The sequence below is a fragment of the Leuresthes tenuis genome, unplaced genomic scaffold (genome assembly GCF_036924035.1).
Source record: "Leuresthes tenuis unplaced genomic scaffold, fLeuTen1.0.hap1 SCAF_17, whole genome shotgun sequence".
Lineage (NCBI taxonomy): Eukaryota > Metazoa > Chordata > Actinopteri > Atheriniformes > Atherinopsidae > Leuresthes > Leuresthes tenuis.
This window is the reverse complement of record NW_027325371.1, coordinates 31944639-32016727: the sequence shown is the minus strand read 5'-3', so window position 1 is coordinate 32016727 and position 72089 is coordinate 31944639. Positions and strand designations below refer to the sequence as shown.

The following is a 72089-nucleotide window of genomic DNA, read 5'->3' as shown; positions in this document are numbered from 1 at the left end:
TCTGGGATATCGTCAGGCTGTCTTGGTTGATAGACCAGCGCAACATTATATGAGGGTATTACATGAAAATATGGAACACTCCCTCTAGACTGATAGATTGCAGTGGTCATCTATCTCTTTTGAAGGGAGATCACATTTTCAGCTTCGGTGTCTCCGGGTACTATCCTGAAGGGGGTGCCTGCCAGAGATTCCATTGTTCTTCTGAGAGATTAAAAGCCCATCGGCAATGATGGAGTGACCTAGAAAGGCGTGATCGGGAGGAACAGCCTCCCTAGTCTGAACCCAAGTTGTGTTATGTTTTTGGACTTTTGTGCTAGTCATGGATTGCCCATTACAAATACAATATTCAAGCATATTGAATAATTGTACCTGGTACCAGGCCGCCTTAGACCAAAAGTCGATGATCAGTTTGTAGTCGACCTGACATGCGAGAGGGGCAGAGATGTCAACCAATCACCAATGAGTTGGAAACGTTGACGGGAAGATTGCCAGACAGGCCTGGTAAGCCCAAACGGGTAGTGAGGGTGAACTGGGAGCGTCCAGCACGTCGTCGCTAAGGAAAGGAGTCTGAGGAATTGTCCATCACCTTGGCGGACATTGCTAGGGTAGTTAAATGGTAAATGGACTTGTACTTGTATAGCGCTTTTCTAGTCTAGCTTCACTACATGCCGCATTCACCCCACTCACACACATTCATACAGCACGTCTTAAGATTCATAACTACGTGCTTTTCTAATCATTCATACACACATTCATACCCCCAATGATACACTGGGGGGCAACATGGGGTTCAGTGTCTTTCCCAAAAGGACGCTTCGACACGTATTCTGGGGAAGCCAGAGTCGAACCACCGACCTTCCGATTGATGGGTGACTGCTCTTCCTCCTGAGCTACAGCCGCCCGTTGAAAAGTGTCCTTGAGCTGGGGGTGGATATTCGCTCTGAAATGCTAAAGGCTCTGGACATGGTGGCACTTTCTAGGCTGACACATCTCCTAAATGTTGCGTGGAGGTCTGGGAAAATATTTGGAGTGGCAGACTGGGATGGTAGTTCCCATTTTTAAGAAAGAGGACCGGAGAGTGTGTTTCAACTACAGGAGGGAATCACACTACTAAGCCTCCCTGGGAAAGTTTACTCTAGGGTATTGCAGAGGAGGATCCGATTGATTGTCGAACTTCGAATTGGAGGAGTGGAACAGATCTTTACACTCGCAGTTACTGGGCGAGTAAGAATTTGGCCATCCAGTCTACATATGTTTTGTGGACTTGGAAAAGGCGTACAATCATGTTCCAAGGGATTCTGTGGTGGTTGCTGCAGGAGTATGAAGTGCCAGAATCACTCTTGTGAGCCATCTGTACAAACAAAGCAAGAGTCGTGTGTGTCCATATTCTTGGCACCAAGTCAAACTCATTTACAGTGCATGTTGGAGAGAAGGGCATCTGATTCAGGAACCTCTGGGTCACATCTCTGCTATCTGTGGACATTGTAGTTCTGTTGGCTGCTTCAAATCAAGACCTTCAGCAAGCACTGGATTAGTTCATAGCAGAGTGTGAAAGTGCCAGGATGAGTTAGCTTTTCCAAATCCAAAACCATTGTTCTCACTTGGAAAAAGGTGGAATGCTCCCCAGGACAGGGATAAGTCCTTGCCTCAGACAGAGAAGTTTAAGTATGTCTTTCTCACAAGTTATGGCAAGTTGGAGTGAGAGATGGACAAACGCTGCTCCAGTACATTGTGGTAAATCAGGAGCTGGTCCATCTTTGTTCCAACCCTCATCTATGGTCATGAGAACTGGGTAGTGCCCGAAGAAATTTGGTTACAGATACAAGCGGCTAAAATGATGTAATGTAAAATTTTATTTAGTCTTATGCTCGTGTCTCATCATGCTTGTGTCTCATCATGCTTAAATCACTTAATATTCTTTCCCAGGCATTAGATGCACAAGATGTTCCAGTAATAATTTTTGTTACTTGTGAAACTCGGTTTCTTTTTTCCCCAGGCATCACTTTTAAGACAATCTTCTTTCCCAGACACTAGAGGCATGTTTCCAATCAAACATTTCTCTATTTCATTGTTCATTCTGTTTCGTACACTCCTCAAGGCTGTCCAGCTCATCAACAGATGAGTTAGCTTGCAATGTCTGATACAGACATTTTTTTCCTTCACCTGTGTTCAGGTATAATATGACATGCTCTTCGTTGAACAAGCTTCTTCGCCGTATACAGCCATTAAGACCGGAAAAGGCAACTGCCGGATATTACGTTCTGAGCGGACCAATCACAGCCCTTACGGCCCGCGTCCACGCAACGTGTAGTTAGAATTTTTTGGAGGTGCAGGTCAGGCTACGGCGGAGGGGTCAACATTGACGACGTTGCGACATGACGTTAAAGCATAAACTACAACTTAGAGATAGGATGAGGAGCTTGGCCAATCGGAGGGAACTCTGAGTAGAGTCGCTGCTCTTCTGCATCGAAAGGAGATAGTTGAGGTGGTTCTGGCATCTGGTTAGGATGTGTTTTTAGGCATGTCCTACTGGGCGAGGCCCTGGGACAGACCCAGAACTCCCTTTTGAGATCATATATCCCTTCTGGCCTGGTAACGACTTGGGATCCCCCAGGAGGCGATGGAGAGCGTCGCTGGGAAGAGGGATGTCTTGGTTTCTCTCCTGAACCTACAGCCTTCGCAACCCGACCTTGGATAAGTGGACAATGACAAAGAAGGATGGACAAATATTATAAGCTGTAATTGTGTATGGTTGCCGCTGGCAGGAATGACCTTTTGTTTGAGCGTAGCTAAAGAAGCCTTACTGAACACACATACTTGTCTCAACACTATGTTATGGAGAGGCTTTGTAGTATTTTCTACTATGTACATCAGCTTGTACAGCATTCTTCTTGGCACAATGAGGTCAAAAGACTCCAGAGCAGTCACCAGCACAGAATCAACCTCTTTAAGTCAGTGGCACTGATGCTGGTGCCCAAACAGATGGCTTTAAAGCAGATCGCACACTCTCCATCACAGACTTATAGAATATTTGCAATATTTTCGTTGGGACAAGTGCTTCCTCAAGAGGTATTGCAAGCTGTGGGTTCACAGTAACAGCATGTATATGCAAATGGTATATTTTTTAGATCAACTCCAGATTTTACAGTACCTGTTAAATTCATCGGACACTATATGGCATTGTTGTGTTGTAGGCTTAAGAAGAGGGCCCAAATGCAAATTCACCAGCCAGGATAAATTCAATTACGTCTTTCAGAAACAGTTAACATGACAAATTATAGGCAGGATATTAACAAGCAGTCCAAAATATAACTCAAACATCAACTAAGGTCAGAAAATGCAAGGTATGAAACACTATGGAAAATTTGAGAATTTGATGAATTGAATCTAGTTCTATATACACACCGAGTAATGACTAAACCATCATTGGTGTGTCAGTTACCAACAGAAACCTGGCAGATAAGATAATTGGCATGCAGTGAGATATCTGTATTGAGCGTATCTCAAGCTACCCTCCTGACTAAATAGAAAATAAATATTGTGGCCCAGATAAAGAGGTGATAGATGTTAAGGCCAGCTGACTTAATGAGAGCATGTTGTTTTCTTCTCCCACAGGCAGACTAAATTGATGTTTGTTGCCATCAGAGACCTGAATTACACAGGACAAGAGTCAAGTAAATAGCCCGTCAAAGTGCATCAAGTCACACCTGCCACCAATGTCACAGCCTATGGTCAAACACAACACACAAGTCAAACACAGGACAACAACTTAATGTGCAAGGATTTGTCTGTTTTAGTCAATATTTCATAAAGGCTATTAAGACATTTTGATGATAAATCTAGAGATTTATGAACAAAATGTCCTATTCATGTTTTTTTTCAATGACATCTGTATTTTTCACACATAAGTGTAGAAATACACATCCCTCAACAAAGCGAACTAAGAAAGAGATTGAACAGTTGAAAATGTTGAGGTTTAGAGTCCTATCCATCACACAACACCATCAGGACAAGTCTGAATGTCCCACATTAATTTTGCCCCAGGATACTGAGCCTAACCCACATTAAAATACCCCCCCCCCTCCCCCACACACACACACAAAAAATAAAAAAATAAAAATCTACATTTCCCAAAATGTTTTCAACAAGAGTAATTACCACTGTATTGAATCAGATGCTTTAACAAATATATTTCTATTTTACCTTGCTATATCTTCATCCTACTTTCAGATTTGTAAATATAAGAGAATCAAAAATAATATTGAAATTTAATCTTAAGCTGTCAATGCATGCTTGAAAATTATTAATATAACACTAAACTCATTTGAAACTTCCACAGAAATGCAAAGTTACAGCAGTAAAGAGTACATTTCTCTGGATTTGTATGTGAATATAGGCCTAAAATATAGTAATATAACATATAGTACTATAATAGTAATAATAGTAAGCAAGTAATAATAGTTAGATTCTCAAACAGAAACACTAAAAGAAAAAAAGGAAAAAAACTGTTTAAAGGTAAAGCAACAATTTTCATGTGTTTAAATTCATACACTTGTTTCTCTGTCGACCAGTAATTTAAGTTTATAATTACACTTAGTATATTTAGATGTTTATGAAATCAAAATAATGTTTACCAATAGATAAACTGCCCACATTTCCTTAATGCGGATTCCCCAACTGACAACACACCTCTGCTGAATGGACAGCTCATACTATTGACAGAACAGCAAACACTACTCAGCTGGGCAGCTGTTGCCTACCCACTGTACAGCTTGCACTATTGACTGGGCAGCACACTCAAACTGATGCAGCTTCACCGAGTATTGAAAGGTCTGCTAAATAAGAAGTTTTTTGTTTGGAAAGGCTTATGAAATGTATGGCCAGTCATACCCTGGATCCACACCTTCCATGTAAAATTTTTTAGAGTGTTACCCTGCATTCCAACACATGGAAACCTCTGCCTCACACTACAGCCCACCTGTCTCCTGAATTCAGGTAAAGAAGCAGCTGGAGAGACTGAACTGCAACAAGGCTGTAGATTCAGATGGCATCAGCCTGAGGGTCCCAAAGGCTAGTGCATAACAAATATTTGTGATTCTATAACACCTCTCCATCCTTCATCTGAATTAAAAAGAAAGTTTAAGTGCTGTGGAAGCATCCTGCCTTGTTCCATCTGTCATAATTTTCTAGATGTGAAATCAAGAATGTAATTTTATTTTATCCACATATATAATTGTTAATAACCAAGCTCCATCTAATCTTGAAAATTGCCATCTCATATTATCCTAACAGAGCCCTTTGCTTTCAGACTGAAGGTTTACTTATGGTTCCTAGTACTTCCAAAAGAATAGGAGGCTGAACCTTCAGTAGTCAGGCCCCTCTCTCATGGAACTCAGCTCCCATTATGGCAGGAAGCAGAGACCCCTTTCAGATGACTCTGCAATTGTTGGTTGTATAAGTGAGGGGAAGGAGGAGGAGTACAGGGTTGTTGTGGATTCCTTTTGTTGGGTGGTGTGAAACTAACCATCAAGGAGCTGGTGGTGGATTTCCACAGGAGGAAATCTGCCCCCACACCCAGGTCCAGGAATACAAAGACCTTGGAGTACACCTGGATAACAAACTGGACTGGGCCAAGAATACAGAGGCTGTTTACAAGAAGGACCAGAGCCAGCTCTATTTCCTGAGGAGGCTCCAGTCTTTAAAAGTATGTAACATAATGCTGAGGATGTTCTATCAGTCGGTGGTGGCCAGTGCCATCTTCTTTGGTTTGGTGTGCTGGGGCAGCAGACTGAAGGGAGCAGACGCCAATAAGATCATCAGGAAGGCAGGCACCGTCCTGGGGGCCCAGCTAAACTCTTTGTTGGTGGTGTCTGAGAGGAGGATGCTGTGTAAACTGCATAGTATCCTTGACAACATTCACCCTCTTCACCAGAGCGTCAGCTTCTGTGCTAACCTCGCACAGAAGCACCTTCAGTAACAGACTCATTCCAAGGTCCTTTCTGCCTGTGGCCATCAGACTGTTTAATTCATCTACATCAGGTTGCGAGAGGGTCAGTGGAAACACCAAAATGTCACTTTATCCAATACCACTTTATCCAATGTCACTTTATCCACCGTCACTTATCCAAATCACTTGTTTGTATACATTGTATTTTATTGAGCCTGCTAAAATTGCACATTGCACGGGGCTGCATATTATATATACTGTACCTTTAGTTAACACCTACCTACTAATGGTAATTTTGTAATTTGTTAATTGTGTTGTATTCAGTTATGTTATTTTATGTTAGCTTTATTTTATTCCTTTGACACTTTGTATTGTAGCCGTTGCACAGTAATTTCCCTCGGGATAAATAAAGCTTCTTGAATCTATTTTAGTAATTAAGCTTAAAACTTTCCTTTTTGGTAAAGCACTTAGTTAAGGTGGGCTCAGGTAACTTTGAGCAATCCCTTTAGTTATGCTGCCATGTGCAGTGGCTTCTAGAGGACCTGCCTGCTTCCATTTACTTTCAATCTATGTATATGCCATTACTGTTGTCCTTAACTTTTGTTGAACTTTTTTCATCCTCAAGGTCGCCAGCTGTCACCAACTGCTTCTTGCCCTGTGATTGATTTTATACAATCAGTTGGTTTCCTTAGCCCGGCTAATTTTTGTGGAATGGCATTGCATGAATACAATTATTGGAATAGGAATATAATTAGATTAGACTGTATCTAACAGGACTTGTATTGAACATGTTCACTTTATTTTTAAAGTACAACAACAGTGTGCAAACACTATATATATATATATATATATATATATATATATATATATATATATGTATATATGTGTGTGTGTGCGCACTCAATATACGGTATACAGCCCCTCTTCTGTACAATCACACACCAGTGAACATATTGGGGACAATGTCGGATTTAGTATCTTTCTCAAGAACAATTCAATACATGGATGCATTAGGGATTGCCTTAATTTAGAAAACAACTTTTCCACCAGCTAAACCATAGCCACCCCTTAATCTTTGACAGAAAGTTGCAGTGATGTTCTGACATTGCAGAACACAAAAACTTCAAAAGAGTGTGTTCAACGGCCAGAGGCTAATTCAGCTGTGCTGTGAGAAAGAACGGTATAGGAGGTAATTCCTGTTCACAGCAAAAGTTCTTCACAATTACAGTTAATGACAATTATCTATTTATTCATACTGCATGAATATAATGTCCTTGTAGGAATTAGTTATCTTTTTGCCCAGAAATGTAGCATCTATTTGAATATCTTAAAATCCTGTATTTTTCAGCTGGTGCAAATTTGCTCCACATACTGTATCTCCAAACTAGGACATAAAAACTGTCAAAGTATGAAAACAACTGTGATAAAACCATTACAAATGGTCTAGAACATGGCAGGGCATCAGGTTTTCCCATCTCCCGAAACAGGACACATCACCCCTCTGTTTATTGAGGTACACTGGCTACCCACAGCTGCTCACATCAAATTCAAATCACTATTGCTAGCCCACAAAGTGATTTCTGGGTCTGCACTCACCTACCTCAACACTCTCATACAGACCTGTGTTACCCCTCGGTTCCTTCGATTTACCAAGGAACAACGTCTGGAGCTGCCAGCCCCACGAACGCAGCACTCCAGACTATTCTCATCCATGGTCACCCATTGATGGAATGACCTACCAAGTGCTACCAAGGAGGGGCACCCCGCTCTCGTTTCAAGAAGCTCCTGCTTTCCCAAGAGTTCCTCCTCTCATAACAACTAACCACTAACTACACTTTATTCACTTCCTTCTCCTCTTCTTGTACACTCACATCTAATCTGTTGCAGTACTAAAATTCAGCCACTGATGCTCAGCCATTTTCCTCAAAGCAGATCAGAATTTCATAGTCATCCTGGTATCTTAAACCACTTGGTTCTTCAACTATCAGAATATTTAAACTGTTGTTCAGACAGTAACATTTGAACATGAATGGCATGGAAGAAATCACATTAGCCAGAACCAGATAATGGGACATTTAAGATTTTTACATAAATTCAAAGCAAAAGTACATAAACTGATCATGAACACCTTGACTTATGTAGCCAGATTGGATCATTTGTAGACTGGTAGAACTCTGCTGGAGGCAGCATGTGATGATGGGGATTTGTTATGACACAGCAGAGCAGAAACAGCAGTTCAGATGAAGGTGTTTTGTATATGTTTTGCAAAATTTGCTGAGTAATACAAGGGTAAGGTGAAACTTCTAGAATTTTGTTTTCTCAAGATATATGAAAATGAGTTGCATCTTTAACCAATGTTTGAATATGAAATGCAGGTTCAGTGCAGCATGAGCAGTGCAGGAATTTCATGACGCATGGATATTTCACTTCTGCTGCATGATAACATCAGCATATCAGGCGCTCACGCTGTATTTGAAGTAAGTGGGAGTGAACATTACCATAAAATTTAATGCAATTCTTCTTTTTTTTATTAATTTGATTAATATTTTTTCCTTTACTTGACAATGAACCATTGACTGGTTTTAGTGATATTTGTGCAAATGCATGAAAGCAAATGTATCGCTTTATGCAAGGATATACAAACTATGAAAACAACTGATAAAAACCGTTACAAATGATCCAGGACGCCTTAAACCATTACACTGTAAACCAAAAGAGGCATAAATAATTTCCACCCCACCTTGTCACTTTCTATACCATAAATATTTTGCCTCTTCCCTATGCAGCCTCACACAGTGTGCAACTTATTGTAAACTCTAAAAAACATCCGTACAAACATGATGCATACATCTCCCAACTTAAACCTTGTGATGCTTTATATTATGATCACATAAACCCTTAAAAAGTCAAGTTTTCTGTTATTTTGACTCCACAGACAAATTTCAATCAAGCCAGACCAACTGAATTCTCTTCATAGAGCAATTCAAATAGTTTTTTTTTTTTCCTGAGCATATCTAAGCATATGTGCAAATGCTCCCTGTGTAACACCTACCTTGTTTTAATGGTGGGATTCATCCTGAGAGGAAAAAGTCCCAGGTCTATGTCTTTGCTGTCAGGATTAAACTCAAGGGCTCCTGAGACATAAATCAGAAAGTAGTCCCAGAGCTCGGGTAACTTCTGGGAGGAGAGAATCATGAGGGTAGCTTTAGTGGTGGTTTGGTTTGTTGTTAGAGAGAATGCCAGAAAAAGATGAGTGTCATCCAGTGAAGGGGTCACCCAGCAATGCTGTCACCTCCCTTCAGCTTGCCTTTAAGCACTCCTGACTGACCCAGCCTCAACTGTCCACTCAGCACCTACATTTCGCTGACTGACTCCTCCCCTCGGGACAAAATACAAGCACCAAATAAACTCGCCAATCTGCCCTTCATCCACCATCACCCACATTTAATCTTATTTACCTCATTTCAATTGGGTAAACTCTGGTGCGGTTTTTCCTCAGTGATCAGATTAACCCTCATAATAGAGTGTGTACTTAAAATTGACAATGAACATTGTCAGTATGTTAACCCCATTTGGAATTTCATGTGACAAAAATTTTAATAAATCAGTCATTGTCCTGATAGAGTCACCCCCCCCCCCCCCCCCCATGACTGTTGAATCCCATTTTTACAAGCCTTCATCCTACTCTAAGTTACTGAACCTTACCCCACATATTTTCATATGCTATGGTTAGTGTTAGTTATATAAATCTATTTTAATTTATCTGTACAGTTTTACAGTTATTAAGATCTGTTTTGACTGTAATATCCTTTCATTTTGAAATGCGAAAACTGTATTGCCAAAATTTGATACTGTATTGTTTTTCAGTAAAAAAAAAATAGCAAAGAAATTCTAGCTTATCAATGCAGTTTAAAACTTCACCTCAAGCACCACCAAACCATTGGCCTACATAGTCCACATATAAATTATAACCAATCATTATTAAATGTAAGTTTAAATATAACACGCTTTAAACACAAAGTTAGGCTAAACACCTTGATTAAAACGCTTATGATGATGCGTAGCCTATCAAAAACGCAGAAAATTATATAAAATGTGGTGCCGACACGCTTGGCAAACAAGTACTATTTAATTTCGAAGAGAGCCAAGTGTTTCAGCATGTACCGCATAAGCGGATACACTCATGCTGTTTTGGTAATGAGATACATCGGTATTTCGTTTATTAGCTTGTCTCTCCCAGAACAATCCACACGCGCCGTAGTTTAACCCGAGTTGACCACTTTTTCACGTACCAGTAAATAAGCGACAGTCCGTCGAAGCGCTCAAGCTCTCTCCCCCGCTGTTTCAGCAGAGACATATTATCCAAATACGGTCCAAGTGATGTGCCCGCTCACGCTGCTACAGGTCAAGTAGGAAACAGAGCTGCCCGTTCCAAAGACGCATCACTTCACCCGCTCATCAGCTTTCCTCTCGCTTTGAGGCAGAGACCGAGTCGCGTGCCTGCTTTGTGAGCGTGGATGTGTCAGCAGACATTTCCCCCTTCAAATCAGACGAACGCTTCTGTTCTCTTACGGGGCGCTCTGTCTGGCCGATTCTAATCTGACCGACACGTGGGGATTTTTCCTGCTGACTGACCTGAACTTTATTTGACAACCGCACCGAAGGTCTGACAGCTACGAAAGTCATGTAGCAGGAAGACCCCAGCACTGTACTGCGGAGACACATGTGCACCATGAGGGTCGACTCATGTATATTAAAGATGTTGCATAATTTGCGAAAATCGACGGATAGCTGGACAAAGCAGATTAGATTTTACGTCTTGTGCAATTCACTCACCTCATTTGACCGTATGACGCCGTCGACTTAAGTTTTTTTCTTTTACAGTCTCAGCCGGTTTGTGAAAGATTCATCTTCAGAAAAACAAACAATTCAGTATAATGAAATCTCATTAAGATGAATTGCAACAAAAAATGGTTTAAGCTGAATATAGGTCTTTATTGTTATTATTATTATTTTCCTGATAAGGTTCAGTTACTTGTTGAATACCTAAAAATAAGTACAGAAACTGCTTTGGTGTGTCTGATATTGCCTATAAAGTCCACAGATCCTGGATATGCAGTCAAAATCCTCTATGTTCCAGAGCAGCCTGTATCATTATTTTAAGGCTGCCATCTGGAATGAGCTGGACAGGTTTAAAACTGGCACACTCTAGTCAGTAGGTAAACGTAAATTTAAATTTAAACAGACAGTAGTTCATTAAATGAAACATTAAACAACACAGGGCAGCCAGCTTTTCAGGTCAAGACTCAGCAGTTCAACCACATCTAATGGAGAAACAACTCTCTTTTGAGGACAGTAATGTACACAATCTGGACAGAGAAGACAGATGTTTTGAGGGAGGAGTCAACATAGCTATTTCTGTTAAACTTAAAAAAAATAATAATAATTAAAAATTTTTTTTAAAAACATTTGAACATAGAGGATGCTCTCAGGTATCACCTTCCCAGCACCCACAATACAGCCTTGATACGCCTTCCTGGGTAGTTTCACAACCATTCACACACTGGATATTGCGACCAAAACATGCACGTTCAGGCCAGTAAACAACTCACATGCGAGAATGACCTAAAGGACCCGTACTTTGGTGAGGTGGCTCAGTGACACAAATGTAACCTTAACGGCCCACAAGCCTTTCTGTGAATGGTCTCTCTACCATTTATAATTCTCCCCATTAGAACTGAAGAAGCATTTGGATGAGATTCGAAGTAAACACAAGAAACTTGTGCCAAAAAAATGGACCAGACTCAGAGAATAATTCTCTATATAGACCAGTGAGCAGTGCTGACCAACATATCATTGGGGTCATCAGGTAGGTTCATCAATGTTTTGTCTAGTTGGGCCCACGACACCTCTAGGAGGCTAGACAGTGATCACTGGCATCCCAGAGTCACTCCCCTAATGCCAGCCATCACTGCTCCTCACACCACAACAACCATATTTTCTTCCACAACAAGCTACCCCAGACTCTCACCAACTGCACACCAGTCATAACGGGGTGGGGACACAAACCCTGGTTCGGGTAGGGGGTAGAAATAGAAGAGGCAAAGATAAGTAGGAATGGGATTCAAACCTTGGTTCGGGTAGGGGGTAATGAAAGTAAAGAGGGTGCCAGAGGTGGAAGCAGGACACATTAGCAGATTCAGCAGACAAACACACCTTAACAGTCCTATAATCACTAAAAATGCCAGCAATAACAAGGCCATCCAGGCCAACTTACCTAAAATGGCCACCTGGTTTCAAAAGGCTCACATGGGCCACACCCTCCACTTAAATATATCCTGGATATCCTCCTTGCTTCTTCCAAGAGTCTGTTTACTCTAAAAGCTCCCCCTGCTGGCCCCCCAGCTACTATTGCTCCTTCTAATCCAAATCCACTGACTGGACTTTACTGTCTCATCTGGCACTTCCTACACTATTTTCCTCATACTCTGTCCACTTATACCCAACTCCCTCAACAATGAGACAACAGACTTTGCACCAAATCCTCTACATAGTCTAACTTTCCATCCTCGCTGCTCTGCTTCTGCCCCCAATTCCACATACCTAAGCTTTTTCCTTCCATATGCTTCTGCCATTAATTCCTCCCAAGGAACAGTCAGCTCTATGAAATAGACTCTCATTCTACTCCTAGACCACAAGACTATATCAGGCCTTAGATTTGTAGAGGCTCTTTCCTGGGAACAACAAGCTTTCCTCCTAAGTCTACCTGCATCCCAATCACAAGCATCCTCTAAGTTTCCTTGCCTCCTTATTGTCTTATTAACTTTCTCCCCCTCTTGAACAAACTGAATTGCCACTCTCTTCACCTTAGACCCTCCTAAATTTACCTGCCTTCGTTTATCTTCAATACTTGCAGCTAAGCTTCTTAATACTTGGTTATGTCACCACGTTTACCGGCGTTGTGACAGACTAATCTTACAACCTGACAGAATGTGCCTTAGAGTTGCAGTACCTGAACATAACGGGTCTCCATTTACCCAGAGTTTTAGGTTCTGGGGAGTTGGCAATACATAATATGTTGGCCCTATCAAAAATCTAATACTCCTTTCTGCCATACTCCTATCTCTTTTCAACTAAGCTTTTTCTTCTCTACACCTTCCCAATTCAACCTGCTAAGCCTGAGCCTGAGCCACTGCCTTTGTACCCCTTAACATTTCCTCCTGTTTATGAACCTGCTCAACAACTAGCTTTCTCTTCTCCTTAGGACCTGCTCTACTCCACACCCGTTGGCCTGGGCCAAGCCCCAAGCCTCCCCGGCCAATTTGAACATTACCCACAATGTCTGTATGTCTAAGAGTTGCCTCTGTGTCCTGAACTGCTATTCTTGGATTCCCTTTCCTCCCCTTGGTTGGGTTTGGAACCACCTTACTAAGTACCACATCTTTACTCCCAGCTAACAGAAGCTCTGTCCTAACTTTAGTACATTTAATCTCCTATACTAGACTAGATACTGGGAGTTGAAGTATGCCTCTCCCATAAAGTGCCACAGTACTCAAGCATCTAGGAACGCCTAGGAACTTCCTAATGTAAAAGCTAACGAATATTTCCATTTTTTCTGCAACAGATAGTGGAATCTCATACAGAGACAGTGGGCACATCAACCGAGGGAACAATCCAAACGGCAGACATCACAGCTTTAACTTTCCTGAAAGCCCTGATTTATCTACACTATCCAGTCCCTCAGCAGCATCTTTCCGAAGCTGCACTGCCTGCTCTCCATCATTCATGTCTGCCTGACACCACCTTTTCCCTAATTGTTGGAAATTTTTCTTAATCTGTTGCAAACTTTCTATAACTTTATTTCCCTATACTTATTGAGATGCTTCTAGACTTTGTAGGTTTGATTTTCATACCAACCCACTTTAGATTTTTATGAAGTCTCTCAAGTATTCTCTTCATACATGGTACTGTTGTAGTCACCAACATCATATCATCATATCATCGTTAATGGAGAAATCGCACACCATACCATAATGCCTATCTCTAGCCTCTGCCAGCGTATTGTGAAACCTGCTTTACTTAGGCACAGTCTAATATCCTGGAAATATTGTCTTTGTTAACCACTACTACAGGTACTCTAAAATAATCAAACACTTTCTAAATAAGGCTATATGCACTGAATGCACTGAACCAAATGCATTTGCTAGATCCAGAAATATAACATGCAAATCTTTTTTCTTAATCTAGGCTGTCTGAATCTGATGCCAAGTCATGCTAGTGTGCTCTAAACACCCTGCGAAACCTGGTATTCCTGCCCTCTGCACAATTGTATCTATTAAGCTATTCTTTTCTAAATAACTAGCTAATCTCTGTGCAACTACACTAAAGAAAATCTTGCCCTCTACTTTTAGTAGAGAGATCATCCAGAACTGACTCAGGTCCAAGAACTCTTTCTCCTTTGGCAATAGAACGCCTCCTGCCCTACGCCATGCTCTAAGACAGTGTTTTTCAACTCCGGTCCTTGGGACCCACTGCCCTGCATGTTTATGATGTTTCTCTCCTCCAACACACCTGATTCAAATGAATGGCTCCTTATCAGGCCACTGCAGAGCTTGATGACGAACTGATCATTTCAATCAGGTGTGGTGGAGGAGGGAAACATCGAAAACATGCAGGGCAGTGGGTCCCGAGGACCGGAGTTTGAAAAACACTGCTCTAGGAATAAACTGTTTCTCCCAAACTATTCTTAATTGTCTCCAAAAAACATTAGGATATCAGGTGCACTCTTATAAACCCAGTAGGGGAATCCATTTGGTCCTGGGGCCGACAAAGCCTTTGCACGCCTGACTACCTGCTCAACCTCTTTCTACCTAGGTGGTCTAACATCCGTCTTATGAGCTATCTCTCCTAACGGTGGCATGTCAGGTGGAAGGCCTACTACTCTACACTGATCAAGATCTGAATATATATTTCTTAGATACCCTTCCAGCTCTGACTTTGTTGCTTTAAGCTGCCCTCCCTTTCCTGGTTAAAGAGCCTATTAACAAACTTGAACAGAGCCCTGTGAAACGCAGTCCTTACATATTCTTTCGTCTTTCTCTTTTTCCTAAGATATTCAGTCCTCCTGAGTATTGCTAGCCTGCCTCTTCAATTCTTCCTGCAAAACATTAATTCCCTCCCTCTCTTCCTCTGTAGCTTTTTGCTGCTGCTTTCTTAAATTTCTTCTTTCCTTAAGCAATTTCTCTATCTCTCTTTGCCATCTAGACTTAACTAATTGTACTCTTTCAACCCTATCTTGCACCCCAAATCTTTCAACACCATAGGAGTGAATTATATATCCCATCTTCTCTTGCCTATCACTTGCATTTCCTCCCAACCTACCTAATATTGCTCCATATTTCTTTTTCTAACAGACCTATTCACCTCAGTATCAGCTGCATCCTTTCTTAGAACCTCCTCCTCCACCTCCATAGCTGTGTTATTGCTATCCTTAGGACTGTGGTTTTCTACCTGCCGCTGGACTTCATCCGACTTACTCAATTGACTTCTTAAAAAGTACTGATCGATGTGGCCCCACTGCCCTTCTTTACCACATCTCTTTCTTCCTTGATGCATTTTAAGGCCTCAAACTGACGTTACTTTCTGTCAGCCACAAGGACAAACCTGGAGCTCTGGTCTGACACTTTTATTTTCTCCAGCTACACTCTCTTTCCTCTGAGAACTATTCTACACAGCTCTATGCCCCTATCCTTCACTGAATATAAATGTCTTCAACAATCAAGAAAAAAGGCGGTAGTTTTTACATATATTCGTATGTATATACAGTATATATATATATATATATATATATATATAGATATGGCATAACACTTTTTTCTTTCAAATGATTGTAGCTCAGGATTCTCTTTAGCTACTCTTGTCCAACATGCCAATAGTAAGTGATCCAAAGACATGCCTTATGTGTAGAATACAATGGGTTGGGTATTGTGCTTCTTTTTGTAGTGCTTTTTGTGGTTAAAGTCCAATATGAATACGTCAATTACCATTTTAGTTAGTTAAGTCTCAAATGATTATCAAATTGATCTAATATTCCCTTTTTGATAAGGAGGACAAAACCCTTGGCAGAGATTCTAAAAGGTTGCTTTAGTCAACCAGTTCAAGTGAGGAGAGATCAAAGTTGAGCATCAAGAAACAACAATATATAGAAACATGCAGCTCTGAAGCCAGAGAGGCTTCAAAAAAGAGAAAAATATCAAGTGACTGAACAAAGAGAATTGAGCACTAAGAGTGGGACAAACTCACAGTTCATGTCAAGACTATAAAACTGGAAAAATTATACATTTCAGAATTATACAAAAAGGCCTTTTTAAGGGAACAAATGGGTTAACAACTTAAAGCTGTTGTGCAGCAATGGAGTTTGATCAAGCCTTGAAAGTTTGTGCTGCCAATTCTTGCAGGTATCCCAACTTTTCTTGAGCATTATTTGAACAGTATTATACTGTATCTATCTATATATTTGAATCTATCTATATTGTTGTTAAAGTATGTTCCTGGTATTGAGATGAGTATATCCAGTTATCGTAACATATCAGCTTGTTGTGGTCTCAGTGGTTCCATACCACTGTTGTACTCTGAGGTTAACCAAGAGAGAGAAGAGCAACATTACATGAATAGTATTTGGATATGCTGTATACTGCAGTTTATGATGACATTTTTTTTGGCACTGCATGTTTATGTTGGGGCATCATTGGATCTATAAGATTTTAGTGCTCTATGGACATTTAAGAAGCTTCATCTTCGCTAAGTGTCAACACAACTGAATTCGTCCAGTGAACTAAAAACAGTTCAGCTGTAATCGCCACAGGCAGGGAAGAAGATGGTGACATAGCTCCCTCTTCTGGACATTGTCAAAACTATGTAGCAAGTATCATTCCACCTAGTTGTATATTTATCAGCAGGCATCTGGTAAAATAAAATTTAAAAAATGATGATGAAAAAAATATTAGAAGGCTATATTTGATTGAAGGTAATACATAGACAGTGTTTCAAATGTCAACACTGACTGATTTATTGTATTATTAAAATATATACATATGTCAGTTTTGAATTTTATGGCAGAAACCTGTGACATGTTTACTGATACTATCTCAGAACCAATAAGTTAATAAAGGAACATGACTGGTTATAAAAAGACCAAATAGGCAAATTCTTTCAGGAGTAAAGATGTAGAGAGGCTCACCAATGAAAGACTCTAAACAAGGAACAGTGGAAAACTTTCCTGTGGTCTGACATATCAGAAATATTCCTTTTAGAAATCATGGGCAAAGCTTTCTGAGGGTAAAAGAGGAGTCTTCCGTAAATCAATTCTACCGTCAGCCTCTCTGACTTCTCTGACAAAAATAACCAAACTCAAACAACTGGGCATAGTAACAGTATGTATAACTTAGTATAGAGCTGCTTAACTTTTATAGTACAGGTTTTCATACCATTACATTTAGGTCAGTAGTTTCAGTAGTAGTAGAGCTAATGTTAGATACACTTCACGTAGTCACGAGTAATCATCTTCTGGGACTGGATAGTGTAGTGGTATGATTGCCACCTTCCATGTGGGAAAACTGAGTTCAAATCCCTTGTATGAAAGGTACTACCTCTAGTAGGGGTCCTTAGGCAAGACCCCCTTACCCTACATGCCTACCTGTAAGTTGCTTTGGCTAAAAGCGTCTACTAAATACATAAACATAAAACATCTTGAATTGGCCCTTAAACAGAACAAAACACAGAATATATTATAGTTATACTATCATGTTTTTTTCCTGTGATCTACCACACATTGACAAAACAAGTCTTGTGAAAAACGTATGTTTTTAAGTTCAATTCAGTGACCATTTCACTGAATTGACTGGCTTTCACACAAACACATGGGAGCAGCACAAATATTTACACGCTCCCCCATGCTTACATGTTCTCACTTTTCTTTAGCGTACCGGTTTGTTATTAAAATATTCTCTTTCTTTCATTGATCATTCAATAAATGATTTGCTACTACAGTATTTGGTGACCTCAAATGTTGTACAATAATAGATGTTTTTAGCTAGCCCTTGATTTCTGTTATGCCAGGGCTTGTTCTGCATCCAAGGACTAAAGGTTCCTATCTACAAATTTAGTGTCATTATATGTCATTCAGCGTCACAACAGAACTTGTTTAGAGAGGGTAACTTATATGAGATGATCAATGTCATTCTCTCTTTACTGTAAAGACATGAAAGCAAAGTGAGTGTGAACACATTCTTAGCAAGAAAGATTAGGTTTCTCAAAACTAATCAGTTTTTTTAAAAGTTATATTTATGATTTTGAGGGTAAAACAGTAAATGGACTTGTACTTTTGTACAATTGTGTGTGTGTGTGTGCGTGCGTTCGCGCACCCGTGGGTGTCAACACTCATGTTTTGTGAATGTGTGTGAAAAAGCACCGGGTAGCTTGTTACACTATATAGACTAAAAAGTGCTGTATGAGTGTGTGGGTGAATGCGGTTTGTATTGCTTTGAGTGGTCAACTAGACAAGTGGTCAACTAGACAAGAAAAGCACAATATAAATATTGTCCATTTACCACTTATTAACAAAAATGAACAAGATTTAGAATTTTTCTTCAAAAAAGATAGAAGAAAAGGAAAAATCATGTAGATTTTTATAAAACGTACAAGTAACCATTCTCAAAAATGTTACAATCAATAGATTAATTGGAGACATCTGTCATAATAAGTCCATCAGAGGATGCATATTTGCATATTTGTGAATGCAATGTTGCAAAGAACTTTCAACATCTACAGTGTATGATCATATGTAAAGATTCAGAGAGTCTGTCCATAACTGCATCTGGAAATGTAACCTGAAGCTGTATAACACAAAGAGAAAGCCATTACCTTCTTTTCCCGGAAACACAACTGGGTTCTCTGGAAACAAGCTCATCTTAGATGAATAGACAAATGCTTGACATGTGTTCTGCGATCATGACTCCATGTCAACTGCTTCTGAAAATGGACATCCAAACTGTCAATTAAATTCACAGCCAACCATCCAAATGTCCAAAAACCAGCACTTAATTGATTATGACTGTGTGAGGTACATTTGTACCTATGACAAAGGTGACTTGCATATGTGAATGGGAAAATATTTTTGACGCAGAGACGTCAATATACTGGAATTTTGAAGGGACATACTGTATATTACCATCAAGGTAAGGAGGTAAGAGAGGTCTCTTATTATCTGTTGTTTCAGCAGGTCAGTGCTAGACCTCATTCTACACAACTTTCAGCAGTTTGACTCATAAGATACATAGTGTGGCTGCCTGATTGAGGAGCCTGCAGTCAGATCAGTCTCTTGTTAAATCTGATAAAGACCACACACTGATGAGCATCTGACATCTTGCATTCAGCAAGAACAGATTCCACACAGCTTCCTATAAAACAGCAACAACTAGTAGTCTTAGTTTCCAAATGATTAAAAAGTTTAGTTAAAAGGAAGGGTGATGTAAAGCAATGTTGGCTCTATCCCCACGTTATTTTGGGTGTGTTGCAAGCGTGGATTCCATGCTTAAATGATGGTTGTTGTTTTTTTAAATACAATAAACATTTTCCATTGAAACTGAAAATTATACATGCGTCACATTTATTTTCTTTATTCTATCTTGAATTTTAGAAAATAACTGCTCTTCTGAAGCAGTTAAATATTTACCATGGGAACCGAGGCTGGAATGATGTCATGCACCAATACCAAAAATGAAATGAGAAAGTAATGCTGTCTCATAATTATTCCCTTTGATATTTTGTGTTATGTAGTGTTGTGGTGGTTATTGTGTGTCCCAAATGGGGCCTTTCTGTATGGAGTTTGTACATTCTCCCTATGCATTCACCATAGATTAATTGGCGATTCTAAATTAACCCAAGGAGTGAGTGCATTGTTATTTTTCTCTTAGTGGCCCTGTGATACACAGGTGATCTGTCCAGTGTGCACCCTGCCTCTTATCCAGTTTCAGTTGGGTTAGGCTCCAGCCGCACAGATGATTTAGCATTTCCTGTTGCTGGAGTCACTAAGCATATCACATATGTAAAAACAAGATGGAGTTCCCTAGTTGCTACCACCCTATTTTGAAAATACCAAGCAGCAAAGGGCAGGGCATAGTTTTAATGTGTCTGTTGATGCTGGTGAGTATATGGAAGAATGCCTGCATAGATCAGTGTGTCGATACAGAACGCATAACTCACAGTAGAAATGTGTTTGTTTAAAACCTGAAATGTGGGACACTCCTATCATTGATATGTTGTAGCTGGAAACACCCTTCAGCCTCTCACAACTATGTTGAAACTATTATTTAAAAGAAACTGTTTTTCTAAAAGCCCAGTTCACCCAATTTTCAGGCAAATGTTTCTTATCTCACCATGAGATGTGTAGAAAATGCATTAAATCATGAAAATCCCATACCTACATTTACAGAATAATTTCATTGTTATATTTGTTTGCAGATTCACAGTTGATGGAGTTATTTTGTTGCAGGTTTGGTTTTTCTCATTTATTGAAATGAGATTTGGTTAAATGCTTTAAAACCTACTTAAAACATAACGCTAACCGACCTGCTTATATATGAGGAGTAAGGCATTATAGTGCAGAAACGTTTTGTGCTTTGACGGGACTATATTTAATTGTCTATGTTGGGCACAGGGATTAAATTGGTCTGGAGAGCAATGTAGCCCAGCTTCTGATCCCTGTCTTGGCTCAGGTCATTTACTTCAGTGTCAGCAAATGAACTGAAATCTGCTTTTCGGCACTGTTTCATCTTGAACATATTCAGGTTGTCTCCTTTTAATCCTTCATTTCGTAAAACATCTGTTGTAGCACACATCAGGAAAAATATAGTCTTTAAGTATGTTTTTGTCTAATTTACTTATCTTTCACAGCAGAGGCAATAGCTTATTTATTTTAATTTGGTATTATTTCATGTGTCTTTCTGATTTCACGTCACCAAACTAAAATGAAATGTGTTGTCCAGACTGTGTTAAAATCCACACAGCTGTCTTTGTATATCTTAAATCTAAATGGCACCATTAAAGTAAGGCCCGTGTCTTTGATTTTAAAATATTTCTCTCTAACCTTTAAGTAAGTTAATGCTAGTATTAGAATGTGGGAATTGTGACGAAATAGTGTAACTTGAGCACCTTTACAGAAATACAAGCCCTCTAGACAAACCATGAAGCTTGATACCACAAGACACCTCAAAACACAAACACTGCATGGTACCACCCTTTGAAACTATGCGTTTATAGCTCAATGGGTGGCAAACTTGTCATTCAAGGAATGGATCAAACTCCACCAGGTCACTTTGTAAAACTCACTGACAACCAGACACACCTGTAAGTGTCACACCTCCTCATGGAATGTGGCTTATGGGTCTAACAAAGGCACAGATATTTTCTCCTTGTCATTCCTTCCCACACTCTTCAGCATTGTATCACCCCAACATAAACTGCACACATTTTTAGTCTGTCACTCACCTTGCTGCATTGCTATGGAGAGAAGTTCCTTCCACATAAAGCATTCTTTAAAGACAACTTTACCATCCATGTTTGTGGTGCCCTGACTAATCAGAAATGGTCTGTCCAGATCTCCAAAACATGTTTGTGTCACTACTGGTTAAAGATTATGAGGTAGCAACATATCCCAGGGTTGTTTAGGACTGAGATCAAGGAATAGTAAAATGTGCAACCCTGAATTGTATGTTTTTTTTCTTATTATAATCATGTCTGTTCAAGTCCGAACTGTATCCAATTGTGAGGGAGAACAAAGACGGTTCCGGTTACATAAAATGGACAAGACACTGCATAGATATAGACAGACTAATACCTCCCACAATCCACTCATTCCATCATGTAAACATTTGTGGCAAAATCAGCAGTGTGTCAAACATCAAGACATCAAACATTGAGGTCATGGCAGATATTGACAGGTGTCGATTGTTTTACACTTAGCATCATAATGATAAACTTTGTGATTTTGTTGCTTGAGTAAGCAGAGATGTTGTTTTAAAGCAACTACTGACTACCTGATTATAGCAGCTTTTATGACAAATATCCACAGTAAGTGAGACATCAGTTGCATCTTTGCAGGGAGCATATTAAAGAAGACATAGTGATTGTTTAAATCTATTAGCCTTTACTGTAAAACTTAAGTGTCAGTACATGTTCTGTCATAAGATTAGGCTTGTCAGATTAGGTATGTTAGATGCTAAACTAAATGAATCAATATGATACAAATGGAAAAGTGAAAAACTATTCCAGAGCGATGACACTAAGTCAGGAGAGTCACTGTGCTTTTTGTACAGTATATGAAAGAAATCCAGTTTTAACTGTTGGAGGTAAAGGAAGGTCAAAACCAACACTGATCTTAATTTTACGCTTCAACTTCCTTATTCAGTGCCTCAGTGCCACTTGTTGGGTGCTTACACTTGTATTTATACCTGTTCTTCTACAGCTACTGCTATTTCTACGTCTACTCCCTCAACACATATATTGCCTATTGTAGTTCTCTTTCTAGAGTTCTTCTGTCTTTTTATCAAAACTGTTTTCAACAGCTTTTGTTACGTGTACATACAGTACTTCTGCAACATGTCTCCATATTTCCAACATTTTGTCACATCACGTTTCGAGTTCTGTTTTGTTTTGTCTTGTTTTCAGGTTTTAGGTTAGGTTCTGGTCATGTTTTTTCCCACTGTCAAGTTAGTTTCACTCAAGTCACCTGTTTTTGTTCACAGCTGCACTACATCACCAATCACCTCCCCACAGTATTTAGTTTCCAGGTTTCCCTCTGTTCAAGGCAGAAACCTCACCTCACGTTCCATAGGTCTTGCTCACGTTTGGTCAGATTTTGCCTCATAGTCTTAGTCTTGTTTTGTTTTTCAAAGTTAAGATTTTTGGTATCCGGCTCAGCCGCGCTTTTTGTTGTCTTTTGTCAATAAATCATCTTTTGCTTTGAGTTCTGCATCTGGGTCCTCCCTCCACACCACCGTACCCTGACACATTTAAACAGTGCCTCTGCAGTACTTGATCTCCTTATATTTTTCTTACTGTAAAACTTTGATTGCCTATACACTTTTCGTACTGATGCCCTCACTTCTAATACACATTCAACTGTTTATGTGCTTTTATTTTCATAGTGATTTCACTGGAAACTGTGCAGCTGAAAACCTGTTGCCATGAGGGTGCTGTAAAAAATGTATTGCTCAGGTTTCATTCCTCTGCCAGAAGCAAATGTATATATCATGAGTTTACCCTGACGTTTTGCAGTGACCCCCTCTTCTTATTAGCCTAAACATCGAATCATGCCTGTGCTCACAATAAGAATGCTGCTCATCCAGTTCAGAGGTTGAGACACATTCCAGTCATGTTAGAGCACTTGACTCAAGGCCTGCAATCTACACTTTGCCCTACACTTTTCATTTTTGAACAACTAGTATCTCAATAACTGAGTATAATTCAATTCTTATAGCTTATATATTATAACCCACAACTTCAAACAGTGTTCTTAGAATCTGTTCAGTCCATGCATGCTGATGAACCTGCTATGTCGTTCAAAGCTCTGGGAAATACTTTTCTTATGTCTCCTTACACTGGACTTAGTGTAATACTTGTGAATTGTATGTATTTTAAGAATATGTGTAATTCCAAGAATTGTATATTGTGGTGAATTGTACATTTTCTAATATTCACTCTGGAGTTGTGGATATTTTATTTACTATTTCATATGAAGCAATGGGTAAACATGTTCATCAGATCACCATTTTTCCCATCTACCAACAAAGAAAGTTTAAGCTTACATTCTGAACTCTAGACTTGTCTGTTGGGAGGGTTTGGCATGTTGTTTTGTTAATGATTAAACCGGACTGTACTCTTCATTGATCTGTCATATCCATTGACTCTCACCCTCCTATCAGTGGAGAAGTAAAATAATGCAGTGATGATGTATTTAGCAGATGGGGAGACACAGTATCCACAGTCACCATTATCTGCTGATGACACAGTGTGAGATAAATACGGCCTGGTAAGATACAGATTATTACACGGGAACCCCACCTGCTTGATTTTAACTGTGTGATACTATTTGTAACAAATCTGAAAGGCTTACTCTTTGATCTGCCTTGGAAATATCTCCTGGAATGTCTTCCATTTGTGAATAACTGCATTACTTTGCCATTACAAAATTACAAATTTAAATGTATTGCACACTACATTTTTACCTACTGGTGGAATTCACTCAATACATGTTCTTGAGAAAAATACAAAAAAACATCAGCAGAAGAAAAAAAAGATGTTAATCTTCACTGAAATCAGTTGTTTTGTCTGCTTTTGAAGTCATCTTATTTTTGCCCTCTGAATATTCATAACTTGCTTTTTTCCCCACTTTTCATTATTTGACCAACAGTTTACATCCACTTCTGACTAAAAATAATTGCATCATCATAACTGAGTAAGAGAAAACGTAAAGCAAATATTTGTTTAGCTTGAATGATTATTTTATTATCTAAAATTTGCTGATTGATTAAGAACTCAATGATTAAATTATCAAAAAGGAAAAACAAATATCTGTCAAGTTTGACCTTCTATAATCAAACTAGTCACTGATTACTTAACAAACTGATTAAGCAGCTTGAAAGAATTGTCTTTACATCTTTACATCTGAGGAATGGATCTAAATTTCTGTGTTAATCTGGGAATATCTATTCCAGGGTGCCAAAGGAACATGTCAGAGATGGCAGAGAAGAGCAATATGTTTTTAATCCTGGTTATCAAACACTGGACTAGTGCTTTACCCTCACAGGGATTTTAAGGGTTGCTGGGAGTATTGACCTGTGTTAGTTGGACTTTGAGAAGGCTTACGACCCTGTCCCTCACGATACCCTGTGGGAAGTGCTTTGGGAGTGTTGCCAGCAATAAATCAGACTAATTTACGGTGTATGATGGACTCTAGCAGAGCTACTATTTGTCATTGGTTCTGCTCAAAGCCTTAATGGACCGTATCTTTAAGAGCAGACAAGCCAGAGGATTTACAGTTTAGTTGGCTTGTGATTGCATCTTTGTTGTTTGCAGATGACATGGTTCTCTTGGCTACATGAAGGTGGGACATACAGTCGGCACTCAGGCTTTTTGCATATGAGTATCTTTGTCTGTTTAACAGTTTTCATTTGTTCTGTTTGACACCAGTAGGTTATTTGCCACAGTGAGAAAAGTCTTGGGGTTTTTATTCAGTGGAAGTATCGGGGAAGTCCTGGGAAAATTCTAAAATCCAGTACTGTACTTCTGTTTTCCCATACAAGACAAGGGTACATGGAAACACACACAAACAGACAACATTGTGACCATGTCCTCCTTCCAGCTGATAACAGCCTTTACTTCCATGGCTGAGAGGACTGAAGGCTGGCACTGAATGATACTGCCTCATTCCTGCAAAGGGATGGAAACATGACTGTTTGAAAAAAACTTCACTCATCACAAAGCTTCAAATCAGGAAGGGACTAAAATTGTGCATTGTGGTGTTGTTTTTCAGACAGGGTTTTTAAAAAAAAATCTACCTAAAAACAATATTCAAGAATAAAAATGATTAGTGACATTATTAGTGCGCTGGGAGAAATTAGAAGAAAAAAAGACTGAACATGTTATTTCACCCGAAAAAAGTCACATGGTATATTTACATTTTTTAGATTTAGAACCCATGATACAGCACAAATTATGAGATATACAATGCAATTAATTATGGAACATTAATGGAAATATAATAATGGACAATATTTGACAACACAATGAGGGGTGATTTTGTTTTTCTTTTGAGCTATTTTCTTGGAAATTAACTTGTTCATCCAGGTTTTTCATTATCTTTTTTTTTAATGGTTTGCATGCCTGTGTGGTGGTTGGCACTGTCTCTTCACAACAAGGTTTCTGCTCTCTAAACTCAGCTGTGGCCTTTCTGTGTGGAGTTTGCACATTTGCCTCATGAAGGCATAGTTTCTCTCCAGGATCCCCTGGTATCCTCCCACTGTTCAAAGACATGCATATGAAGTTATTGGGTGATCCTAAATCTGAACCTGATGGTTGTTCATCTCTTTTGTTTCTGTCTTGGCCCTGAGATGAACTGGTGACCAAGATTGTACTGTGTCTTTTGCCAAGAGAAGTTTCAGAATAGAAGAAGGATACCCCATACTGACCAAGAAATGGGAGCTAGATCCATTGATATGACTTTAAATTCTTGTTCACCCGTAAAGAGTTGTTGTATCACCATGGCGCACACACAGAACACACCCACACACTGTAAGTGAGCAGTGTCGAGTCTGACAGGTTCAGCTAGTGCAGTCCTGGTTGCCACACCCACAGCTTCAAAGCGCTATCCACCCACGCTCACAAAAAACACACAAATGCGTACACACGAATGCACACACAGCACGAAGGTTGTGTAAGACTTACTAATGAACTATGACATCAAGGATACATCATCAGGGCATCCATCTAATCTGTTCATCTGCACACGTTTTGGTAATAGAAACTCAGAAGTGAAAAGTAAAGTTTTATGCCAACTGCCCCCCCCCCCCCCCCCCCCCCTCAATGAACAACTATGCAGCAACACCCTGTTTGGCATAGTTTACCATTTGTTTGAATTTCTGAGTCATTTTCAGCACATTAAATCTTCAGATAACCAATGTCACGGCTTTTTGTAAAAACGTTTACGTAAAATGAAAATGTGTGCAGGCGTGTACTTGTGTGGCTCCGCCTGTCTTCTGCTGGCTGCCAGGTATTCAGTGGGTGTGCGAACACTAAAGGTGAACAGCACAGGTGACTCGTGCATTGCTGTTTGTGCAGTGACAGTGGCAGGGGAAGCTGTGACATTGAGAAGGGAGTGTGGACATATATCTCACACGACACACACACCAGTACAGCGAGACGACCACAAACACACAGCTGAAGTTCACCTGCCCTGCTGGGACTATTTCGTTTTCGGAGACCGCTGACAGGTGATAGCCACCATGTTTAAGAGAAAAAGCAAATCTACCGCTATAACGCAACCGAAACCAACTTCAACGTAAGTACCATGTTTTCCTTTACAAATGTCCTTGCGTTATCAGAAAACTGTCGACTGTTCTCTGTCCTGTACAGCTAGCTATTCTACTGTGCTCGTAAAACCACTAGCTAGCTTTACAGCTAAATGTCACGATGAAAATGTCAAGAACTTCGTCGCCGTAACTTTTACTCTCATGTTGATAAAAGTATTAGTTACGCAGCTCTTTTAACTTGTTGTTTTATCACTTGTTGTGGTTATTGAAATAGACCAGTGGATGTTAATGGTCTGAAAAGTACTGAAATGCAATTAGTGGAATTTATATATAGGCCAGTTAATTTATCTTGATTCTATTCTTTCATTTGAAAGGTGGTGGTGTGTGTACGTGGGAGTTTTTTTAAGTTGGTAGCATGTGTGTTGATGGGACGTTTTAAATTAGATATTTTCAGTATGTTTTTTGTATTAAGACAGGAATAACAGAAACTGTAGATCATATTGCACAATATCTGCTTTAACTCTAGTGTGGGTGTGGCTGATAAGCTGTACAATAAAGTGCACTAACTGGATTTTTTGCTGTCCTCCATAATGTAAGAGGAATTTCTAGCAGCCTCTCCCACAGTATCGCTGTACCTACTGCCCATAGCCTAATTCTTCAGATTTACTTCAGATCTTTGGAAACGATGGACTGTAGAATGAAATCATGGCCCCTTCTATAAGTTCACAAAATGTAGGCATTTCTGAGAGATAATGCTCACTGTCAGTTAGCAGGCAATGTGGAGCCTCAAGACAGAATACTCTTTAGTGTTGAATAAATCTTTTGTTTCCTTTTTCTTCTTTTTTTCCATTTATAAAGCTCCAGTTTAAGGTGTGTTCCTCCCACCAGCACACCTGTCAGGAAGGCATAGGAATGTCTGTATTGGGCCCCATGTCTTACTTCCTTGCAGAAGTGTCACTTTGATTCAAAGTTTGTTGGTTAAAGAGGTCCATACCAGTTTGCTGATTTATTAGAAATTTTGCAGATGTGAATTGTTTTTACTGTTGGCTCTGAGGATGCCACTGTTTGTGTTTTGTGGCCAAGTGCTGCAGCCTGATAACCACCAAAAGACGGTAAAGGAATCCTAATAATGCACCTCCACCCCATCATTCATATTCAGGTTTTGGTTGGTGCGCATTGAAATTACTATGAGAAGAAAAAGCTGTGACCCCACATAGGTGGTAAGATGTCTGTTTCCTCTTTGGGATAATGACAGCTTAAAGTCAAAGCATGAGACCCACCAGGTGCTGCTTTTGCATTCAAGAAGTAATGGGATCACATGCAGATGTGTATGGATTAAAACAGTAAATGGCAGTGAGGAGGCACTTCAGATTTGCAATAAAGTTCTTCTATTTTTGATGGATGGTTTAAGTGGGACCTCCTGCAAGATGATGATGACCATAAAGCGATGCAAATGAATCTCAAAACTGCTTCAGAAGAGCAAAATATTCACAAAGAGATCCGACCGACAGATTAAGCAGGTATAAAAAATGGATGGATGTTGAACAGCCACAAAGTGACAACAAAGAGGAACAATTTGATTAAAAACAATCCTAAAAATGCTCATTTGTGGCATTTTCTGTGCCTTGTTATCTGAGACAGAACAAGGCTCGGGTTTGCTTTGACATTTAGTGACAGCAGCAGCCACCACACCCTCTATGACTTAGTGCTGGAAGGGTCTGGTTCTAATTTGACCATCTCCCCTGTGGGAACATGTGAGAGGTGTTTCTCAAGCATATGCTCTGGTGCCAGTTCTTTCCCAGAACCAACACAACTTTGGTTAAAGTACTGAATTAAAGCCTTCCTAGAATCAAGTGACAATATTGAGAGCAAAGAATATTTAGCTGAGCTGCTAATACTACAACATGGATTGTTGAAAACAGTGGGACTGTTTTTGATCAGAACAGGGTTAGTTTAGATCTGTTCTGAATTTTGAACAAAAACAGATCTGGTCTGATATTGGTGTGTGCACTTAACAACCTGGGAACTTTATTTTTGTCCTCAAACGCTTAGTCTTAGAGTGATGATCCAAATTCATGTGATTCAGCTGACACACAGTCTATCAAAGAGTTAGTGCTAATAATAATGTATTTGTTTTGAAGGCTTCGGTTATATGAGTAAACTGTGCCTGTTTGCCATTGTGTTTTTGTGGGAGACAGAAATCCCCCTCAGGGGGTTTTGCATTTGGATGGGTTCCAACAGAAATTCTGCCAGCTGCTTCTGCAGAATTCAGCAGTAGGCACCAGTTCAAACTTGTTCTGTAATTGTTTCAACCACTAGCTTTGAGAGCACACCATCCAGTGTGCATTCTGCAGGCATTATGTAACTTAGAGGTGAGGAGATTGGTTGGTATGATCTGACAGAATCTCTCTGCTTCTGTTACAGATTTACTGTACATATTGGAAACGCACACGAAAACCATTTCAGTTCAAACTTTGGACTCGTAGTTGAGAGCCTTTTAGATCATCCTTAACTTTAACTTAATGCTCTGATATTTCTTGGTAACATATGACTGATGAAATTATTTAATGAGCCATATCACAAAAAGTCTCCTAAAAAAGGTTAGATCATTCTACTGACTTGCTCAAATTTCAACTTTATTAATAGGAGTGGGAATGTGAACAAAAAGCAATTCACTCTTGTCTTTTAGTTAGTTTTACTACTATTGCAACTGGTGTTACTGTAAGACCATTTTGATTGATAAATGAATAGTATTACAGTCATATCATATCATGCACCTATTCTATAATGAAAATAAATACAATTTAGGATAGGAAATTTGGATATAAAACAAGAATAGATACAAAAAAACTCTAAATCAGATGTTTCCATATTGTAAAGCAAGTCTTCCCAGAGGTGCTACAAACAGATTGAAAGGAGACTCAGTAAATGGAGGTCAGGAAATACTGCATTAGTTATTAAAAGAATAAGGTGCTTTTCACACAGTCGGAAAGTAATAAAAATCTTTGGGCAGAAGATTTAGATATTTAGCATCATCACTATATGTAAATCACCGATATGTCATTATCTGGGCTGAGTTGCTTTTAGTGTGTGTGGGATTAAACAACATTCATGATTCTATTGGCATCCAGAAATTTAGCAAAAGCAAGCACCTGTCTATTTTTTTCAAACCTCATATGAGGGCAGGCTTGTGTTATAGACTTTTTAAACCTATGGTCTAAATGAAATCCTAGAGTAAAGTGTTATCTATTCCTCAACCGGTTAACTATTTGTTTTTGTGTGTATATGTGCATGCGTTTAGAATTCTTGTGTGCGCAGAGAAGAAGCCCAAAGTGGTAGGACCAGAAATGACAGCAAGGCTTGCTTCGGCATACATCTTGTTTTTTCATTTGCCTTCAGCAGTGTGTGAAAGCACTTAGGCACTGTGCTCATGTCCTATAATGGTAGTGAAAGCCTTGCTGTCTCTTCTGGCAGCATGTTGGCTAAAGAATTAAAGACTTCTTATGTAAACACCACACGCAATATTGAGGTCGGCACTAGTTACTGAACACGTGTCTATAGAGTAGTTGTAACATACATTTGAGTTCTCTCAAGTATAAAAACATGAGATGGGCATTGCTTGTAAAAAAAATAAACATTGTGCTGCTACACAGTAAATTTATGATATAATTAATTTAAGCATAACTACAGTAATATACTAATAACTACATTAAATATAATTTGCAAAACTCTGAAAATGAGCTATATCAGTTTGTCAGTATCAGTCAACATGATAATCAGTCACTTAATTTGGCCAAAGTATTCATATAGTATTCGTAAAAATAAGCTTGGCATCTGTCTTTGGTGGACAAGCCGTGTAAAAGAGATGTATTTGCCATCCATCTTTGATCAGCTAAAACCAGACAATAATTCTGCCTTGCTAATGCTGTGTATCAGCAAGGCATTGGTGCCACACAGCTTTTGAGGTTAGCTGTAGCCATATGTGCAGACAGTCATGAAGTACTCTCTATATAATCTGTATACTAAACTATGAATATACTTCATATACTTGGAGCACTTTACAGGAACACGTGAACATGCATTTAGACTCAGTTTTGATGGTTGATAGTTGGCCCACTGACTGGACACAGTGTTTCAGAAAGATGGCATGAAGGAGAGACAAGGCAGCTTAGTTGTGTGCAGTAAAGCTCAATGTACTTGCTCACTTGTTTGTTCACTTAAAACTTAGAGAGCCCGCAGCGAAGATTCCGTGAATTTATGACTGATGGTTGACTGTGTGTGTTAACTGTTTACATACCAAATATTTACTTTGCTTATAGATTACTGTTCATCAAGTTGGCTAATTATTAACATTAAAGGGTGATTAAAGCTTGATATTAATCTTTTTAAAATGAACAAAATTGCAACTGTTATTCAACACTTATGAATGCATTTATTTATTCTGGTCCTTTAAAAACAGAATTATACATATTTTTCTCTGATTAATTATTTTAGATAAAACAAGAACAATGAAAACAGAAAGACCCACTCTGAGCTGTTATATTATGGTCTTTATCCATCCACACAAATGTAATATCAATGATCCAGCCAGAGGATGATTAGTGAATAATTTTCAATTCACTTGTTTCACTTAATGTTCACATCAGAAAGGTTTGTGTTACCTGTCACTAAATATCTCCCCTCATTTCTCTGTTGGCCAGCGCTCCGTCCTCAGAGCTAGGTGCTCTCATTGAGAAGCTGCAGAAGAATGCTGATAAAGTAGAAAAGAACATCTACGATGTTGAGCAGAACCTCAACAAGGTAAGATTTAATAACATATTCCAAAACACTTGATATTATGTACTTGGCACAGTTCATTTAACATATCATAAATTATTCCCATTACATTTTCCCAGAATTCTGGATGAGAAGTGGGTACATGAGTCCAATCAGCTTGATCTCTATTCTAAATTCATATCATGAATAGTAAGCCTGAATTAGGCTAAATGCACTTTACTGTAGTAAAATCCAAGGTGTTTATCTTTTAGGGGTACCTATCTTCAACCTCCCATCTCAGACAGTATAATCTTATCGATGGAAGTCTGAACAAACAGAACACAGTTTCACTGTTTTATTGTAAAGCTTAATATATTTTAGTATGTACTTTATTGATCATATGTGATGGTAATACACACGTTTCTGAGAAGACAATGCTCTTTTAGCTGTTATACCAAAGCTATCACGTGAAAAGATATTGTAGTAAACTCATAAATGAAAGAAAAAAATCAAAAGAGATAGAACTTCAGAATAACAACCTGACTTCATCTTGTATGGACACAAACTAGTAGCCAGCAGTGTTTACCTGACTATCTTTACTGCATTTTGCCATTTTCTGTTGCAGGATGTGAGTAAGATCAATGAGGGGAAGCAGCCTCTGTATCAGGATGACACCAACAAGAGAATCCTCAATTCTCTGGAACTGTTGAACGGCCTGGACGAGGACGCCGTTAACGCCAAGCTCCTCCACCATCCTCAGGCTGAGATGATTGAACAGGAGTGAGTATATGTCAGCTCTTGGACTGCATGTAAAACTTAAAAGCTATTTCTTAGTTTTTGACAAAATATAGATAATTCATGCATGTTAGTGCCAACAGTCCTCAAACAACATGGGACCTTTAGCCTAATAGCACACAATAATCCAGATCAGTACTTTGACTTTTTACGATGCCAACTATCTAGTTTTTGGACATTTATTTGAGAACATTTGATATTTCTTATCAATATGATATACCTTATGGTTACGTTTTACCAAAACCTTTCTGTGGTATCTTTTGTATGAATTCAGCATGAAGCAACTGCGTGAAAGAGTGGTGAAGCTGAAAGAGGACCAGGATCGTATTTACCACCTGACCCGCACTGAAGGGATGCCCAGCATCAACTGGGGAAACATGATGGATGAGAAACTGGTGAGAAACATGCTGGTAGATCCTCCATCACCAGCCAGAGTATTTTCCATATGAATCATTGATGCTGTTTGTAGTTTTATTTGGTTCTAGATAACACAGAGGAGGGGCAAAGCAATCTGAACAGTACATCTTAATATATTTTGTTCAATCAATAGTTTGTTTACTTTCAGAATAACCATTTTAAAACTATCGAGCCAAAAGGAGGCAAGTGAGTGCATGCCAGGACCTGTAGCATTTCTGCTGTCACATCTGGGTCTCGAGTGGAGCATGATCAGGACTTACCCTGGCTTAATGGCTTGTGTTTTTGGCCCAGAAATGATTTTTAGGCAACTCTGATATGAAGTGACGTCAAAGGCAGGGTTTTCCTGTGGGTTGAGGAAACCTTGTGCTTAAGAGCAAGGTATCTCAGCAGCTCACCAACTCACAATTACTTGCGGTTACAATGCACAGTGCTGTGGACTGTAACGGTCATCTGAGTTAGATACAGGTACAAAAACAGATAAACAGTATTTGCTGTAATCATCACGCAATCAGCAGAACCGTGTGTGAAACAGGCTCTACCACCAGATTTAGATTCAGGCGGTGAAGTTTTTTTTGCCACTAATTAATTTTTTTACAACTGAACAGTTTTTTACTGAACAGTAAAATGATTTAACTGAAAGTCTTTGTCTGAAGCAAGAAATATGAACTTCGATTAGAGGGAGCCAGTGCATCTATCCTACATGGATATCTCTGTGTGTTAAATGTAGCCTGCAGCGTCATGTAATTATTTTTAGTCATAGGGCGACAGGATCCTGATATGTCTGTTATGATGCGTTGTATTTTATTCAGTAGCACATCTTCATTTTGGCGATGAAGATGACTGAGCATACCTTTTTTGTTGTTTGTGATGGCAATCACGTATTTATTGTTGACTGAGTACTGTGTTCTTTGCTGCGCTTGATTCTAGCCTGCAGTGCCCCGATTGTATAAGCATCACAACTATAGTGTTTTAATTTTCCTATTTTCCCCAAAGCTGATGCATACATAAACCACGGATACTTGTGGGTCCAGAGGAATTTACAAGAGCTGAGTCCATTTAACGTCCAAAATCAATGTCAGTGAATCATGATGTAACTAAAAAAGAAATTGGTGATCAGACCAGTATCAGTATACTCTCAGGTCAATGTTTCCTAACCTAAAATAAATGTTTCCTCACCACGTTTTTTTTATTCTTAAAAAAGACATTAAGTAGATAAAAGGGATACTTTTTTCAAGTCTGGCATTCAGAAGCTGTCTTACGTCTTGGAAATGATAGACATTAAAGGAGACATATTATCCCGCTTTAACAAGTTGACACACTATAACACATTACAGCATTCACCCCTCTTTTCTGGACGGATTGCCCCTTTTGAGATTGGTTTTACTCAATGTCATTAAAGGACATTATAACAGTAGAAGAGAACGCACAGAAAAAAGCCTCAGAGCTCCCACTAGCACACACAGCAGACTGAACTGAAACTGCTACACACGCACAACTTAAAAACACAAACAAATGTCACTGGCAATTTTTATTTGATATCATTATATTTGCCTTTAGTTCAACTACTGCAGTTGTGTCACATGTCAACGTAATGGCCAGCTGGATGGTTAATATAACAATGTGCAATCACTTTTGTAACAATCACTTTTTTTTGTCAACCGTCACATATAGATTGCATAAACTCTGGGGTTCACTGTTAGGTTTGTGTTAGGTTCTGTTGTGAAAAACTGTTGCTTACATATTTGTTTTTGTAATGGTGAGTTCCAGTATCGTGCTCCATATTGAAAATCAGAATTTCTAACTTTCAACTGGTAAAAAGATTTAAGAATGCAAATAAAGACAGGATATGACGCATTAAACAAAGATCTAATAACATTATTATGTCATTTTCATTATTAGGGTATTTCTTAAGAACTATATACCTGCTGAGGAGAATTTGTTGTGAGTAGTAAAGAAAAAAAAAACGCCAGCGTAAGCATGAGTTATGACGTACCTCTTCCAAGGCACAGTAAATGCAGCTTAATGTGAAGTTTAAGCTGGGTGGAGATATACATAGACCAATAGCTATTTCAAGAAGTTCAAGAAATGCAAGTTAAAAGGACTGTTACATAAACTAGACCGACTTCAGACTTCATATATCCTCTGAAATTCTTTCTATTTGTGCTCTAATTCAACCTTATGAACATTAACATTTTCTCACATATACTGGGTGGCTGTTTAAGCTATATTATCTAAGTGAGCTTTAGGTGTAGCCAGACCAAGTTAAGTCCAAACTGTAGACAAATGGAGGACTGGAGTACGAGTTTTGTTTTATCTCTCTGCCCAGGACAACCTGAACAACAAGGGCTTTGGCCAGGATCTGCCCTCTGTGGAAAACGAGGTGGAGGAGCACAACATCTTCCACAGCGAGGTGGAGGCGCTGGCTCCTCATATCTCCACCAGCAAAGACAAGGTAGACACACATTTTCAATATTGTGATCTTTTTCTTTAATTAGTCACAGAAATGGCAAAATTCTGTGTAATACTGTCATTAGTAACACAAACGTAACTATTTAAACTAGCTGCTGCAAAAACGTTTAGCACATGATGACAATAAACAGTGCTTCTTATGATTAAAAGTTTGCACTCTTATTTTTTTTATTATTGCTTATATAATCTTTTTCCCTTGTCCTGTCCGGCATTATAGCAGGAGAATTGTAATCGGAATACAGTTTATGGCAAACACATTTGCTTTGCCAAGGGAAGCTTTATGAATGTAAAGCTCCCCATGATGCCCAACAAATAGCTTATTTATTTATTGTTGTTACAATAAATGTAAGTATTGTTATCTTAACATGTAATAGTGCCGAGGGGACAGAGGAAGAGCAGAGAAAAAGAAACGGAACAGAAATAGAAAGAAACAATCAGAGAAAACAATGAAAAACCAGACAACCAGTTGCTACACCTGTAAAAACCAAACAGAAGACCATGAATGCATGAATATGCGATTATTATTATTATAACCTTTATTTAATCAGGTATGTCCCATTGAAATCCAAGATCTCTTTTGCAAGAGAGACCTGGCCAAGAACGGCAGCACATAAAGTTTGAATACAGTCACATTAATCACAAAAAAACACAAATAGAATATAAATAACAATTGAATTTTCAAAATTAGTCAAACATTTGCTCTCAAATAAAACATTTGCACTCCTGAAGCCTGAATGTAATGGAATTTGTCATTGAATACATTCAGAGATACCAGACTTTAGAGTTTGAGCTCTCACTACAAAATGTTCCATATACTTGGAGCAGAAAATCTAAAAGCTTTCTTCTCCATTTCTGTTCTGACCTTAGGAACAGTAAAATGACAAAAGTCCTGGGAGCCGAGACTGTAAGCCCTATTATTCAAGATTAAAAGGGATGATAAATAAGATGGAGTCATTTCAGGAATAGCTTTATAAATCAACACATACCAATGGCCAAGCCGGTGCACATATAAAGGTGGCCAAATGACTTTACTGTATAGGACACAATGATGAGTTTGAGTTTCACAGTTTGTAATAAACCTCAGAGCACCATGATACACGCTATCCAGCATGTAGAGGCTTTGAGCAGAGGCATTCATATATAACACATCACAGTAATCAATCATCGGAAGAAAGGTTGACTCCACCAGTTTCTGTTTCACCCTAAAAGGAAAGCAAGACTTATTTCTAAAATAAAATCCAAGTAAAAGCTTCAGCTTCTTTGCAGTATACTGAATATGTGCCTTAAAAGACAAGTGGTCATCAATCAAGAACCTCAGATATTTAAAAATAGATACAAGTTCAATTTGTTGACCATTTGTGGTGACAATGACAGACTGACTTGATCTTGCTGATTTAGAATTGGTGAAAAACATAAGTTTTGCTTTATCAGCATTTAGAACAAGTTGCAGTTGGCAGAGTTGTTCTTGCACTCTATTAAATGCATTCTGCAGATATGCAAACACTTCTGCAGGCATGGGTCCAAAGCAATGTCATCAGCAGAAAAACGAAGGGCTGCATTTGAAATATTATGTATATAAATTTGGCTGACGCTTTTATCCAAAGTGACTTACACTTGTAGGCGGGTAGGGTAAAGGGATCTTGCCGAAGGACCCCTACTGGAGGTAATACCTTTCATGCAGGGGATTTTAACCCAGGTCACTCACATGAAAGGTGGCAATCTTTCCTCTACACAATCCAGCCCCCAATATTATTTATATACAAAGTAAATAACAAAGGGCCCAGTATGGAACCTTGGAGCACCCCCTTGTGGACAGACTGAACTTCAGAGGAGACACCTTCTAACTGGACAGCTTCTGTCTTTAAGATAGTTTGCAAACCATCCAACTGCATGTACAGAAAATCCAGCTGTTGTAAGACAGTCAAAATATCATGGTCCACGGTATCAAAGGCCTTAGAAAAGTCTATAAAAAGAGAAAGACAACACTGTTTATTATCTAAGGCTTCAGTTATGTAATTTATTACCTTCAAGGCTGCAGTGGTTGTGCAGAGCAGGTTGAATGGAGAGGGCCACAGGCTGCAGAGCAGGGTGGATGGAGAGGGCCACAGGCTGCAGAGCAGGTTGGATGGAGAGGGCCACAGGCTGCAGAGCAGGGTGGATGGAGAGGGCCACAGGCTGCAGAGCAGGTTGGATGGAGAGGGCCACAGGCTGCAGAGCAGGGTGGATGGAGAGGGCCACAGGCTGCAGAGCAGGTTGGATGGAGAGGGCCACAGGCTGCAGAGCAGGGTGGATGGAGAGGGCCACAGGCTGCAGAGCAGGTTGGATGGAGAGGGCCACAGGCTGCAGAGCAGGGTGGATGGAGAGGGCCACAGGCTGCAGAGCAGGGTGGATGGAGAGGGCCACAGGCTGCAGAGCAGGGTGGATGGAGAGGGCCACAGGCTGCAGAGCAGGGTGGATGGAGAGGGCCACAGGCTGCAGAGCAGGGTGGATGGAGAGGGCCTCAGGCTGCAGAGCAGGTTGGATGGAGAGGGCCACAGGCTGCAGAGCAGGGTGGATGGAGAGGGATGGAGAGGGCCACAGGGTGCAGAGCAGGTTGGATGGAGAGGGCCTCAGGCTGCAGAGCAGGGTGGATGGAGAGGGCCTCAGGCTGCAGAGCAGGTTGGATGGAGAGGGATGGAGAGGGCCACAGGGTGCAGAGCAGGTTGGATGGAGAGGGCCTCAGGCTGCAGAGCAGGTTGGATGGAGAGGGCCACAGGGTGCAGAGCAGGTTGGATGGAGAGGGCCTCAGGCTGCAGAGCAGGTTGGATGGAGAGGGATGGAGAGGGCCACAGGGTGCAGAGCAGGTTGGATGGAGAGGGCCTCAGGCTGCAGAGCAGGTTGGATGGAGAGGGATGGAGAGGGCCACAGGGTGCAGAGCAGGTTGGATGGAGCAGGCCACAGGCTGCAGTGCAGGGTGGATGGAGAGGGCCTCGGGAGCAGAGTGGATGAAGTGGGTCCCAGGCCCCACAGCAGCTCCAGGCAGAAACTCAATCACACCTCACAAGCTAGCAAACCAGCCCACAAGCGGAAGGAGCAGGCCAGAGCATACAAGGCAGAGCAGCTTTCCAAAGCAGACAAAACGTGAACAATCCACAGACCTTCAAGAGTTGGCCATTCATCAGCACAAAAACCTTAGGAGAAAACGTTAAAAAATACTAAAATCCAATAAAAACATTAAAACCTACAGACAACTGACCGAGACAAAAGACATGCTGCCATCTTGGAAGTCTGAAGTCTAACACACTTGTGATACACATGGCACACGTCCCACATGATAACAGTGCTCAGTTATGAGTGTATAGGGCCACGGTCCACAGCCACTCCCAGCAATCAGAAGCAGGCAGAGAGGGCCCCAAGACCCAGGCTACCAGCAGCCCCCACGGAGTACAGAGCCCCCACAATCATAGGGCAGAGGCCCCCCGGGAACCAGGGGTGACAGCCCACCAGCCCCGCCAGGCCCCCGCCACCCAGACACAGGCCATGTGCTGCCCCACGACCCCGGGCGCCCCTAAACCCCCCGGCACTATTTTACTAACCACACCATTTAACAGTTTGTGAAAATTGTGAAAGTCTCCTATTTTTTATTTACTTACATATCTCATCATTCTTGTGTTTTTTAATTTATTCTTCTTGTTTTGTTTCTGTAGGAATATGTCAGTGGCCTCCAGATGAAGTACAACAAACTGCTGGTAAGTAACCCACACACAGACAAATTTACACCTCGAGCTCATGGCTGAGTCTTTTCTGTCACACGTCTGCATTTGTGCTGAAGTTAAGACGTACTGTACTAGTTTGTATATTATATACAATCACGTATTTGGCTTTCTTTGAATTTCTTTCATCCTAATGCAGTTTTACACAATAAAGGTTATTAGACATAATCTAATAGGGATGTTAATAGTTCCATTAAAAACAACAATTATGAGATAAAGTTGGTCATCTTTGTATAGTACAATGGCTACAAATGTTTCATTCTTTCATATAGGCCAGCTCTAGCGCTCGTCAGCGCAACCTTCTGAGTTTGCGAGACTACATGCAACGCTGCACCAATGAGCTATACTGGATGGACCAGCAGGCAGAAGAGAGGATCAACTACGACTGGAGTGACTCCAACCTGGATTATCCTGCCCGTCAGAGACAGTATGAGGTACCTGGAGGACACAAAACATGCATGAAAGCAAACTTAATCTAGAAAATGAGTTCCAGGGCATAATAAAAGGAAATCATGATCATCAGCTCACTTTTCTCACCCCAACAGAACTTTATCAGTAAATGTCTGGAGTCTAAGGAGGCTACCGTCACCAAGCTGAATGATGATGGTGAGAAGCTGACTGCTGCTGAGCATCCAGGAAAGAATGTTATTGAGGTACAGGTTCATCAATCTGCTTTATTGACATCAGTGCTGTTTGCTGTTGCTTTTTCTCTGTATGAGTATCTTGGCCTCCATGCTAGCTTCTTTGGGATTCCACAAGGATCTATAGAGTTTCGTTTTTTCCTCCCATGCATGTTTCTTGGGTTCAAATTGAACTGTGGATTCATAGCTCATATGATTGATGGCTGATGTGCCAACTCATGGCTTTTCCATGATTTTCTATTTTACTTCAATTTTGTTATCACAGCTTTACGAATTGAAGTATTTCTCTTGATTGACCCAGTTTCCAAAAAGATTTCCAGGAGAACAATTGAAGGCTAGTTACCATCATTTAAGACTTTAAAAAAAAAAAAATTCAAATATTTTGGATGGATTTTTCAAAGTTTTAAAAGACATAAAAGGAAAGAAAAAACAAAACAAAAACCCTGCCTATACACACATATGTAAAGAAAAGTATAGTTCCGTAAAATAAATATACATAGCACCAGCAGTCAATAAAGTCAAACAATTACGTTAACAAAAAGGAAAAACAAGGAGAGCCTACAGTTGTTAAACATTGCTCGACAAGTACAATACAAAATGGTTGCCACTTCTTGTCAAATGCTGCCTTATTGAGAGAAATATTGTATTGAATCCTTTTCATATGCAAAAGACAGGTGACTTCTAAAAGCCGGGCCTTGTAAGAAGGCACCGCATCACTTCTCCAGTGGGCTAAAATAATCCTTTTGGCAACAACCAAACAATATTGTGTTGTTTCACGATGCACCTTCTTGCGCGTAGAAAGGTGTCGAGAGCCACCCAAAATTGCAATGTGAGGATCTGGGGCTATACAGCAGTAATAAATATCGGAAAAAACATTTAAAAATATCAGACCAGAACTGGAATAACGTTAGATTTATTTCTAGGTTTTAGACAGATTAGTTTTGTTGTTTGTCTGTGTGGCGTGAATGTTTTGTCTAATTGTTTAGATTTTTTTTTTCACTAAAAAAATTCGTTGCATTTCTCAGTGGAGAGGAAGTCTGGGTTTGACGGTTTAGGAGAATTTGTGAGTTTTTCATTCAGCATCTGGAGGAGCCAGAGATCAAACTGGCAGTGTTGCAACTTTTTTTCATAATTAAATTCTACAATTTCAGCATCACTTTTTTCAACTTTTGTCAACTTTGTCAACAATCACTTTTGTTTAAAATATTTTGTTTGTTTAATTATTTCAATTTCACTAATCGATATTCTACACACAGGCTCATATGGAGGCAGTCCATGCTGACTGGAAGGAGTATCTGAATCTTCTCATCTGTGAGGAAAACCACCTTAAACACATGGATGAATATCACAAGGTTCGGCAGGGAGTATAGGGGACATCTAAACAGGGATAGTTAAACAGATAGAGGTCATCACTGTCTCTGTATGTGTGTATGTGTGTGTGTGTGTGTGCAGTACCACAAGGAGGCACGCGACACTCAGGACCTGCTGAAGCGGCTGGATACAGAGGTCAACCAGAAGTACAACCCAGAGTTCAAAGATGTTTATCAGATGGAAGGCCTAATCAAAGAGCTGGATGTGAGCATTTTAGCATGAACATGGAGGACAGCTTACAGTACAACTGACTATTTCTACAACAGTGAAAATACTCTGCTCTGTTTGTGTCTGTGTGTGAGTAGGACCAAGCTAAGGCCATAGACCATTATGCTGAACGTGTCAAGGCTCTTCAGAAGCGCAGCCTGCTGGTTTTGCCTCTGAAGTACCGCAGGGAAACGCCCCAGAAGTTGCTGCCCATTGAAGCTCTGTGTGAATATGACACAGATGAGGTATGCTCTATCTTTGGATTGTAGCTGCCATTTCTCTGAATTTTGTTTGGGATTGATCAAATCACCTGATGTGATTTCTTAAACTGGGAAAATGTCAGAAAAGTTTGCTTATTATCATTAAATAAAGGTCACAGCCAAAGAGGCCATTTCATATCAAAACTTCACAAGGAGAAATTGGGAGACAAAGAGAACTGTGTTCGAAGAAGGAATGTTGTCTCCCCACTGATCGTTATCTTTATAGCTCCCCAAATAAGGAGATGCCTCCAAACTCAGGAGATATGCCAGACCTGGGCACATAGAGGATTGTATGTATGTGTGTGTGTGTCACCTAATAAAAGAGCAAGGGAGGCAACCACTCGTTGGAGAACTCTTGTGAATCTGCAGAGAGAAGGTTCGGGTGTTGTTCTCCCCTTGCAAGTAAAATTCTGAGGCCTCTGAGGGATTTCTTGGTTTCATACCGTTGTCTGTTAGTTAATTTTTCTAACAGAAAATCAGTCCAAATTTGCTGATACTTTGTAAAGAATGCTTAGTCTTCCCTTTAATTTAGGCCTCCTTCCTCATGAAATGGACAAAGTAGCAAACAGGGTTGAAAGAGGACCTATTTGTGTCACCACTAACCCCAAGTGATCACTCATTTGCAAAACGAATATCGCCCGTTACGTCATGTATGTTTTCATTAGCCAGTTTCTTTAATGTTACATTTCTTGTAAAGTTAATTCTACTTTCTTATACATTCCATTTTATTTCACCCTGCTTATTCATTCATTCCCCATGATTTTTGCTGCCATTGCTTTTTAGCTGTCCTTCATCTCTACTTGTCATATTCACTTTTGTTTAGTTCAGCTCTTCATAATGTCCAATTTTTTTTTCTTATTTATTGTTTCTTGTGTTTGTCATCCCTTCTAAGTTTCTCTTTGAGATAATCTTCTTAACTGTCTTATTTTCTTGATCTTTGCCATCTAGTTGTCTTTCTGTGCTGCAGTGACTGCATTTTAATTTAAAATGGCTCCTATTTATATTTGCATTTATATTTAGAAGACCTGTTTTTTTTTTTGTTTTGTTTTTTTAAAGGAATTTACAAGTAAGAGTGAAAAGGTAAGAAAAAGTATTCCAGCATCAGTGCAGTAAGAAACCGTGGTCTGTGCAAAATCCATTTAAATGACAAATAGAACAGGAACAGCAGTACAAAGTCAGTGCAGAAGTGTAAGCATTTTCAGGTTGAGCTTTTTCAGATGTTAGTGGTGTTAGGAGAGGAACTGTTCTCAGAAGAGATGCATCTTCAAGAATTTCTTGAAGGATAGGTAAGGGCGGCTCTGCTCTGATAGTATTTCCAATCCTGCAGAACCACTGATTACAGCTATTTGTATTGAGACTGGCTTGTGCAAAGGCATAGCAGTACTAGGCAACATACTTGGGAGGACCGCTGACCTCACAGTTGATAAATGAATCTTTTCACTGTTTGATGTCATTTCCTTCTCTTTCCCATGCTGTCAGGGATCTAATCCCTGATTATTTCCTGCAATTCAGACTGATCCACTGATGGTTCTCCTTTTGCTTTACTTATCCCTAATGTGCCTGTAACTTTAAAGATTTTATAGTGTAATGTATTCAAATCCCTTCAGAAAGGAGACAGTTTGACACTCTGAGTGCCTTTTTTTAAACTACTGGGGATTGGAACGCAGGGGATTTGAAGAAGTCTTAAGAGCCACACTGTGGCTCTTTTCAACTGAGGTATAAAAAAGATGTTTATGCTCAGGATGACCTCACAGATTTCAAGTTGTCATTGTTGGTCACATGTGCAGAAGAAGATTTGCAAAGGTCATGCTTGCTTTCAGAAATAAGTGGCCAATGGTCTGCTATCCAGCGACTTTTTTAAAGTTATTTCTAACCGACTGTCACTGGTGTAGTACCTCACATCCTTTTTGTCAGATTTGGAAGAATAAAAAAACCGAAACACTATTCGTCAAGAGCACACGTATGTGAAGAATCTACTTCTAATAGCAGTTCATACCTGAATCAATATCTAAGTACCCCTATACAACTATTACTGATGCATTCAAATGAAATTGCATTTGATTCGGGCATTTTACAACTCACATTTTAAACCAAAAAGAGACAAAGGGTTCAGCAAACAATTTGTGTCCTCAACATGGTTTAGATTATGGCCATTCTGCAGAGAGCATATTGTAGACATCAGAGCCAAAAGAAAGAAAAAGGCCGAAATATGATTTAAAATACTTTTTTTTTTTTTTTTTTTTAATTTAAGATTTAATGTTGTGGATTTTCTGAGATTAATCTATATATGTGATCCAATTCCAGTTGACCAATTAGAATTTTTGGCCTTATGCAGGGTCCGATTCTACGTGGAGAGAGGTACACGCTGCTCCGGAACAATGGAACCAAATGGGATGTGAAGGATGCAGCTGGACGTAAACTCACCGCCCCGGCTGTCTGCTTCATGATCCCTCCCACTGACCCAGAATCCGTGGCCATCTCTGACAAGTGAGGGTGTACAAATTACTTTCTGGAATTATTCACTGGATAACAGAACTCATTTTATTTTACTAGAGTCTATCTGCAACAGTATTTTGTATTACGTGCTTGCAGTCTGGCCAGCCAGCAAAAAGCTGTCAAACAGAAGATGGCGAGCAGCAAGACAATTCTGCAGAAACGCTTTGATGAGCTGAAGAAGGAAAGTGGGGCTGGAACAGCTACAGGTGCAACACACATTTACCTAATGTAGCTTATAAGAAGCTTGTCCTGCTTTGACTCCGAGCAACTTGATTAATTTTGTTGCTAACTGATAATTGTAATATGTAGAATACAGATAAAGATGATTTGTGGACATAAGTATAACTGTGTTCAATTAGTAATCATATCCAAAGCTCCTGGACTCCAAGGCACTGAGACAAACATGGAGTCAGTTGATTTGGAATTTTTTTAAAAGCTAAAAAAGCTAATAGATATAGTCATAAGACAGTATTATCTAAATTTGATACACATTTGCGTTTGCATGTTCTCCCGCGTTGGTTCTCTCCGGGTACTCCGCCTTCCTCCCACCGACCAAAAACATGCATGTTAGGTTAATTGGTGACTCTAAAATTGTCCTAAGGAGTGACTGTGGATGGTTGTGTGTCTCTGTGTGGCCCTGTGATGGACTGGCAACCTGTCCAGGGTGTACCCTGCCTCTCGCACGATGACCGCTGGGATAGGCTCCAGCCCCCCCACGACCCAACCGACAGATGAGGCGGGTATAGAAAATGGATGAATGAATGGATGGATGTATGGATGGATGCATAAACAAATGATATGGATTAATGGATTAATTTGAATAAAATGGTGGCAAACTTTCTCATTGCTATTTTTTTTTCTTTAACGTGCCCAAGATAGGTCATGTGTCCTACAGAAAGGTTTACTGTCTACCAAAGCTGTCACTCTATGCCCCAAAAGCCAAATGAAATTTATCATGCTGTGTGTGATTTTGTGGAACTTCAGACAAGCAGGAGCAGCAGTGCCGCCAGCTGATGGCTGGTCTTGATAAGGTTGTCAGTGACCTGGACAAACAGGAGAAAGCCATTCATGCAAGAGTGCGCCCACCACTGGAGCAGAACAGGCCACTGCAGGACAGTGCTGACCGCCTGCAGGATATGAAGGTAATTACCTTAATTTCATTCTGTTGTATCATTGAAGTGTTCTGTCCAATATTCCCATTTTCAATCCTCCTTCTCGGATAATAGAGTGTGCTTTTATGCACTGCACATCTCACTAACTCTGTTTCTCTCCAGGACATTGCTGGAGCTGTCAGCAAGATTGAACCAGAGAAGTCCTCTAAAGTGGCTGAGGCTAAGAACTTCCTGGTCTCAAACCCCAACTCTCCTAGTGCACCTCAGCTTCACAGCAAGGTGGATGAGGCCAACAAGAAATATACAAAGATTGAGCAGCTTCTCCAGTGCTCTCAGGAAAAGTATATATTCTTCTGTATTTCTTTCTTGGTTGATCTTTGTGGGATTAGTATGCCTTACGCTTTTCTATCCATGAACTATTTTTAATCTGGTTTGAATGTGTAAAATATAACTTCTACTTAACATTTTCAGAATAATAAGTATTTTTACTCATCTAAGAGCTGCATTTTGTTTCAGACTTAAGAATTCAAACCAGCTGGAGACTTCACTTCAAAATGGAAAGAATTTATTGTCCACATACGAGAACAAGCTGGCTAGGGAAGAGGTTGCTCCATCTGACATCACCTCACTGGAGAAAACACAGCGGGAACTTGCAGTAAGATGGCTTTTACAGTCTTTGGCACACATCAGAGTTATTAACCATTCCGACTGAGAAAACTCAGTAAATGGATGGCAGCTGGCAGTTGTATGCTATTGTGCTAATCAGCATCAGCAGAAAATATATATTACTATTTGTTTTTAGCATGTCATTTCTACTATCCTGGCAGGATATTGGATCAGATCTGAGGTCCCAGAGGTCAGTCATTGCTGAGATGGAGCAGAACATGCGCTTGGCCAAAGGTAGCTGTGATAACATGGCTACCAAATTTCAGGAGCACTGTCCTGATATTGAAAGGCAGGAAGCTGACGTTAAGAAGCTAAACAAGCGCTTCAACAACCTCAACAGGCAGCTTGACACCAGGTGAGATCGTCAGGACAGGGAGAAGAAGGCATTTAGGATCTGTTCATAATACTGGAAGAACATTACACCACATAACTACATTGTACTTTGCTGTGTATTGTAGGTCTCAAAGCTTGCAGAGAGCCAAAATGGCATACAACAATTACCGTAAGGATTATGACAATCTGAACAGCTGGCTGTCTCGGGTCCCCAACTATGAGCCTCGTGAAACTGATGACATGAGACAAGTGGAGACCAAGCTGAAGAATCAGAGGGTGAGATGAGAGGCACCATGAGTCATACTTTCTGTAATTCATGGTGTAGAGAAATATTTCATTAATGATTTTTATAACAACTCTTAAACAACACTGTCTACAGAACTTGCTGTCTGACATCACTAGGAAGGAGTCTGACTTGAACAGTGTCTCCAAAAATGCCCAGCTTTACCAACAAGCTGTCAAAGTAAGTTTTACTTACTGTTTTACATTGATTTTCTCACCATTTCACTTGCGTAAATGTACAAAAACACAGTGAGATAAAGGTTTATTAATGGTTACTGATTCTTCTTTTTAGGACTATGAGACTGAATCTGAGAAGTTCAGATCTATTCTTGATCTTGAGGATGGACTCGTACCTCAAACCTACAAGAAGAGCAGACTGGAGTCACCTGCACTGACAGTCAAGGCAGAGGTGAGGCTCAACAGTATCCAAAAGTCCCCCACAGGAACATAGAACCTGTTTCTGCTTCATGCATGCCTTCCACGAGCCCACCACTTGTTCAGGCATGTTTTCAGTTGTATTAAGGCATAACTCAACACTGCTTGCTCTTTGACTATAAAGTAGAAAATGCTGTCATGTATATCATTTAAAGGGGTACTGAATTACTTTTTTAGCATTTACTTTTGAATTTCTCTATAATACTGGAAGCTTGTGGAAGATATTCTGACTCTTCAGTGCCTAAGATACCTAAGAAACTCAGAAATCCTGGATCCTGCAACTCTAATAATGCAACTTAAGTGTCTATGATAGATGCAAAACTTTTTCAGTAGAATTAACTGAGCCAAGTATACTTGTTCAGTGACGCATTGTCCTAATATGGTTAGATGAATATATTATGGCTTTCCCTTTATAAACTGATTTTCACCCTTAATGTTTACTCAACATTAACACTGAAATACTACTGTCTAAGCCACAGTGGTTGAGTATAGGGATTCCAGATATGTGCTTTCCATGACTTGTTATTTCAATATTTGCAGGAAGCTGCTATCGAGGCTAAGTTTACCGAGGTGAATGCTGTGAACAAACAAAGGCTGCAGAATCTTGAATTTACCCAAAATCTTCTTAACCAGGTGAAATATTTGAACAATATGATATTAGCAACAATAACACTCAAATTAAAAACTGCAGTAATAATGAAGATAAATATGTTTCCATAGCAACCTGAGATCCCCATGATCCAGTCTACAAATGTAAAGTCAGTCCATGCTGCTGCGCCAGGAGAGGAGCCTTGGAGGATTAGGAAGCAACTTGAAGATGAGATTCAGAGGAGGGAGCAGCTAGAAAAAGAAATTGAGACCATTCAGACTGAAATTTATGTCCTGGAAGGACAAAAGCCTCAGGACACAATTGTCAAGAAGGAGCTGATAAAGAAAGTTCCTGACCCCCAGCTTGATGAGGAAGTCCACAAGGTACAGCAGAAGCTGTCAGAGGAGCGCCGCACCACTCACGTCTTGGAGAATGACCTGGAGGTGCTAAAACTGAAACTACGTGGTCTTGAGACTGAGGTCAGAGAAGGGGCACAACAATACACAGTAAAGGAAGTCTTGCGTATAGAAAGAGACCGTGGTCAGGAGGAGGAGATTCGCAAGCTTCGGGATGAGCTGGAAGAACTAAGAAGACAGAAGATGATGAAAGACAATGAGCTGATTCAGATACACAAGCAGGTGACACTCCTGGCTGAGGAGAAAAACAAGGAGCAAGAGGTGATCACTGAAGAGGAGGTGATCAAAGTCCAGAATGACCCCCAACTAGAAACAGAGTACCGGGTTCTCCTTGACAGGAAACAGAAAGAAACAGATAGCAGGAAGCAGTTGGAGGATGAACTGCAATTTCTTCAGGAGAAACTCCGGAGGCTGGAGAAGGAGAAGGCAATGGCAGAGGAGAAAATTTCCATCAAGGAGGTGCTGAAAGTGGAGAAAGATGTTGCCTTTGAAAGAGAAGTAGAAAACCTCAGGAGGCAGTATGAGGACGAGAAGACCAAGCGAAGATCGTCTCAGAGGGAAAAGGCTGACCTCCAGAGGAAAATTACAAGCCTCGAAGAGGAGAAGTCTAAGGTGGTGATTCAGGAGAAAGTGCGGGAGATTGTCCGCCCTGACCCTAAGGCTGAGAATGAGGTAGCCAATCTCCGCCTTGAACTAGTGGAACAACAGAGGCGTTATAAAGATGCAGAGCTCCAGCTTAAATCCCTGCAGGATGAGCTTACCATGCTGAGGAACAGAGGACCTCAAGTGGAAGTCAAAGAGATCATCAAAGAAGTCATCAAATACAAGACTGATCCACAGACTGAAAGAGAGCTGGAGAGACTTCGCAACGAAATAGTTGATAAAACCCACCAGACTGAGAAATCTGAGATGGAAATCCGTCAGCTCCATGATGAAATTGATAGATGGAAGGAGACTAAACCTCAAGTGCAAACCAAAGAGGTGGTCAATGAAGTCATGCAGTACAAAGAGGATCCCAAGACCAAGGAAGAGATTGAAACACTGAAAAGAAAGCTGGGTGATGAACAGAAAAAACGTCTTGATCTTGAAAGGGAACGGTCAGCCCAAGAAGACAAGATCAGAGTAAGGAAGATGGATCTGTCCCAGGTCAGAGAGAAATTTGTTCAGCAAGAAGTTGTTAAGATGGAAGAAGATCCTGTCCTCAAGTCAGAGTGTGACACCTTCTCTCAAAACATCAGCAATGAGCAAAAACAAAAGGACAGCTTGAAAGCAGAGCTGTACCAACTGCAGAGACAGATTGCCGACCTGGACCTGCAATTGGAGGAACTGGAGCGGGAGCGCAGGGCAAGACGTGATGCAGAACTGGAGATCCAAAGGCTCCGGATCAGGCTTAATGAGCTGGAGATCCGTGACAAAGAGAACCGTGAAAAGGTGACTGTCAAACAGAAAGTAGTCCTGCAGCAGGATCCTCAACAAGAGAAGGAACACTCCATCCTCAGACTACAGCTTGATGAAGAACGGCACAAACGGACCCTGCTTGAGAAAGAGTTGAATGCCCTCATTCAGCAACAACACACCCTGGAGAAGATAGAAGTAAAGGAAAGAGTTGTCCGCACTGAGAAAGTCCAAGTTGAGAGGGACCCAGAGGCAGAAATTGAGATTGAGAACCTAAGGAGAACTTTGGAAGAAGAGAAAAGGAGAAGGCGCGAACTTGACCAGGAGCTGTCCACCCTGACTTCCAGATTCTCTGATATGGAGTTCTCTAACACCAAGTCTTCTAAAGAACTGGACTACATCCGCGAAGAAAGTAATCGCCTACAGCAAGAAAACCAAAGGCTGCAGAATGAGATCCGCAAGCTTCGATCTGAGATTGAGATCACCAGCAAAGAAACTCGACTTATCACTGAGTCTGCACCGAGAGAGGATGGAAAGAACTTGGAGTTAAGGCTTGACTCACTACAGAAGGAACTGTCAGAGCTCAGAAGCGTAACAAACCAGAAGGAAGAGGAGATTGAGAGGCTTCAGAAAAACCTGGCAGCAGTGAGAATAAAGAGAGAGCAAAGAGAGAGCCATCTCCGCAGGTCTATCGTTGTCATTGACCCAGATACAGGCAAAGAGATGCGACCAGAGGAGGCATACAAGCTAGGGTTGATCGACTGGAAGATGTTTGTTAACCTGCAGAGCCAGGAGTGTGACTGGGAGGAGATCACAGTCAAAGGCCCAAATGGAGAATCCTCTGTGCTTCATGACAGAAAATCAGGGAAGAAGTTCTCCATTGATGATGCATTACGTCTTGGGCACATCACACAGCGCCATCTTCAGCAGTACATAAATAAAGAGATCTCCATTCAGGAGTTTGGTGTAATGGTGTCAGGCAAGAGGAGGTGAACATTCTAACATTCACAATTCTTTTTGATTCTAGAAGATTTAATCTTTTTCAACTCATTTAAAAGTTTCAGTGCTTGTCATTGTCCTTCAACTCTTACTTAAATACTGTGGTGTTTTGGCTTTATTTTGTATGTTACTCATGGTTCCAAAGCACGGTATGTATTTATTTGCTTATGCATACAGATATTAAGTTTTGTGGTACTGGCATAAATATCTGGATTGATATTACTACAGTTACAGCCAACTACGCTGGATGTTTTAGAAAAAGCTCGCTCAGATTATCTTTTTTTTTTTTTTTTTTTTTTTTTTTTGAGGGTTGGCAGCATATTTTTAATTTTATGTTATCATTGAAATTTCACTGGAAGACTAAATAATGAATTTATGTGTGGGTTTTTTTCAGGGTAATTTAATGTGTGATCTGCAAGCTTAAATAAAAGTCAAATCAAACTGATACATTTGTTTCTTGTGAATAATTTATGTGAAATACATAGTATATAACCAAAGTGTGTACACTTCAATGCAATACCAATGACGTAAAATGATTAAAAAGTCCATCTAAAACTCCATATACTCTTCATGGCAAAAAAAAATCAATGATAACTATATCACCAGACCCCTTTTTCATTCAAAATAGATTCTAAAGAATGCACCATAATTTATATATACAACTGTTATAGACTTGAATTCATGATAATTAAAAGTGGTGGGCGCACTTGTAAAAGTATTTACAAAACCCTATGTTCACTCTAACTTGAGTTGTTTAGTGATTTCTTTCTGACTGAAACAGAAATATTGATGTTTTAAGCTGCTTAGTCAAAGATCATAATTGGAACTTTAGTGAGGGAAGCCATTTTTTAAAAAATATTCTGACTGTAGTATTAAATATAAATTAAGACACATTTTTATATGCAACTCAAAATTTAATTGTGAACACTGGTTATTGTATGTATCCAGCAGAGATTAAAATCAATAGTATAGAGCAATATTTTCCAAAGCTGGTTACTTTCAGTAGATTATACAGAGCGCTACATACAGACAATATTTTTCATTCTTTAAAAAAAGAAAAGAAAATCAAAGTTGATGTTTAATACCATGTAAATGTCATCTCATACATATTTTGTAAGCACATTTCTTTTGATCACTCAGTATTGATATTTAAATGTTTGTTTTAAACTTCATTGAAACTTCATTCATGTGTAGAACATCAACTTGGTCAAGAACTACGTATAATATCAATTTAGACTGGTCAGCTTGTTGATGTGATGTGACTTGTGATGGAGCTTCCAAAACCAGTTAGTTTAGATGACCTTGGGATCCACAACAAAGGCACAAAGAGCTCTAGAAGTGGGTGGATGGTAAGAATGAAGTTGCAGGGATCCACCACAGCATTTCATGCTGGGGAAATTGGTTTGGCAGAGGTACTGGCTAAGGTAACACTTCCAGAGTTGTGAAAAGAAATAGTAGACCTGAACCTACAAAATTAGTTATCATGTGTAGAACCATGTCACGGATCCTTCACCTCCTCATTACTAGTGGTTACCTGCTTAAGGTGGTAGTACCACTGGATGACAATGTGACAAACATGGTTTTATTACATTCAATTAATTGTAATTTGCCGATGCTCACAAATGTATATTCAGTTCACCTAAATCAATGATCAGCAAGAAATATTGTGACATTTATCAATAACTGTGTGCATAAGATTCACAAAAATGACATGACATTGTTCTCTATTCCAGTAAAGAGACCTCTTCCAGTGGTCTCTTTACTGGGCCTCGGACTCCATCTCACTGGGTCCCTTGTTCCAGTCACTAACAATTTATGGAGTAATTTTCCATTTGTTAAACCGTCAACTCTTTAGAAAAGTACATTTCATTGCAAATGTAGATGCAAAAGTTAGATTAATGACTAGCACTCCAAAACATCTACACACTAAAGTTTTGCTTTAGTTGCTAAAGTTGCTTCTGTTTGTGTTCAACCGTTTCACAGCGCTGACTCAGTGGAACATCCCTTTCGAAACTTGCACAGCACTGACATCCTTTATGCTGAGGGAAATTGAGTATGTCATCAAAAAGGATTAAAAGAATTGAAATAATGAACTGTACTGGTCAATGTGGCCTGTATTCTAAACACAGTATGCTGTTTTAATTTTATATAGGAGCAAATACTCAATCCTGTATGTATTGATTTTTATGATTACTTGAGGAACATTTATTTTTAATTGTGTTTGTTGGGCTCTTATGATGAACTCCCTAAATAGAGCACTTTAATCAAACACAGCAATATAATGATGCAGTACACTGATGATTTCATGAGATTCTTTATCAATAAAATTGTTTCTATTTGAGAGAAGATTAATGGAATCCTTCCCATTATTATCACTGATGTATCATCAAGTAGAGCAGCTTTAGAAGTATCTTTAGAACCTGATTTGTATTTAGACGGCTTCTGCCCAGTTGATCTCTCTGAGCTAACAACAGCAATAGTCTCTTCTAAACCATCAACTTGTATTTTAGACCCAATCCCTGAATGCTTCTAAATTCAGACAAAACTTAAGTTGTTCTCTTTGGACCTGAGCGCTTCAGGGAGAAATTGTCTAGTTATATAGTTACTCCAGATGGTATTTCCTTGGCTTCTAGTTCTACAGTGAGGAACCTTGGAGTGATTTTTGACCAGAATTTATCATTTGATGCACATATAAAACAGGTTTCTAGGACTGCCTTCTTTCACCTTCGTAATATTGCTAAAATCAGGAACATCCTGTCTCAGGGTGATGCAGAGAAACTAGTTCATGCATTTGTTACTTCAAGATTGGACTACTGTAATTCCTTATTATTGGGCTGTCCCACATATTCTCTGAAAAGCCTCCAGCTGATCCAAAATGCTGCAGCCAGAGTTCTGATGAGAACTAACAGGAGAGATCATGTTTCTCCAGTTTTAGCTTCCCTTCATTGGCTCCCTGTTAAATTCAGAATAGAATTTAAGATTCTTCTCCTCACATATAAAGCTCTTAATGACCGAGCTCCATCATATCTTAAAGATCTAATTGTAAGGTATTTTCCTAACAGAGCACTTTTCTCCCAAACTGCAGGTTTACTTGTTGTTCCCAGAGTTTCTAAAAGTAGAATGGGAGGTAAAGCCTTCAGTTATCAGGCCCCTCTCTTGTGGAATAAGCTGCCAGTAAATGTCCGGGAAGCAGACACCCTTTCCACTTTTAAGATTAGGCTTAAAACTTTTTGATAAAGCTTATAGTTAGGGATGGCTCAGGTAATCCTGAAACCTCCCATAGTTAAGCTGCTATAGGCTTAGACTGCTGGGGGACCTCATCTGTCACACCTTTCCTCACTTTGCTCTCTTTTTCCCCCTGTTTAATTTCACAATTGATTTTATGTACATGTGACATTATTGTGGTTATTAACTTGTGTTTCCCTGTTCCAACAGGTATCCTTTGAATGGTGTTATGGTGTTTTTCCCCCCTCTTTTCCCTCTTTTCTGTCTTCTCAAACCCCAGCTGGTCGAGGCGGATGGCCACCCTTCCTGAGTCTGGTTCTGCCAGAGGTTTCTTCCTGTTAAAAGGGAGTCGTTCCTTTCCACAGTCGCCACAGGCACGCTCAGGATGGGAGATTGGACTGAAGACAAGTTTAGTGCAATCTGTTGGTTTCCTTAGCTAGGATATTAATTTTTGAATTGGCTCTATATGAATTAATTGGATTATGATTACAACGAATTGAATTCCAATTGGCTTGAATTGGACTATATTACTTAAGTACCTTGAGATGACAATTGTTGTAATTTGGCGCTATATAAATAAAATTGAATTGAATTGAAGTGAATTGATAATATAGAAATGGCCGGCTGTAGCTCAGGAGGAAGAGCAGTCCACCAATTGGAAGGTTGGTGGTTCGACTCTGGCTTCCCCAGAATACATGTCGAAGCGTCCTTGGGCAAGACACTGAACCCCACGTTGTATCACTGGGATGCAACGTGGGGTATGAATGTGTGTATGAATGATTGGAAGAAAAAAAAAAGCACGTAGTTAAGAATCTTAAGACGTGCTGTATGAATGTGTGTGTGAGTGGGGTGAATGCGGCATGTAATGAAGCGCTTTGAGTGGTCAGTTAGACTAGAAAAGCGCTATACAAGTACAAGTCCATTTGCCCTTGGATAGGCATACTATGTACTTACTTACTTACATTGTTGTGTCACTGTTTGCTGAAAATGCAGTGTCGAGTGTCAAATGGATAGACTGCTAGTGCAGGCATAAAGTTTGTTTATTTTGTCTCATCAGTCTGCAGACAATGCTCAACAAAGCAAAAACTTTTTTTGGAGCGTTTTGTTACTTCATCACAGAAGTTTTTTTAAAAAAAATTAAAAATAGAGGAAGAAAATATCCACAACCTTTGTCATTGCACTTGCAACACCCATTTCCATCAGTACTTTTCACTGTGCTTCCACAAATTGGAACCCATCTGTGCCTAATGAAATTCATCATTATGAAGGCGTATATTTGTCTAGATAAGGGATCACAGGTGATGGTGTATATCAGCATGAAAACTAAACAATCGAGTTGAGAGAACTGTCCATAAACGTATTTGTTCTGCCCTGAATATGTTATGTTAAAGAGAATCCAAGTTGACTGTTAAAATGAGTTTTATACACAAATGATTGTTAGGCTTTTATTTTGACACTGTCACTGTGGAGAAAAAACAGGAAAGGAGAAGTAGAAAGCTCTGTAAACCGAAGACAAGCATGGTTTCATCTGAAGGTTGTCACATCTAATCCAAGCCAATTCATCACGTGTATCCTTCAGAAAGCAATGGCTGTGAGTTTTATGCAGTCTTTACATGTTTGATATTTATGATTATTGTGGACATTTTCTAAGTTTGTGTGAATATATTAGTGTGATGTGTTACTGCTTATAAGATAGCAATACCATCATACAGTTACATGCTACTCACCTGGTTGTTTGTTCTATTATTGTCCTCAAAGTCATTCATACTTACCTGTTGGTGATATAGTAGTTTATTAAGTCTCTTTTTTGTATTTTCTTTTTTAGTTTCACTCCAATTCAATGTTGTCGTCTGAGAAGTGAATAAAGGAGCAAGCACCCTCACTTTCCTGGCTCATGAAAAGGAGTTTGGCTGGCTGTTTATCCATATTAACGCTTTGGAAGGACAACATATAGAGAGAACAGGACAGTATTAGAGAAGACACCGTTTATCCTGTTAAGATTTCCAAGCTACTGTAGCCCATCCCAGCATACTGGGCAATGGGTGGTATGCACCCTTGACAGGTTGCCAGTCCATTGTAGGGCCAACCATGTAATTTGTAGCTCATGGTCCATTTTAAAATCCCTATTCAACCTGCCATGCATTTATTTGGACTGTGTGGCCCCTAGAGAAAACCTAGACAAAGACAACACGCAAACTAAACTCACTGAACTGCAGAGGTTTGAACCAGGAACCCTCTTGCTATGCAGCAACAATGCTGTATCATACTATCAACAACAAATATCTCTGATTTAATGAAAATAAATATTGATTTATTTGGCCACAGTGCCCAACAGTGTATAAGAGGGAAACCTGGCACAGAGCACCCCCTCATTAAAACGATCCTTTCAGTTATACATGACTATGGCGTCATCGCGCTTCAGGAATGTTTTTCTGTGACTGACTCGAGTCTGGACAGTGGTGGGGATGGTGACTGCAGACAAAGTAACTTTCAGTGAAAACCTTTTTAAGATTACTTAAGATCACAGACCACAATTACATGTCAACAAGACAATGATGCATAACTCTGAGAAAACTCTGAGAGTACCTTAGGTTCAAACTGTCTGCAACTGAATAAAAGATGGTTTGAGAATATTCTACTTGTGTTTCTCTATAATGTCCATTACTTTTTCTAATTGGGAATCGTAGTAATTTAGGTGAATACTTGTAAATGGCATTTCTCATTTGCAAAACATCTTCTATAGTTGCCTTCTCCTTGTGAAGAATTGTCGGTAGATTGGTGAGGGTGATAAAGGAACCGAAGCCATTTTAAGATAAGGCTAAAAAAAATCTTATTCCAGGACTCCCGTCGATAGGTGGCAGTCCCTTTAAAAGAAGATTTTCAAGGCTTCTGATTTAAATAGAATTCGATTTTAATTTAAACTAGATTTCGTGAAATATTCCGAGAAATTACTTAAAACATAGAGACATTTGTGGCACGCGGACTTAACAACGTACAAGATCCTTTCGCCGTGTTCATGTTCTTCTCTTAGTGGATATAGTATTTAAATGTCGGTATATACTGACTGCTTGAAATGAGCTTTCAGCAATACAGGATGTTACATAGAGAGGAAGGGTTTGTCCTCCCATGTGATGAGTGGGTGTGTGTTGTCTTTTCCTCTCATTCAGTGCGACGTTTTATTTTAAGTTGAAAGATGGCGGCGGTGCATCTGAGGATCGGGGACCTAGTGTGGTGAGATGACCTTTAAACACAGCTAAATGCTTCTGTTTCACCTTGAAATGCATTAAGTGGAGTTGTGCTAGTTAGTTTCAACATGATGTTTGTTGTACGTGTTAACCAGACGCAGTTTATGTGAGAAGTTGCGTTGTAGAACACTTGATTGTCAACCCAAACAAATTGCTAGCCAGGCTGACTCAGCCAGCAGTCGTCGTTAGCTGCCAGTCAGTGAACAAGCCACTTTAACATATTTAAAACCTAATCGATCTTGATTTTTTTTTTTTTGGTCGCTAAGGTGTCTTTTAATATTTTCGCTGCTATGCATTTTTTTTGTAAAGCTAAGTTAGGTAATTATACGTTGTCATACTATTGAAATGTTGTGCTCTGTGACGAGCTGTGCTAGCGTCGTAGCTTAAGCGGATATAGTTAGCTCCAGGCTTTGCATCTGCTCGGCTTCCGTGTTTACTGTAGAGCCTCTTTCTCTGCAGGGATCAGTCGTCTATCAGTTTTCACTTTGTGCAGCGTTCAACCATATTACTGTAAGCGAAGAGAGACGCGAAGAATAACAACAAATTTGTCAGCATGGATTGTAAATCACCGCGCGATGATCCTTACTATCACTTGGGCAAAGTTAACCTCAAGCTTCGTTAGATAAGCCAACACTAACTTCCATTGTTTCAAACTCTTAACCGTTATGCTCCATTGTCCGTTGCTGTGTATCCCAGCACCTGAATACAGTCGACATGCTTTTTATAGTCTGAGCAATGTTTCAAAACAGCGAACTGCATAAGAGACCAAAGTTGTTGAAAGCCGATTAAGGTCGAAATTCAAGCCGCAACAGCACAACTATAAAACCTAAAAGAGAAAAGCCTTTATTTGATCAGACAATAGTCTGCTGATAGAATTAGACCGTTTCCTACTATTATTATTGTATATATATTTTTTTTGCATACGATTGATTCTCAATACTGTGTAAACAAAATGGGTTAGCGGCCTTATGCAGACCCTGCGGTAAGTCGTGTTACCAGCCAGCAGAGAAGTGGTGAAATACAGTGGTGTGAAGTGTCTTAAACCATCAGCAGCATGCTTCTCTGTTCCACACAGAATGCTTGTACCAAGATACAACCTATCACTCAGTTTTGTTTTTGTTTTGTTTTGTTTTTTTTTTTATCCAGGGGAAAGCTTGGTCGTTACCCACCATGGCCAGGAAAGGTAAGAAGTGATGACTTGGCACTGACTTACTGGAGCATGAAATTATGATCTTAATGTTGCAGAAACATTTTATGCACATTTCAGATAGTGAGCCCTCCCAAGGACCTGAAAAAGCCCAGGGGCAAAAAATGTCACTTTGTGAAATTCTTTGGAACTGAAGACCAGTAAGTACGGATCATAAGGTACCTGCTCTGTCTGACCTTGCATGGCACTCCCTACCAAATGTACAAAAATTGTGCCTCTGTATACCATAACAGTGCCTGGATCAAAGTAGAGCAACTGAAACCTTACCATGCCCACAAAGAAGAAATGATCAAGATTAATAAAGGAAAGCGCTTCCAGCAGGCGGTCGACGCAGTGGAAGACTTCCTAAAGAAAGCAAAGGGGAAGGAACAGGTAATGGGGTTGTCATTAAATACTTGATCCAGAAAATTGTGAATCAGAATTAGCGAGGGAACTCTCTGAGAACAGAGGGAGAGCTCTTGACATGTTAGGATGGAAACTTAAAAAAAAACAAGGTGTTTTTGACAGAACTCAGACGGAAAAGGAGACTCGAAAGGAAAGAAGACACCCAACAAGCCACTGAAAATACTGGAGGAGGATGATGAGGATCTCAGTGCCCTGAAGGACCCCTCCGAGAAGGTCAGTAGGACCCTGAGAAGTTAGAAGCTTTGTCTAGTGAAGAAAACTGATTTTTACTTGAACAAAAAAGATGGAAACTGGAAGAAAAAAAACTTCAAATAATGTTTTATGAGTGCCAGCTTTATTTTTCTAGGATAATTTTCTCTGTCCCACTATGTCTTCAGAATAATTCAGGGTTTAGACAAACTTCCTTAAACCATGCAGATGAGTTACTAAAGTAATCCTGTCAAGTCTGTAGCTTTGTTAAAGTCATGTTTGTGGCCCCATGTCAATAAAAACATGTACATTTGTCTTTGCAGAGTCAAATGGTAAAAACTGAACGGTGATTCTGACAGAATTCATACTGTTCTACTACTAAGCATTAACCCACACCTTACTCGCATATCAGAGTAACTCGTATCAGGAGTTGGTTAAAGGGCTGGTGCGTGTCATTGGTCAAGCAGATGTGACATCAGATCACAATAAAGATTGCTACTGCGGAAAGAATTAGAAACGATTTTGCCCTGTAATTTAATGCGAACTTGGACTTGCCACTGATGATTTGACAACCCATTCACTTCTTCTTTTTTTTCTAACCCAAATAATGTCTTCTTTTACTGTGGAGCTGTGTGCGGATCATCTATTTAGCTCCTCTCTCCACACACATAGTGATAATGCATCAGCCCCTCTCATCTTATTGACGGACACATTATACAACAATAGATGATTCGCTAAAGGGAAGCTTGCTTCGTTACACTGTAGCCACCTAAGCATTTTTCTTGCGGCATTTAGTACCTTATCAGATCCTTCTAGCAACTTGTTGTTGAGAAAGTCTGATGCTTAAAAAAGTTAAATCCTCAACATCATGCTGCCTTTGTCCACTGCAGGCACAGACTGTAGATCTTATGCTGATTCATTATTGTAATGAGAACAGTCTTGCTTCATATGAAGGGTCAGCCCATTACACCAAGTAAAAGTTGCATTAAAACGGTCTCCTCAGAGCAAACCAGGAGCAGCATGACAGCTGACAATCATGTGAAGCTGAGACAGGAAACGCAAAGAAAAATGCATTACAATAAGCATTTCTAAATTATATTTCAAGACCATAATTAAACTACATTCTGTGTTTTATTCTGATGTTTCAAGAAGTATATAAATCTTGAGTTTGGGCTGTCTCAAAGTGCTGAAATCTACATTTAGATAGTTCTGCCGTCACCTCGACTCCATTACAAGTTAATGGAACCCCCCCTCTCTCAAAAAATGACAGTTGACATGAACCTTTACAAATTCACCCTTTTGTTTTAAAGGTGAATATGTGTCTCTCTCCTCCTTAAGGACTTAACTGACTCTGACCCCGAGCCATCTGCTATTGAGAGGCTGGGGGCTGGACCAGGCTCAGGATTCAAATGGGAAAGCAGTGTAGGTGAACCCCCAACCCCCTCCCACCTAGCCTGCTTTGCCTTGCTCTTCTTCTACCTGACCTTAACCTGCAGACCTTTCCCTTCTGACCTGTTTGGTTCTTACTTTTGACTGCTGAAGCTGTTTGTTGGGTGTGTGCTGTTGAGATGGTCAGCAACTCTGTAGGCAGAGGTACAAAAAGAAACTGAGACTTGGTTCATTTGACCCAGAATTACAATTTACAGGTCAGTCTTTCTTCCTTGAGCATGTGGAGGTAACGCAAACCAACTTGCTCCTCATGACCAGGGTTGATGACCACTCTGAATTAAATTTGACCACCAGGAGTGTATGTATGTGTGTGTAATGGAACTCTGGAACCTCTAAAGTAGAAATTGAGACACTATCTGTTTGTTTGGCAGTGGAAGCATTTTCACTACCATTTCAATTGTTGACTTTACCACTGAGGTTCCATTGCAACTATGCCAGAGTCCAGAATGTTTAAATGTATGGTAGAAGTAGATATTGCAATCAGTCCCTGCCTGCTGCTGCTCCCCTTGATTGTCAGTTATGGTCTGTAGAAATGTGAACAAAATCAGCCCATTTCCTTCTTTCAGCTGTCAGTCTGAGCAAAGACGACCATTTCCTCTTTGTGGAGTGCAACATGCTTGGCAAAAGATTGTCGTTTTATTTTTTTTTATGCTAATATTTTTACTGCTTTAGAAATCTAATCTGTTGGCTAAAATGGAACTATGAAAATCTTGCATTTTGAGAAGCACACACCAGTAAAACATACGTTTTAAGAGATAATTGAACAGTTTGTACTTGGTGGAAAATATGCACAGAAAGTATGATGCTACTGAAGGACTTTTGTATTTAAATTTTTATGTTACAAATTGTGGATACAGTAGCCCGTAATAAACTGCTTTCATGTCCAATTTTAAAACGCCAATAAAATAATTTGTTGCTTCTTATTGTGAGCAATCGCAGCTCCCAGAGAGCTTGAACACCTACCAGCTGAAGTTGAATGTGAGGAAAGATCTTTTGCTGACATGTGACTCTACAATTAACTCTTGTTAATACAGTATCAAATGTTTTCATGAGATGTTATGTGATGTTGCTTGGATGCACAGCTTATTTACCATGAAGCATGGAAAAAAATTAAATGATGCAAGTTTGCCTAATTGATTCAAAGTTGTTTAATTGACTGGTTGGGGGGGGGGTAAAGGGAGAGATACGTCCGTTGCACCCTCATTAGCACTGGGAAAGTCGGCTTTTGTAGCTAAGTTATTTATTTATTTTACCATTAAAATATTTGTTGGTTATGATTTTTAAAGTTTGGAGAGTAAGTTGTGTAAATTTGTTTGTAAAATGAGAAAGAACCGTGATGTGTGAACAATTTAGACTGTAAATAGAAGGGTTTTTGCACAGTGTTCTCTCTCAGGTTAGTATTCATTTGAGCAACTTCCCACTGAGCTCTTCCTGTGTTGCAGCCTGTCAAAGATGACCCTCATTTTCATCACTTCCTGCTCAGCCAATCAGAGAAGGTAAGGGGACGCAAGCTGCTCCATCTGGAGTGCAGTACTCATTTGTTATCTTCTCCATTTATGTTGCCTGATATCAGACATTTCTCAGCTCATTTTATGTCTTGTGTAGCTTTGTAACGTTTCCTCCATTCTAACTGAACACCTTGAATGGTAGACCATGACAATGTCATCAGTCCTGCCCACGGTGCTAAATGACCTATTGTTGGTGCTCCAGTGGCAATCATTGCACCTAATTATTTCTGTATTGGAAACTGCTATTTCTTGTCAGATTAGGGCTGCAATTTAATCAAATTTCACAGGGGCATATAATGGAAAACTTTTTTTCTGTGCTTGAGTGTATTGAGTATTTGGGTGTCTGAAGTCCTCACCAGCTCAAACTCAGAAAAACACAGCCCCGGCATTTTGTTTTTCTCATCCATTTATAAGAAGCCACTCGCACCATCACACAAACTCTGGAAATCTTTCTAGAAGTTGCAGTTTACTCATAACAGCATCCCGTTTTGCCATGAAACTTCATATTAAACTAGCAAATCTGTAGTATGGTATTAAACTAAATGGCAATAGATGGGAGCGTTCATCATTCCTCTAAAATCACCTGGTTATAGTTGTATACCAGCACTTACTAAATGTTAAGTTAACTTATTAGGCTTAACGTTGCACTGAATTAAGGGTCAAGCCTTGTGGGACGCACTGCAGAATCTGCCAAATGAATTGTTCTGACTGTCTGAGAATGTAGTTATTTGCTAGTGACTTTATTGAGAGTCAAATAATCAATATCAGATGGGAATGGTTTAGTTTTAATGTTAAAAGTAGATTTCCTTATGGATATACGATTATCATATGTGAAAGAAAAACTTGGAATATGAGGTTGAAACTGATTGAGTCATGTAATCTATTTTGTAACTGCATTGCTGGTTTGATTTTGGATTAAATGAGTCTGGTGTGAATTTGGCATTACATGTCTGTTTTCTGTGTCCACAGCCAGCCTCATCAATGGAGCCCATTAGCAAGCGTCTGAAAATCGTTGAAGAGGTAAATTAACTTTTGGATTTATGTAACGGTGACTACATTTTTCTTTCCCGGAGTGTGATATTGACAGTTGCTTCTGATTGTGCAGGTTACAGGTTCAACATCAATCCAAGCAGCAGACAGCACAGCCATTAACGGCAGCATCACACCCACAGATAAAAGGTATCGTGCATCCTCGCTGTATTACTGAACACCACTATCATTTTTTTCTTTCAAAGAATTCACATGTGATAGCGACAGATTTTCTCGTACATTTTTTGTAGTAACTAAGTAACCCTTTTATTTGTTAGCTCAAGTTTTGATTTGTTTGCTCTTCTTGGATTTTGTATTGCAGGATAGGCTTCCTTGGTCTGGGACTCATGGGTAGTGGCATAGTTTCCAACCTGTTGAAAATGGGTCATGTTGTCACGGTGTGGAATCGCACAGCAGACAAGGTACTATATTGCAGCACAGTCACTGTCACACTTTAAAGTAATCCCTGATGCTTATTAACATGACATGTCACATAGCAAATGAAAACAAGCTGTTTTATGACCTCATATGTCCCTACTAAATGAGCGTATGTCAGTGTGTTCTCCTTATTATCCAACAACCAATCAAGACTAGATGGATGTACTGCTTTGGACCTGAGGAGCTGTAGTGGTTGGAATGGCTAAAAGATGTTTTAATCTTTCACATTGTAACGAGTTGTTGCCTGAAGCTGAGAGTGAATGCTGTTAGCAGGCAGGTTCTGTTAACATTTTGAAGAAAATTTGCTTAAAGAATATGTCCAAATAGCTGTCAAAAATGCAATAGGGGGTCGAGGGTGATCTTCTGTTGATGTGCCTCCAAACCAGCAAGAGAGATGGTAACAGTGGTGGTCTGTGCGTGAATGAGAGCCAGCATCATGGAGATGCTGCTGTATGCTGTCACTTAGCTGATTCTGTGACGTGGGCTTGTTGTGTGCACACAGTAAGCATCTTAACATGATACGAGAGAAAACGAATCATGTTAGTCCAAAACCAGACTCTTAAACGCATGTCAAAATGTTAGTCCAACTTAAATTGTACAAATTCAAGCAATCAAAGCAAAGACACCAACACACCTAAATAATGAAGCTGGGGCTTGAATAGCTCTAACTTGTTCACATGAAACTAAACTCAAATGAGCTTTGGTGTTCCACATATTCTCTGAAGTTGCATCATTTCTTTCAATCATTTGTAAAAATAGTACAAATAATACAGCCGAATTCCTAACAAAGGAACTTTATTAAAGGTACTTTTTTTTCTTTTGTCAGACAGCTAAAGGTGTCAGAAATTGCGGCTGAGAATCAGCCCAATAATACTAAATGTCAGCTCACTGTCACCTAAAGCATTTTCAAACTGGCTGTGCTCTAATAAAAGTCAGATTATATAAATGCTGCGTCGTCTGACAAAATCACCACTCCAGTAACTTCAATAAGTGTTGTGAATTTGGCTGTGCGATGATCTTCCACAGAGAAAGTTGAAAGCAGCAGAATGTCCTGAATACAGCATATTTGAGTTGATAGTGTGACTCCACTCCCCTGTTTATGTACAGTGGGACATGGGTGGTGCTCTAATGAAATGCCCTTTAGTTGCTTTCGACTCAACGGTGAATGTAACCATACTGACAGACGTGATTCTGCACCTCCTCTGTTTGGTATGTATGAATTACCAAAGAGGAGCAGCAGTGGCTTAACAATGGTGTTTTTTTTGTTTGTTTGTTTGTTTTTAGCCATGAGTTGCAACCAATTTGTCAAAAGGGCTTGAGAATTCCTTCAGCCATTTAAAGCAACACATAAGTGCAAGCTGTGCCTGCCTGCTTGCCGAAAGAGAACTTGTTCATTTCACTTGCTTCAGTTAGTTTATACTTTTAGCCAACGAGTCCACCGCAGCGGAGGTGTGCTTTCCTATATTTAAATTGTGCCTCATCAGAACTCTGGTTCAATACCATCTCAACTGTTGCATATGGCTTCCTGTTTTTTTTTTTTTTTTTTTTTTTTTCTAAGTAGTTTGAGCTGAAATGATGTGTTGGTGTGTAGAAGTTGTATTTCTATTGATTCTGCATCACTGGGATAAATATTACCTTTCTTTATTTGCCTTTTTAATTAAAACTCAAATGTCACACAGCAGCAAAAATGTCTACACATTTATCAGAGAATACTTGCAATTATTTTTCCCTTCTTGATCTTGCATAGCGTATTAATAGCTTATCGTAAAAGTATTTTCTCTGTAATTTTATGAATGAAAAGAGGAGTTTTCAATTTTGCTGCTCAAGTGAAATGGAGTTTTTAGTCATGAACATGTTAATCAGATTGTAACCGATTTATTCATCATCGCGTTACTTTGACGAGTGCTGACTTGACCACAAACTTTAAAAACTAGTTATCCCCACAAATGTTGGTCCGCAGTGACAGCAGGACGTGAAGCACACGGTGCTCCTTCTTTCTTGTCTTCACTTTGAAAACTATATGACAGTTTCATGTCGGAAGGAGATGTCTGCTTACGGTTTCCAGATCTCATCTTCCACATTAACCTGGGACTTTCATGTCACAAGAGGCTCTGATATGCTTGTTTCTTGACAGGGCTGCAAGCCTGTTACCAGATGGACACAGGAGATGATGAGCCATGCAGTTGTAATTGTTCTCGTTGTTATGATTGTGAGACAGCCTGGCATTAACTCTGGTCTCTCACTCGCACACACATGCACACACAAGCTGAAATTATTGCTACCTCCTGGTGTTTAGTAAGTATGATAACAATTTAAAAAAGAAAAAACCCTCCAGGCATACTTTTAAGTTGCCATGGTCTCTGTAAATTACTGTCACACTGTCTCTGGTCACAAAATGCAACATTTTGAAGCCCTTAGGACAACAAAAACAATTTGAAGTGACGGCAGCAGCTCTGTGCTGTGTCACTGTGTGTGAGTGCCAGGGTGTGAATATGAATATCTAATTAGATACTAAATTTCATAGTTGATTAGTATCTGTGTGTTTTCTTTTTAATTTAAAAAAATTTTTGGACAACCCTAGTGTATACAGTGTCGAACAATATGAAAAGATGTTTGTGGGCATAGAACTGATGACTCCTGCCTGCTGTGTTTCAGTGCGACCTGTTCATACAGGAAGGAGCCAGGTTAGGTCGGACTCCCGCAGAGGTGGCCTCCATGTGTGACATCACTTTCTCGTGCGTGTCTGACCCGAAGGCTGCCAGGGATGTGAGTAGCATCTCAACTACTGTAAAGAGCTTCCTGTTTTTGATGTATGATTTACTGACTAAGTTATCTGACAAGTCAAACTTGTTTTTGTCTAACATGCCTCCTGCTCTACTTTCTGCAAGAGTCACAAGTCTTACTTGGCCAGACAACAAGAACACTTTCAGCAACTTCTAGAACTGCTGTGAGAATGTAGAAGTCATTAATGATATGAAAAACAGAAAGTTGTCACTTGGTGTCTTGTCTTTGTGTCTGTTGTTCTGCAGTTGGTTATGGGACCCAGTGGTGTGCTGCAGGGAATCAGGCCAGGCAAATGCTATATAGAGATGTCAACTGTAGATCCTGAGACCATCACGGAACTCTCACAGGTATGCAAAATATACACATACAAAGTTATGGTTTAATTAAAACATCTGTTACATCGGTGCTCAGTAAGAAAAAAAAAAATATCCTACAAAATTACAAGAGACATTTTAATGTGAGTTAACGTTCCAAAAATGGAAGTGCCTGAATTGAAGGCAGCTGGACTTGCTCGCTTTGGTTTTATTTTCAAAAACCAAGTTTATTAAGGCAGCTCTTCCAACATGGAAGGTCAACATTTCAATCCCCAGTGTGTCCAAATGTCAGTGTCTTTTGACACTGAACGTCAAGTCACATTTATTTATAAATCCCAGTTTAAAAACAGTGGCCTGTTGATCAAAGTGCTATAATTTAATAGATGCCATTATAGCATCTCAAAAGTTGACTTAAAAGACAAAAATGAATGAATAAAAGCAATAAGATAAGTTGAGATAAAAACAAAAGCATTTAACTCGCTGAAGTGTTGGAGCATGCTTAATTTCAGTGGCTATTATTATCCTAATTTCTGGGCTGCAACAGCATGGTCTCCTTTGTGTGCCAGTCTTGATCTTGGGAAAACTAAAATCAACTAATCTGAGTGACGTAGCACGTGCATATGTTTGTAAATGGTAGGAAAGATACAAATAAGCTAGCCCATTAAGTGCCTTTACAGGTCAAGGCCTGGGTAGATGTGCAAATTTTCATCAGAGTAAGAATTATCATGACCAGTATGTCTGAGAATCAACACCAACATATTGACCATAAACCCTCAAAATGATAGTGTGTTTTTCTCTCCATCTGCAATAAATATAGTAGTTGTAACAGTCATAAATGGAGTAGCCTAAATAAAAATGTTTACCTCCATCTTTGAATGTTAGGTGATCACGTCGCGGGGCGGCCGTTTCCTGGAGGCTCCAGTGGCGGGAAGCCAGCAGCTCTCCAACGACGGGATGCTGGTTATTCTGGCAGCTGGTGATAGAACGGTCTACGAGGACTGCAGCAGCTGCTTCCAGGCTATGGGCAAAACTTCGTTCTTCCTCGGTATGCGGGGTGTACCGATGTGTTCTGCAATCTCATGATAATTGTCCACCTAACAATAATTTGGACAATGAAGCAAATCTGAGCAATTAGATCAGGTCTTAGTTGTAAAATACTTGAGAAACATGAGATCACAAGACCAATTGTAAGGCATATTGTTTATTGAATAGTGTAAGTACACATGGGTAACATAGAGGATGTTGATAATAGTCTCTGGACTGAATTGATTACTTTATCACTTTGCACATATGTCTACACTCTCGTACTGACAAATTGACATGATTTTAGATTTATTTTATTTTTTTGGCCTCTTAGTTTCTTCCTTGTGTGTCATTGATAAAACAGAAGTTTTAGTTTCAGCAGTGTGAAAGTCCATGTAAAGGCACAGGGCACATATTTTTGACAATATTGTCACAGATACTTGTTAGTGGAAGAAAAAACAAGAGTACTTGAGCCAAAGAGTAAGGACCAGCTGAAAACGTCAATTTGACAGTCGACAAAACCTGGTCTGGATACACGGATGATCATTTGAATGTGAGACACTTTGTGTATCTTTTTCCTTTGTGTGTCTTGAAATGAGTGGCTTTGTTTCTTAAGGTGAAGCAGGCAATGCAGCAAGAATGATGCTCATCCTCAACATGGTTCAGGGCAGCTTCATGGCCACCATTGCAGAGGGGCTTACTCTGGCACAGGCCACTGGCCAATCACAGCAGACTTTCCTGGACATCCTGTGCCAGGGCCAGATGGCCAGCACCTTTGTGGACCAGAAATGCCAAAGTAAATCAGAGAATCCTGAAGTCACTTGTTTACGGTCTTACATGTAGCATGTTTTCGAGATATATTTTATTTACCCTGTTGTTTGTATTCTTTCAATCTTAATTGAATTTAGGCTCATGATAACCTCTCTGCCATTTTCAGATATTTTGCAGGGCAACTTTAAACCGGACTACTATTTGAAACACATTCAAAAGGACTTGAGGCTCGCCATCTCCATGGGAGACATGGCCAACCATCCAACCCCAATGGCTGCAGCTGCCAATGAGGTACAGCTGTGTCATTATTTGTGTATTTGTATCTGCCAAAGACAGAGTGAATTCATTTGGAGAGATGGCTCAGAAGGTTCAGAAACTGCAGCCAAGAGCTTTCATTCCCTTGTCATGTTTTTTTTTGTATGCTGAATATGCCAACATGGAATGATAAAAATAATGAAAAAACGTCTTTGTTCCTGTGCAGGTTTACAAGAGGGCTAAAGCACTGGACCAGTCAGACAACGATATTTCTGCAGTCTACAGAGCCTACATTCACTAGAGAGAGGTGTGACCTATCCTCTGGACCACACAGTCTTTAATACCTTTTTCTTCTTATTCATCCAATGAGTTTTTTTTTTTTTTTATTTCAAATTCTTCTAGTTTTATTTTATTATTTTTTTCCCCCCAATGCCAGCCATGTTACATGCACCCTCAACTCCTGGGATTGTTGTCCCCATTTTAAGATGCAACCTCGAGCATTGCACCGACTGTACCAGCAGGGTTATATGTAAGAATGCTCGCAACAAGGTTGTTCTACTGCACTGCTGCAGTTTGCTGTAATGAAGCTGTTTTTCTGCTTCTTGACAGCTTAAAAAATGGTAGAGGTAACTCAGAGTTTCTGGTAAGGTTTGGCATTCCATCCCCACTGTGAGGCCAGAGGAACTGCATGTTTTTTTTGTGGATACAGAAGGCCTAAAGTTTTCTTTTTTTTTTGTTCATGTGTATTTAATTGTGATCTTTGCTTTTCTTTTAATGTTCAGAAATCAGTTAGAGAAAGCACCAAGAACATGCCACTGCATTGCCTTAATATTGTAACCCCTCAAGTCTTTCAACAATAGAATAGTATTTATTTATGTTTCTATCAAGTTCTTCTTGGTGCCGTATGGTCATGGCTTCTTTCTGTGCTTAAAGAGATGATTTATGCTTTTACATTGGTGGCAATGATCTCTATGGACAGAGCAACAGATGCGTTGAGGCCTTAAAATGCAGTGAAGAATATTGCTCATTAACAGTCAAAGTTTCAACGTTTGAAACGGTTTGTTCTTTTGTTTGGAAGAGCTCTTGTGTCCTAAGTTTTTCTTAAAGATGCTATGAAACAAGATGAATCAATTTTTTTGAGTTGTTTGTTAATCCCCAACATTTATTTTTTTTTCCCTGTTGCAGTTTTCATAAAGAATGCATACATGGCAGAGTTTTGGAAGAACACTTCAGACTGTAATGGCACTCGAGTATTTTGTTGTGAACAACTTTGACAAACTCACACCAGTCACCTCAGTCAGACTGAGAAACATTTCCACGTTTCCTTGCCCATTTTTGGCCCAGATATATAAAAAAAAAAAATGAATGCAGACTCAGTATGTTGTGACATGACCGTTAGAGAAGTCTTTGTGCATAAGAGAATTTAAAAACAATTCTTTTTCACTTTGTTCCTGGTAAACGACACTTGACTGAAGCCTGAAAACTGACCGATAAATCAGGGAAGCAGTATTGTCAGCTAAAATAAAGGCATAGCATATTATTCATACTATTTGTTGGCTTATAATTAAGAGAAAATGTCAGAAAAATGCCAAAGAAATGAGAGACATTGATGAGAAACTGTCTTCAATAGTTTGTTCTCCAGACTTGACAAATTAGTTTTCCACCAGAAAATGTCCCTTTCATTACAATGCTTCAGTCAACACCTTTTAACTTTTTTTATTTTTTTTTTTTATATGAAAAAATAACCATGTTGTTTGAAAAGCATTTGTTTGTAATTGTATATTGGAAGTGAAATGCTTATACTGACAATTGAACTTATGGCAGATGCTGTCCATACTGCTCAGTGTGGAAATCGCAGCAGGCAAGAGTGAGTTACTGCAGGAAAAAGCATGATCCAGTTTGTTGATACTTGCTCTTTCAGATTTATTTACAAAAGACTCTACAAGTGTGGTGTAATTTTTCTTTGAAATTTTCTTTACACTCGTCAAAATTGGGTAATTCTTCTATGAAGAGTCCAGAGTTTGTACCCTTGCAGATCTTCATTAGATTGCCTGAACACAATACAAAATGGAACATGGCACTCTTGTACTTTCAACACAATATGTTTTGTCCCAGAAAGTGTGAAACTATGGGGAGCTCAGTTAAAGACCAGACAACAGGCACCAAAACAACAAGCAATCCTTAAACATACCTTCCATCTTCTAAGTCGGCATTATTTCAGAGTAAGTTTGGAGTTTTGCCATTTTAGTTTGATCTCATTTGAACAATCCCTGCGTGAAAGATGTGACACTCTACACTGTCATATGTGGTGTTAGGAAGTATATGGAAATAAACGGGTCTGTTAACATGATAATTTGATGTTTTTGTTTACTCCATTTTCTATTTGAATAAATGTTAAAGTGCCTCTTCAGAGGGAGCACAGCAGTTGTGGAACCCACTGTCAACATTTGGGTGACTTGATGTTAAGATGATGCAGCAATAAACTGTGTTGTTTATAAATTAGAACTCATGATGTGAAGAAATGGAAAATGAAGACTGGAAGGTGACTACCAGGAGACCCCAGATTGCTTCCTGTTAGGGGGGAAACCCCTTTGATTGGTTCTTTTACAGTTTTATCAGGTGAAACTAAACAAATGTGTTTCCTGTTGAATAAAACAATTTAGTTGTATATTTTTTTTTGCCAAGGTTAAGGTTTTTTTCCTTTTAGTTTTCCCAAACACCTTTAATGGTGAAGACCCATTTTTAGAAGACTATTGTAAATAGCACATTAAACTAGTTAGGGTTCATTTTGTATCTATAGTAACCAGAATTAATGAAAACTACTTTTGGTTTTGACTCTACAGAATAACTGTCTAACAACTGTTTCTTTATGCTGTAGACTGTTCAGTTCAAGTGTAAATGGTTTATAAATATGTGGCTTATATAATCTGGCTTATTGCATAAAAATAAGTTTGGATCCCATCAGTGGAAAGATGATGGAATTTTGGTTTTGGGGATATTTATGATTTTCTGTACATGTAGAAATAGCAAAACTTTTGTGCTGTTTAATAAATCCTCCTGATTATGACATTGATTGATTTCCAGTTATTACGTTTTAATTTTTTCTGGCAAAAAATTATTGGATGGCTAATTTTTAATTATCTAATATTTAGATTGAATTAGATTATAGTTAAATTAAAGAAGAAACCGACATGGAGTCTATCAGCAATGTCTTGATCCACCATATACCGCAGCCAAGTCACTTATTCAACAGATCTCTGGAAATTTAGAGTAGGATATCTTTTGGCATTCTTCAAGATAACCCATGATTTGTTTTTTTTAGATGGTTGAACCTTCACAAAGCTTCTGAAAGCATAACAAAACGTTTACATGTGTAACATAAGACACGGTTACTGGTCCATATGTAAACACAGCCTATGTACAGATCCATCTTTTGGAGCAGAGTCATCAACTGCTTATCTGATACTGATCAGATAGTCAACAGAGACCAGAAATATATTATTTCTGGCCAGTAACAAGCTGGAAGATGATTAGTGATGTAAAGTACTTGGTACCCCAAGAGTTGTACCTCATATGTTACAAAGTCATCAAGGAGTCAGGATTACACTGAAAGGAGTTGAATAATTCATGTTTCTAAATAACCTATTTAGATATTTACTATTAAGTATTTATGGTGTAAACATGAACTGCCTAAACAGGCACGGGTCCAGGAGTCAAAGTACAAAACTAACAGACAGAATGACTGAAAATAGATACCAACAATGCAGAACAACTTGGGTACATACACAACACGTCACAATGCAAAGATATGCAAAACTTTGGAG

The 72089-nt window shown here is 39.5% G+C and overlaps 2 protein-coding genes across 4 annotated transcripts; both read left to right on the top strand.

Annotated features, from left to right (window-relative positions):
* Positions 1–26805: 26805 nt before the first annotated feature.
* Positions 26806–50716, top strand: ppl (periplakin). The gene is made up of 22 exons (XM_072368404.1): positions 26806–27062; positions 31734–31833; positions 32414–32568; positions 32858–32978; positions 35327–35452; positions 39156–39197; positions 39494–39655; positions 39767–39874; positions 41119–41214; positions 41315–41437; positions 41539–41685; positions 44036–44187; positions 44293–44402; positions 45181–45338; positions 45471–45649; positions 45825–45963; positions 46136–46329; positions 46433–46583; positions 46687–46770; positions 46882–46998; positions 47565–47657; positions 47745–50716. The coding sequence occupies exons 1-22, from the start codon at positions 27007–27009 to the stop codon at positions 50415–50417; spliced, it is 5286 nt and encodes a 1761-aa protein (XP_072224505.1). The 5' UTR covers positions 26806–27006; the 3' UTR covers positions 50418–50716.
* Positions 50717–56627: 5911 nt separating this feature from the next.
* On the top strand, positions 56628–70936 carry glyr1 (glyoxylate reductase 1 homolog (Arabidopsis)). 3 transcript variants are annotated; one of them, XM_072368081.1, is made up of 16 exons: positions 56631–56879; positions 58040–58076; positions 58161–58240; positions 58334–58472; positions 58608–58718; positions 60033–60116; positions 61586–61639; positions 62621–62671; positions 62757–62830; positions 63003–63102; positions 65774–65884; positions 66148–66249; positions 67099–67261; positions 67856–68035; positions 68177–68301; positions 68492–70936. In XM_072368081.1, the coding sequence occupies exons 1-16, from the start codon at positions 56842–56844 to the stop codon at positions 68564–68566; spliced, it is 1524 nt and encodes a 507-aa protein (XP_072224182.1). In that variant the 5' UTR covers positions 56631–56841; the 3' UTR covers positions 68567–70936. The 3 variants fall into 3 exon arrangements, with proteins under 3 accessions (XP_072224183.1, XP_072224184.1, XP_072224182.1); XM_072368082.1 differs by lacking the exon at positions 60033–60116 and having other exon boundaries at positions 56628–56879; XM_072368083.1 differs by lacking the exons at positions 60033–60116; positions 61586–61639 and having other exon boundaries at positions 56629–56879.
* The last annotated feature ends 1153 nt before the right edge of the window (positions 70937–72089 follow it).

What these genes read in the sequence shown, in the direction of transcription:
- glyr1 (XM_072368081.1), top strand. Translation starts at nt 56,842, where the DNA reads ATGGCGGCGGTGCATCTGAGGATCGGGGACCTAGTGTG. An exon ending in ACCCACCATGGCCAGGAAAG is followed by an intron (nt 58,077 to 58,160) that starts GTAAGAAGTGAT and finishes TGCACATTTCAG; the next exon opens with ATAGTGAGCCCTCCCAAGGA. An exon ending in TGCTCAGCCAATCAGAGAAG is followed by an intron (nt 61,640 to 62,620) that starts GTAAGGGGACGC and finishes CTGTGTCCACAG; the next exon opens with CCAGCCTCATCAATGGAGCC.
- ppl (XM_072368404.1), top strand. Translation starts at nt 27,007, where the DNA reads ATGTTTAAGAGAAAAAGCAAATCTACCGCTATAACGCAACCGAAACCA. An exon ending in ACATGATGGATGAGAAACTG is followed by an intron (nt 32,979 to 35,326) that starts GTGAGAAACATG and finishes CTCTCTGCCCAG; the next exon opens with GACAACCTGAACAACAAGGG. An exon ending in ACATGGATGAATATCACAAG is followed by an intron (nt 41,215 to 41,314) that starts GTTCGGCAGGGA and finishes GTGTGTGTGCAG; the next exon opens with TACCACAAGGAGGCACGCGA.